Source organism: Nicotiana tomentosiformis, chromosome 5 (assembly GCF_000390325.3).
Source record: "Nicotiana tomentosiformis chromosome 5, ASM39032v3, whole genome shotgun sequence".
Lineage (NCBI taxonomy): Eukaryota > Viridiplantae > Streptophyta > Magnoliopsida > Solanales > Solanaceae > Nicotiana > Nicotiana tomentosiformis.
The window spans coordinates 26,457,375-26,529,463 of record NC_090816.1 but is presented as its reverse complement, the minus strand read 5'-3'; the positions used below and the strand labels follow the sequence as shown (position 1 = coordinate 26,529,463).

The following is a 72,089-nucleotide window of genomic DNA, read 5'->3' as shown; positions in this document are numbered from 1 at the left end:
TGCCCAGAGCCAAATCAATACAGAAGTCAATATCTCTGTCAGGTGGCATCCCCGGCAAATCTGCAGGAAATACATATGGAAACTCAAGGACAACTAGAACTGAATCCATAGAAGGAACTTCCATAGTAGGATCGTGAATATAAGCCATGTAAGCTAGACACTCGTTCTCGGCCATACACCGAGCTTTCACGTAAGAGATAACCCTGCTGGTAGAATGCCCAAGAATCCCTTTCCACTCTATTTGAGGTAACCCGGCATAGCTAATGTCACAATTTTGGCATGAAAATCCAATATAGCATGATAGGGTGACATCCAATCCATACCCAAGATGACATAAAAATCTATCATATCAAGACGATAGACATGATCTACCACAACAGAATCTCCCACCGGTGTGGACACACATAGAAGCACTAAGAGAATCACGAGGCACAACCAGATATGAAGCAAAATAGGAGAAGACATAGGAATAAGTAGATCCTGGATCAAATAGAATAGAGGCATCTCTATGGCAAACTGGAATAATACCTGTGATCATGGCATTAGATGATTCGGCCTCATGCCTAGCTAGAAAAGCATAAAATCGGGGTTGGGCCCCACCACTTTGAACTATATCTCTGGGACGGCCTCTAACTGGATGGCCTTCACCTGTAACTGTCTGACCTCCACCTCTAGCTGTCTGACCCCTGCCCCTAGCTGGCTAGGATGGTGGTGGAGCAACTGGTGCCGGTTTGATGGCACGAGAATCCTGCTGAGATCTGTTACTTGATAAACTAGGGCAATACCTCCTGATGTGAACAATGTTCCCACACTCATAACACCCATTCTGCTGTCGTGCCTGCTGAAGCTAAAGCTGACCCAGACGGACCGGATAACCGCTGTAGTGACTCTGGAGTGGTGGTGCACTGATAGGAGCTAAATGTGCACTAAATGTTGGCTGTCCATAGTAAGGAATAATAGGACCATGACTCCCTAAAGCACCGTGAGATGCCTCAAGTGCTGAATAAAATGGCCTGGGAGGATGACCTCTACCATAAGTACCCTTGCCTCCAGATGAGGCGCCTATGAAATTACCGAAATAACAGGGCCTCTTATCTGACACTGGCCCTCTCTCCTGAGCACGAACTAACTCGATCCGCCTAGCAATATTCACTGCGGTCTGGAAGGTAATATCACTCCCTGTCTCCTTGGCCATCTGAAGCCTGAGAGTATAAGTTAGTCCATCAATGAATCTCCTCACCCTCTCCCTTTCAGTAGGAAGCAAAACGATGGTATAACGGGCTAAGTCCACAAATCGGTTCTCATTGTGGTAACAATCATACTACCCTGCTGGATATGCTCAAACTGCATGCGGTATTCCTCTCTGAGTGTAATAGGAACAAGCTTCTCCAGAAATAGCTGTGAGAACTGCTCCCACGTAAGTGCAGGCGAATTCACTGGTCTAGTAAGTAGATAATCTCTCCACCACCTTTTGGCGGAACCAGTCATCTAAAACATATCAAAATCGACCTTCTTGCTTTCAACTATTCCCATGTTCCGCAGCATCTCATGGCAGCGGTCAAGATAATCATGTGGGTCCTCAGAAGGCGTACTACTAAAGTGAACTGGAGAGAGCTTACAAAGCTTGTCCAATCTCAATAAAGCCTCAGAAGACATGGCGGTCGTATCACCAGCCTGTGCCACAACAACTGGCTAAATTACCCCAACTAATGAAACCGCTAGAGCCTGATTCTAGGGAGCCATCTGCTCCGGAGCGGGAGTAGTGGGAGTTTGTGTTCCTCTCCCAGCTTGTGAGACGGCTGGTGCCACTGGAAATGTACCATTCTTGTCTCGTCCTCCATAAGGCTCACCAAACGGACTAGAGCGTCTCGAAGCACTGGAGTAGCTATGAATCCTTCCGGGACCTGAACTGGTCCAATAGGTACAGTCTGAGCTGGAACCTCCGCATGCAAATCCACTTGTAGTTGTACAATAGGTGCTGCTGCTCGAGCTCTAGACTAAGCTCTACCTCTGCCTCTACCTTGGCCTCTACCAATGGTCATAGTTGCCATCGGGGGCTCTGGTCCATGTCCGTCGGTAGATGTATTACGTGTTCTCATAATCTGCGAGAGAATAAGAATAGAATTGTTCAATCATCGATGATAGAATAAAATCACACGATAGAATAAGAAAGAACATGACTCGTGAGGCCTAAGTAACCTAGTACTCTGATACCAACTTGTCACGACCCGAAATTCCCACCTTCGGGACCGTGATGGCAGCTAACTTTTCACTTGCTAGGCAAGCCAACGTTAGAATAAATTTAACCATTTTTAACAATTAATTTTAATTAAATAATAAAGTAACCCAAAAAATTGGACTAATGTCTGAATTAAAGTAAGCAACCAAATGATAACGATGTCTAAATACCATCCCAGAACTGGAGTCACAAGTACACGAGCTTCTAGAATAATACAAACAAGGTCTGAATAAAAATAAATTCGTCTGAAAGAAAGCACACAACTAAGATAAAGTAGAAGGGGACTTCAGAGTTGTGAACATTTTGCAGCTATACCTCAAGTCTCCTCTGATAGTTGAATCCGAGAAAATCTACCGTACGCCGCTGGGATCAACTCTGGTATCTGCACAAGAAATGCACAGTATAGTATGAGTACAACCGACTCCATGTAATATGTAAGTACCGAGCCTAACCTCGACGAAGTAGTGACGAGGCTAAGGCAGGTCGCTTACATTAACCTATACGCAGTAATGATAATAATAACAGGAATAAAGGTAAGGCAGGTAAATCATATCAATAATGGAAGTCAATTCAGTAGTCACAACCATTTATTTCGTTTATCAATCTGTTGCGGCCTGCAACCCGTTCCTTCAATATAATTCTTCAATTAAATTCCGTTGCGGCGTGCAACCCGCTCCAACAGTATAAACATAAAATAAAATCCGTTGCGGTGTGCAACCCGATCCCCCAATATAATCTTTCAATAAATTTTGTTGCGGCGTGCAACCCGCTCCAGCAATATAATTTAACAACACTTAAATGCAAAACTACTCCAATAATTACCACAATTAATAAGAAATTATTAGGCAACAAAATATACAACAATTATATATTATTTAGGAAACAAGTAATGACAAGTAGCAATTAATTGTAAAAATCAGGGAGAAAATAGGCAATTTAAAATTTAATATGCTAAATGTCAAGTAGCAATTAAGACACATAAATCAAATATACATGTAATAATTATACACATGAATTCAAGACATAATATTGGAGAAGGAATATGAGAGAAATAAATAATATAATAATTAATTCATGTTTTAAAACAGTTTATGATTTTCAGATAAATATGCAAATAATTAATTTGATGACGTATAGGCACTCGTCACCTCGCCTATATGTCGTTACACATAAATTCACGTAACAAATAATCCAAGAATTTTATTCCCTCAAGTCAAAGTTAACCACGATACTTACCTTGTTTCGCAATTTCAAATGATCACTCGACCACAACTTTTCCTTTCGAATTATTCTCCAAACTAATCAAACCTAGCAAATTATTTACGAACAATTCAATTTGAGTTGTAGAAATTAGTCACAATTCGAAAGAGACTTAATTTAAGTCATTTTCAGAAAAGTCAACTAAAAGTCAATATGGGGCCCATTTTTCGGAACCCGATGAAATATCACGAAATTCTGACACCCGTTTCGATACGAGTTAAACCATACTAAAATTATCGAATTCAGACATCGGACAACCTTTCAAATCTTCATTTTATATTTTTGGAAGATTTTACAAAAATTCCAATTTCTTCCATCTAAATCCGAAATAAACGAGGAATATAATCATGAATTTATGAATTATAATAAATATAGGATAAGGAACACTCACTAAGTTCGAATTTGTTAAAACTCCTCTAAAAATCGCTCAAACCGAGCTCTAAATCGCAGATATGAAAAATGGGTCGAAATCCCATTTCCAGAATTTAAGTTCTGCTGTCCAGGGATATACTCATCGCGATCGCGGGTATACGTTCGTGATCGCATAGAACAATTTCTGCCCACGTCCATTTTACTCATCGCGATCGCGGGAATGGCTTTGCGATCGCGAAGCACAAATTGCACAGGCTGCCAATTTGCACTACATCCCGTACGCGAACGCGGAGCACGACCCTTTAGACCTTCACAATTGCAGACTACTTCATGCGATCACGAAGCACAAATTTGAGTGCCCCAGCTTCTGCCTCATTTCCTCTTTGCGGACATGATCAACTATACGCGTTCGCGATGCACTGGGAGCTAACATTCTGCGATATCGTGCCTATCTTCATGAACGCGAAGGGTAAAAATCACGGCTCACAACTTTATCTTCGCGATTGCGGGAATGGCTTCGCGATCGCTAAGCACAATGAACCAGATGACAGCTAAAGCTAAAAAACCAGATTTTTCCAAAGTTTAAAAGGTCTGCAGGCTATCCGAAACTCACCCGAGCCCTCGAGGTTCCAAACCATATATGCACACAAGACCAAAAACTTCAAACGAACTCGTTCGCGCGATCAAAATAACAAAATAACACCTAGAACTACGAATCGGACACCAAATCAACTGAAATTTTCAATGAAACTTAAGAATTCCTATTTTAACAACCGGACGTCCGAATCGCATCAAATCACTTCCGTTGGCAGACAAGTCATAAATGACATAACGGAGCTATTCCAACTCTCGGAATCTCAATCCGAATCCGATATCGATAAAAGTCAATTTGTGGTCAAACTTTGAAATCTTTAAGCTTTCAAATTTCTAATTTTCAATAAATGGTGATCACTCAAGCTAGGGAGCTCCAAATTAAATTTCGGGCATACGCCCAAGTCTCAAATCACGATACGGACCCATCAGAACTATCAAAATACTGATCCGGGTCATTTTGCTCAAAATATTGACCGAGGTCAACTTAAATGAGTTTTAAAGAACAAATTCACATTATTATTAATTTTTTTCACATAAAAGCTTTCCGGAAAAAAATTATACGGACTGCGCACGCAAGTCGAGAAAAGCTGAATGGTGCTATTTGAGGACTCAGAACACAAAAATAAATATTTACAATTAAAGATGACATATTGGGTCATCACACACTTTCAAGTCTCCGTACTCTATATAACAAACTAAACAATCATTTAAAAAGTTATCGCCAATCTTAGACATTTTAAATAAATTTTAGCAAAGAAAAAACTCTTTTCATCGTTGCAATAGCGACAAATAATATAAAATTTAAACAAATAAACAAGTCTCCATCTCTTGTGCATATATTTTTAATAGTTCATTGCATATGATAGTAAATGCATAGAAAAGCTTTTTTGCTTTCCTTTATTTTTTTTCCTTACTGATATGAGTAAGGTTCGTTTTTTGCTAATATATGGAGAAGGTTATCAGATGATGCAAAGTTCCCTTGCCAGTTTAATGCGAACATTATTTTCTAGCATAAAAAAGATATGTAGACTTAATTGTACATCCTAATGCTTGACCAATTGAGGGTCTATGAAATTATGGGAACTCCAGTATCAATCAGTATACTTAAAGCCTTTTTTGCATGATTACCACTAACCTTTAAGGTCCCGTATCCCAGTTGTCACGACCCAAACCGATGGGTCGCGACGGGCAGCCAGTACCTTACTTAATCGAGTACCAATATAACGTATCTTTTCATATCATACTATCATAGAAAAATGAGACGGAAAGGCTGTCGTGAGATAACTAGAATAAAACATGTAATACTAACTTATACATAAGGCATACGGCCTATAAGACCAAAATGATCACTCGTTCACTGAACATAGGGCGATAAGGCCATACAATTTTTCATATACATGACATCTGTCTACAAGCCTCTAAGAATACATAATTTTCATAAAGGTCGGGACAGTGCCCCGCCATACCAATCAATACATGTTCTAATCATACTGACCAAATAGAAACTTCGGAGAAAATGGAGCGCACCAACACCTTCCACTGAGCTGATAGCCGATTTGGAGGACTCTCAACCTGTCTAACGGGACATGCGGGCATGAAACACAGCGTCCCCAGGCAAAAAGGGACGTCAGTACAAATAATGTACCGAGTATGTAAGGAATGAAAATCAGTAAATAATAGACATGAGAGAAACATGGAGTAAAAGACTCGACATGTAAGTCTGAATAACTCTGTGAAACATTAATAATTATAATGTCATGTATATGCGTATAAATGTCATACCATGCTTAGGTATATGCGTTCATAACATCATCAAGCCTCTGAGGGCATCCCATAATATCATCTCGGCCACTCTTGGCAAATCATCAACGAATACCAGCTGATCAGGTGGTGGTGCGTATATAACGCCATAACCTTTCCTCATACCCCATATACATACATATATATATATATATATATATATATATATATATATATATATATATATATACGCGTATATAACGCCATCTGGTCATGGGTCAATGTACATGTATAAATGAATGCAATGCATGAGAAGTACGTCAATAAAATCTCTCGGTATATCATAAGACCATTATGCCTCTGATTAATATCATGAAATAAACTTTATCAACTTACATATTTTCTGAGACCCATGAACAGATGATAGAATAATAGGACACATGGAGAATCAAGAACATAAGCATCTCTAGCATTTCTATGAATAGAGTCATTTATGTAAGTTGCGTATTTTACTCGTTTCGTTTGTATCATTTAGATCATGCCAAAAAGAAAGAAGGGATAGCCTTAACATACCTGAGTCAGTTCTCTTGACAATCCCTATAACACATATTAGTTGCGACAAAACACGTGACGGCAAGATCGGAGCAGGAAACAATTCGTATGATATTCTTGAGAAAGATTGCACCGTACTCCCTTATAATTGCAGAATCTCACGTTTCTTAAAATGCTATGAGATCTTGTTGAATTGTTGAAGATCTCACGTTGCTTATGTGTGATATATAAGTAAGTTAGAGAGTTATTATAAGTAAGTTGAATTGTTGAAGATCTCACGTTGCTTATGTGATATATGCATCTCTCTTTTAAGTTTGAGATGTCTTATATTAGAATGGATATGGGCCCACTTTATGTGGTGGCTTAACCACATACCTTTAATTAGTCACCTTTTCCTAATGACTTAAGAGTCATGAATCTTGGAGTGGCTTGCTGCCACGTGGGGGGGGGGTTATCTTACCCAAATTCTTTAATTAACTAGGTAATTTTTCATTACCCAATAATTAATCAATTATCCACATCATTAAGAATTATCTCAAATTATTTAAAATACTACTCACTTTTAACATACCTTATACACCTCACTATCATGGTCATGTGGTACCTTGTACGACACAAGTCCATAACATACCTTATATACCTTGTATGGACTGTATTTTATCTCAAAATATCAAATTTCGACGAAATTGATTTTTTTCAATTTGCTTACTCCCTCACCTTCACGAATTTACTCATCACTTGTTTGAAATAGCATAATGCTTATAATCTCAAAATAATCTCATCCCCGAACATACGTCGATTAACTTACGACAAAACTTTATCATATAAAAATACGGGATGTACGTCTCATTTCCGAGCTTATATCAATTTACTTATGGCGTACTTTCACGTACGAAAATATGGGGTGTAACACCAGTGAACCATTTAAAGAATGGATAGAAATTTCCATCTGTTCCATACATTGAGATGGTTTCAACTGGTCAATACCACCATCTTGTATTACTAACTCCTATTCTTCATCTGTATGAGACACTTACTCTAACTCCTCCAGTTCCAATAGATACAACTATTTTGAACTCTTAGACCTATGGCCTGATGTATATTTCTCATTACAAAAATAACACAATCCTTTTGCTCTTTTTTCATTCATCTCATGTATGCTTAGTGTCCTTTTAGTAAACCCTATAGTATAAGAAGAATTACTAGAATTAGGAGTTGGTAAAAAGGGCTTACCACTGCTGACTTGTCCTACATATCTCTTAGTTGAAGAGTTGGCTATGTAGGAAGGTTGTTTAGTTGCAGCCAAGTATGTTTCTTACATTCTTACAGTTCTGTACACTTGATATAGTTTTGTTGGATTGGTCAACTTGACAGCAATGTTCAACTCATGCTTCATACCACTAAGAAAGAAGCTGATTGCATTACCTTGAGATAGTCTCGCCCTATTCAGATTCCTTTCAAAGATATCTTGATATTCCTTTACACTTATAGTATGTTTAGTCTTTTTGATTTCTTCCATTGGATCGTCGAAATCAACTCCAAACCTCTCAACTAATGTTATCACATACTCATTCCAAGTAGCTGATTGGAGGTATTGTCTATACCTCATAAATGACAGATGCTATTGAATAGTTTCACCTTCCAAGTGCATAACAGCTACTTTCACTTTTTCCTAAGCAGCAACCTTCTCTGTGGCAAAAATCTGCTCGATTTTGAACAATCATGATCTGAGATCTTCTCTTGTGAATCTCAAAAACTCCATCCTTGACCACATAGAGAAATTAGAATGGTGTTGATGGTAGCTGCCAGGGCTTTTATCTCGCTGAGATCTCACTTCAGATGGTTCACATTCATTTTGTAATGGCAATTTGTCCTTATGAATATTCCTAGAATTGGATAGTTGTTCCTTAAGCTCGTAGATTGTTTGATACAGATGTTTCAGATTGGAAACTTCCCTAGACAAAGCTCCCACATCTGTTATTAATTTCTGCATCAACTCACGTAAGTCCACAATTTCTTTAGTTGAGTTTTCATTCGATCGAGTATCCTTCACCATGATTCCAAGGATCGTAGGCTCAAATTCCAATGTTACACGATTGCAAGAATTTGAATTGAACTCAAGGATTGCAACACTGCCTTAGGAATTGCTTGAGAAAGCAGTAGAGAAAGGAATTTGCAGAAGAGAAGAGAGAAATTAGGATAGAATTGTATGTATTTATTGATGAAATGAAAAATGTAGCGTACAACACTATTTGTACTGATTACATTGTATCAAAAACGATAAAGCTGTAGCAGGTTCTTTTCTAACTAAATTCTGTTATTCTAACTACCTCAGCTAACCCTCCATCCCTGCAATTAACTTTTGACTTGCACAGATTCTTCTTCTATACTTGAGTTGATCGAGCTAATATTCTATAATTGTGTATCAGTATTCCCTCCAATCAAAGATCCTTGTCCGCAAGGATCAAAAGAAGGGACCTAGTTTGTAGGACTTTAACAAACTCCCATGTAGCAACATCAGCAGGAAGTCCTTGCCACTTAACTAAGACTTGTGCAACAACTTTATTTTCTTTCTTCACCATTCTTCTTTGCAAGATTAGTTCAGAATCGTGGCAATAAGGATTGGCCAAATCAATTACTGGAGGATAAGAAATCTAAGATGGAACTTCATAACATCTTTTCATCAATGAAACATGAACCGTGGGGTGAATATTAACTCCAGCATGAAGTAATAGAGTGTAGGAAACTGGACCCACTCGTTTGAGAATCTGAAAAGGTCCATAGTATTTAGAAGCCAACTTGTGTGATGAGTGGTTGGATATGGTAACTTGTTTATAGGGTTGGATCTTCAGATAGACCCAATCACCTACATCAAATTACCTATCACTTCTATGTGAATCTGCTTGTTGCTTCATTCTATGTTGAGCTCTTCTTAGATGGTGTTTAAGCAACTACAATTTCAACTCCCTATTGATCAAAGTGTTATCAACTTCAGTTGAAGCTAACTCCCCTGACAAGTAAGGTAGATGTAAGAGAGGTGGTCGACCATATAGTGCTTCAAAAGGAGTGATCTATATGGCTGAGTGAAATGAGGTGTTATACCAGTACTCAACCATAGGGAAGCGGGAGTACCGGTTAGTAGAATCTTCATTGCAGTAGCACCTTAAGTAGGTCTCAAGATTTCCGTTCAACACCTCAGTCTGTCCATCAGACTGAGGAGGAAAAAGAGGACTGAGTTTGGAACATAGACCATATGAATTCGTCAATGCGAAGGCAAATTGATAAACTTAGAGAGGATTTTAAGAGGATATTTTGCTGAAATGGTCTTTCAAAATAGGGTTTTATGATTGGCGACATGTATTCATAGATTACACTGATGAAGAAAACTTTAAGTGATTCTATGGATAAAAAACAAAGATCCTATGTGGTATGATAATGAGGTTATAGATGTGGGCTAGAAATTTCAAGACAGATATTAGAGTCTGCCATGGCCCAGTATGGGTGACTCTACTGGAATTACCATGTCACTATCATGATTGGGCTGCACTGGAACTTATATTGGAACCCATTGGACCTCTAATAGCACTCGACAAAGCCATAATTGCTCAAACTAGACCCACTACTATAAAAGCTTGTGTTGAAATTGACCTTACCAGGCCCAGGCTGAAGAAGATAGAAGTAACATTGATGGAAAACTCTGGTGAAGTTAATGTGTTTAATCAGGTGATTGAATATGAAACCATACTAGAATTTTGCTTTCATTGTAGGATGCAGGGCCACTCTGAAGGTAACTGTAGGCTACAACAAATAACAGAGATCATCCCAGGGCCAATCAGATGTTGATAAGACCAATCTGAAAGAGAATGAAAAAAGTAAACACGAAGAGGGATGGATAGAAGTGAGGAATGCAAAGAATAACAAGAGGAACCTGCAAAGTGGAGCAAAACATAAGCAACATGTGGAATGGGTAGCAGGAAAGAAATCAGTTACTCCACCTGTTAGGCCAAAAACTGATCAAACAATGCCATTCAAACATGTAGAGAACTCTATGGAGATTAGCGAGCCACGGGAAATAGATACCTCTATAGGAATGATCGAAGGGAGAACCAGAGAAGAAATGAATATACAGGGAGCTAGGCAAATCAGAGGGAAAAAGAAAAAGAAAGGAAAGAAGAGTAATATTGTAGCTGTAACTAAGAAGAAGGTGAAGAAGTCAAAGAAATCAACTGTTACCGTTCCAGAACAGTGTGAGGAGCAGTTGCTACAGGTTGAAAAGGATCTCCTCGGTGTTATAGAGAAATATGATAAGAAAGTGACCTCAAGAAAGAGAAGGAGGTTTAAATCTAAAATGCCACCTTAGGAACTTCCCAAGTGGGATGTCTATAAAATCCCATATGTGGATATCTTCCCAGAACTTAAGTTGAAGATAGTAGAGGTGAGAGGGGCAAAGGTTGAACACGGTCTTAATACTATATTAGCAATTGAAGTGCTGGAATTAAAACCACAGAAATTCCCAACCCAAGACCCAAGATTTTCCACACCTCAGTGGAGAGAAAAAAGTGGCAGCTACTTCACAGAAAGAGTCCATGATACACAAGACACATACATGGAGTTAATGTAGAATGAAGAGGAGATCACAAAATCAAATGATAAAAATACTAGGAGACCTCATAGGGAACTAGACTTTGAGAAGGACAATGGTCTAGGAGGTGGTGTTAGGACAAAATAACATAATTCAACAATCTCTCGCCAAGGGATCAACGCAATTCCATGGGAGGGACAGAAAAAGACATCCACCAAATGATACAAGATGTAACAGAAAGGAGGCAAAAGCCTCAACCCATAATAGTTCCAAATGATTGACATTGTATTGTGGAACATAAGGGGCATGGAGTCCCAAGAAGCCTCTGAAAGGCTAAAATCTCTTCAAATTCAACACAAACTACCATTCATTGTTGTGCATGAGCAAATTGTTAACTCCTCCAAGATTGTGAGATACTAATTACAACTTGGTCTGTGAAATAGTTTCTTTAACTGTAATAATAAGATATGGATCTTTTGGTCCTCTGACTTAACTATACATGTGTTGGAGGACTCCGAACAACAAATTACATGCCAAGTTTCGATGCCAGGCAGCCCCGTCCCTCTAGACACAATGATTGTTTATGTTAAATGTACTACTCAACTAAGAAGACAATTATGGGATAAGTTGAGAGCCTGGGATAACAAAATCAGGGTCCATGGGAAGTAGCAGGAGACTTTAATCTCATACTTGAAGCTGAGGAGAAATCAGGTGGGAGATCGTATAGGGTGGAGGAAAGCATTGACTTCCAAAGTTGCATTGATGATTGTGGGTTAACTAATAAGGGATTTTATGGCAATAAGTTCACTTGGAGTTATAATAGAGGTTTCCCTAGGACTATCTGGAAGAGACTCGATAGAGTATTGATAAATTCAAAATGGACAAATGTATGGGGGAAACTATAGTGATACATTAGCTAGAGTCGGCTCATACCATGCTCTTTTGTTGATTAACATGAAAACAACAGAAAATAGTGGTCCAAAGTACTTCAAATTCCTGGATTTTTGGGCGGAGCATAAAGACTTTGTTCCCATGGTTCAAGAAATATGAAATGAAACAGTGGATGGGAATCCTATGTGGGTACTTGTCACGACTCAAAATTCCCACCTTCGGACTGTGATGGCTCCTTACATTTTACTTGCTAGGAAAGCCAACATTAGAATAATATTAATCAATTTTTAAACAATCTTTACATTATTAATAATCAAGGAACCAAAAGCGGAAGCAAAGTTTGAAATATAGTGAAATAATCCATAAAAATAACAGTGTCTAAATACCATCCCAAAATTGGTGTCACAAGTGCACGAGCTTCTAGAATAAATACAAATAAAGGTCTGAATAAAATAAAGCTGTCTGGAAATAAACACATAGCTAAAGTAAAATAGACAGGTACTTTAGAACTGCGGACGCCATGCAGTTATACCTCAAGTCTCCTCTGGTAGCTGAAATCCGAGCAAGTCTATGGTACGTCGCTGTGACCAACTCCAAAATCTGCACAAGAAGTGCAGAGTGTAGTATCAGTACAACCGACCCCATGTACCGGTAAGTGCTAAGCCTAACCTCGACAAGTAGTGACGAGGCTAAGGCGGTTCACTTACATTAACCTGTACACAATATTAATAATAACAACAAATAATAGAAATAAATCAGATAACTCATTTATAATAATTGAAGCCAACTCAGCAGTCATAATCCATTATTATTTCAACCAGTTCTGTTGCAGCGTGCAACCCGCTCTCACAATATATTCACATTCAATTATGTTGCAGCGTGCAATCCGCTCTCCCAATATATTCCTTTTAATCAAGCATGTCATATATTTATTTCAATCAAGTATATATATAGACTTTTAAATAAGTCTGTTGCGGCGTGCAATCCGATCCCCCAATATTGACTTTTAAATAAGTCTATTGCGGCGTGCAATCTGATCCCCCAATATTGACTTTATAATAAGTCTGTTGCGGCATGCAACCCGATCCTCCAATATGGACTTTTTAATAAGTCTGTTGCGGCGTGCAACCCGATCCTCCAATATAGACTTTTTAATAAGTCTGTTGCGGCGTACAACCCGATCCTCCAATATAGACTTTTTAATAAGTCCGTTGCGGCGTGCAATAATTAATATAAAATTATAAGACAATAAGCATTCAATGATTATGATTTAATTATGAAACAAATAATGACAAATAGTAAATTATTATGAAAATCAGGGAGAAAATAGGCAGTTTAATATTTAATATGCTAAATATCAAATAATATTTAAAAAATATAATTCAAATAGCATGTAACAATTAATGCAGGAATTCAAGAATTAATATATGACAAAGAATAGGAGAGAAATAATTATTATAATAATTAATTTATGATTTAAAACAATTTATGATTTTTCAAGTAAGCAGGCAAACAATTAATTTCACGACGTATAGACACTCATCACCTCGTCTATACGTCGTTCACATGCTTTTCACATAACAAATAATTTAAGTGTTCTATTCTCTCAAGTCAAGGTTAACCACGACAGTTACCTCGCTTTGTAAATTTCAATCAATTACTCGACCAGAGCTTTTCCTTTTAAATTTGTCTCCAAAAGTTTCAAATCTATTCACGAACAATTCGATATACTCAATATGAATCATAGGAATTAATTCAATATGAATTTATAAATTTTCTGGATAACAATCCGAAATTCATTAAAATATTCGGCAGTGGGACCCACATCTCAAATCCCAAAAAAAACTTACGAAATTCGAACACCCATTTTGAGACGAGTTCAACCATACAAAAATTATCCATTTCCGATGTCAAATGGACCTTCAAATGTTAAATTTTCGTTTTTGGAAAATTTTATAAAAATCTGATTTTTCTTCCATAAATTCACGAATTCACGAAATACATGAGTATGAAATCATGAAACATAATCAATGTAGGATAAGGAACACTTACCCCAATATTTTTCCGTGAAAATCATTCAAAAATCGCCTTACCCGAGCTCTAAAATGGAAAAGGGTTGAAAATGGGATGAATCCCATTTTCCAGAACTTAAGTTCTGTTTCTGGGACTTTTACCCTTCGCGAACGCGGTCAGTGCCTCGCGTTCGTGAAGCACAAATTTGTGATGTCCCATTAGATACTTTGCGAATGCGAGGGCTACTTCGCAAACGCGAAGCTTTCCTAGCTTGGCCTTCGCGAACGCGAGATGCCCTTCGCGAACGCGAAGGCAATTATCCTGGCCAGCCTCTTTCCCTTTGCGAACGCGAGGCTTCTATCGCGAACGCAAAGCTTTGAACCTCAAGCCTTCGTGAACGCGGTCACTCTGTTGCGAACGCGGTCACTCTGTTGTGAACGCGAAGCACAAAATGTGCTAGCCCCAATTTGCTCTTCGCGTTCGCGTGAGTACCTTCGCGGCGAAGAAGAACACACCAGAAGCCTGAAGTTTGCAGAAAACCAGATTTCCTAAGTCCGAAATCATCTCGTAGCCCATCCGAAACTCACCCGAGCCCTCGAGGCTCCAAACCAAACATGCACCCAAGTCCTAAAACATCATACGAACTTGATCGCGCGATCAAATCGCCAAACTAACACCTAGAACTACGAATCGGACACTAAATTAAAGGAAATTTTCAAGAAAATTTTAAAACCTTTATTTTTACAACTCGACGTCCGAATCACGTCAAATCAACTCTGTTTCTCACCAAATTCGGCAGACAAGTCATAAATATTATAGTGGACCTATGTCGTGCTCCGGAACCAAAATACGGACCCGAGGTCAATAAATCAAACATCAATAATTTCTTAGAAATCATTAAGCTTTCAAGCTTTTAAGTTTTCATCAAAATTCGATATCTCGGGCTAGGGACCTCGAAATTCGATTCCGGACATACGCTCAGGTTCCAAATCACGATACGGACCTATTGAAATTGTCAAAACACTGATCCGGGTCTGTTTACTCAAATGTTGACCAAACAACTTAGTTGAGTTTTAAAGCTCTATTTCCCATTTTAATCCATTTTTCACATAAAAACTTTCCAGAAAATTATACGGACTGCGCACGCAAGTCGAGAAATAATAAATGGTATTTTTCTAGGTCTTAAAACACAGAATTACTTATTAAATTTAAAGATGACATTTTGGGTTATCACATTCTCCACCTCTAAAACAAACGTTCGTCCTCGAACGAAGTTAGAAAAAAATACCTGAGTTGGAGAAAAGGTGTGGATATTTACTCTGCATGTCTGACTCGGACTCCCGGTAGATGCCTCTACCGGCTGACCTCTCCATTGTACCCGAACTGAAGGATAACTCTTAGACCTCAACTGTCAGACCTGCCGGGCTAGAATAGCCACCGGCTCCTCCTCATAAGTCAAATCTTTGTCCAATTGGACTGAGCTGAAATCTAACACATGGGACGGATCACCACGATATTTCCGTAGCATAGACGCATGAAACACCGGATGAACCGTTGATAAATTAGGTGGTAATACAAGCTTGTAGGCTACTTCACCCACCCTTTCAGGAATTTCAAAGGGTCCGATATATCTAGGGCTCAACTTGCCCTTCTTTCCGAACCTCATTACACCTTTCATAGGTGAAACCCGGAGCAATATTCTTTCTCCAACCATGAATGCAATATCACGAACTTTACGGTCGACATAACCCTTTTGCCTAGATTGAGCTGTGCGAAGTTGATCCTGAATAATCTTGACCTTATCCAAGGCATCCTGTACCAAATCGGTACCCAACAATCGAGCCTCTCCCGGTTCAAACCAACCAACTGGTGATCGGCATCGCCTTCCGTATAATGCCTCATATGGAACCATCTGTATGCTCGACTGGTAGCTATTATTATAAGCAAACTCCGCAAGTGGCAAGAAATGATCCCAAGAACCTCCAAAGTCTATAACACAAGCGCAGAGCATATCTTTCAATATCTGAATAGTGCGCTCTGACTGTCCGTCTGTCTGTGGATGAAATGCTGTACTCAACTCCACCCGCGTCCTAACTCACGCTGTACAGCCCTCCAGAGGTAAACTGCGTACCTCGATCTGAAATAATGACACAGGTACACCGTGAAGGCAGACAATCTCACGAATGTAAATTTCAGCTAACCTCTCTGAAGAATAGGTAACTGCCACGGGAATGAAATGTGCTGACTTGGTCAACCTGTCCACAACGACCCAAACTGCGTCAAATTTTCTCTGAGTCCGTGGGAGCCCAACAACAAAATCCATAGTGATACGCTCCCACTTCCACTCAGGAATTTCTAACTTCTGAAACAAACCACCAAGTCTCTGATGCTCGTACTTAACTTGCTGACAATTCAGACACTGAGCTACATATGCAACTATATCCTTTTTCATTCTTCTCCACCAATAATGTTGCCACGAATCTTGATACATTTTGGCGGTACCTGGATGAATAGAATACCTGGAACTGTGTGCTTCTTCAAGAATTAATTCACGAAGCCCATCCACATTAGGCACACAAATACGACCCTGCATTTGCAGAACCCCATCATCCCCCACATCAATCTGTTTGGCATCACCGTGCCTCACTGTGTTAAGGACAAGTAAATAAGGATCATCATACTGCCTCACTTTGATGCGCTCATATAAAGAAGACCTAGCGACTGTGCAAGCTAGAACCCGACTGGGTTCTGAAACATCTAACCTCACGAAGTGATTAGCCAAAGTCTGAACATCTGCAGCTAATGGCCTCTCACCAACCGAAATATACGCAAGACTGCCCATACTCACAGCCTTTCTACTTAAAGTATCGGCCACCACATTGGCCTTTCCGAGGTGATACAAAATAGTGATATCATAGTCTTTCAACAACTCCAACCATCTTTTCTGCCTCAAATTAAGATCTTTTTGTTTGAACAGATACTGAAGGCTGCGATGATCAGTAAATACCTCACACGAGACACCGTAGAGGTAATGCCTCCAAATCTTCAGCGCATGAACAATGGCTGCCAATTCTAAGTCATGAACAGGCTAATTCTTCTCGTGAACTTTCAACTGCCGCGACGCATATGCAATTACCTTGGCATCTTGCATTAATACTGCACCAAGCCTAATGTGAGATGCGTCACAATATACCGTATATGATCCTGAACCTGTCGGTAATACCAACACTGGCGCCGTAGTCAAAGCAGTCTTGAGCTTCTGAAAGCTCAACTCACACTCGTCTGACTATCTGAATGGGACACCCTTCTGGGTTAGTCTGGTTAATGTGCTTGCTATATATGAAAACCCTTCCACGAACCGACAATAATAACCTGCCAAACCCAGGAAACTCCGGATCTCTGTAACTGAAGTAGGTCTAGGCCAATTCTGAATCGCCTCTATCTTCTTAGGATCCACCTTTATGCCTTCTGCTGATACCATATGCCCCAAAAAGGCAACTAAGTCTAATAAAACTCACATTTTGAAAACTTGCCATATAACTGATTATTCTTCAAAGCGTGAAGCACATTTTGAAGATGTTGCTCATGCTCCTCTCGACTGCTGGAGTAAATTAAGATATCATCAATGAATACAACCATAAAAGAGTCCAAATAAGGCTTGAACACCCAATTCATCAAATCCATAAATGCTGCTGGGGCATTTGTCAACCCAAATGACATCACTAGGAATTCGTAATGCCCATACCAAGTTCGAAAAGCTGTTTTAGGGACATCAGAGGCCCTAATCTTCAACTGATGGTAACCAGACCTCAAATCGATCTTCGAAAATACCTTGGCACCCTGAATCTGATCAAATAAGTCATAAATTCTTAGTAGCGGATATTTGTTTTTGATAGTGGCCTTGTTCAACTGCCGATAGTCTATACACATCCGCATAGAGCCAACTTTCTTCTTTACAAATAATACTGGTGCACCCAGGGCGAGACACTAGGTCTAATGAATCCTTGATCAAGCAATTCTTATCACTGCTCTTTCAATTCTTTTAACTCTGGCGGGGCCATACGGTATGGTGGAATAGAAATTGGCTGAGTGCCCGGAGCCAAATCAATACAGAAGTCAATATCTTGGCCGGGTGGCATCCCCGGCAAATCTGCAGGAAATACTTCTGGAAATTTACGAACAACTGGTACTGAGTCTATAGAAGGGACATCCGCACTGGGATCGCGAATATAAGCCAAATAGGCTAGACATCCTTTCTATACCATACACCGAGCTTTCATATAAGAAATAACCCTGTTGGCAGAATGGCCAAGAGTTCCTTTCCACTCTAACTAAGGTAACCCTGGCATAGCTAGGGTCACTATCTTGGCATGACAATCCAATATAGCATGATAAGGGGATAGCCAATCCATACCCAAGATGATATTAAAGTCTACCATATCTAGAAGTAGAAGATCCACACTAGTCTCAAGATTACCAATAGTAACCACACACGAACGATAGACATGATCTACTACAACAAAGTCTCCCACCAGTGTAGATACACATACAGAAGCACTCAGAGAATCACAAGGCACAACCAAATATGAAGCAAAATAGGAGGACACATAGGAATAAGTAGATCCTGGATCAAATAGAACTGAAGCATCTCTATGGCAAACTGGAATAATACCTGTGATCACGACCTCAGATGACTCAGCCTCAGGCCCAGTTGGAAAAATATAAAATCGGGGCTGGGCCCCACCACTCTGAACTACGTCTCTGGGACGGCCTCTAACTGGCTGGCCTCCACCTCTAACGTTCTGACCTCCACCTCTAATGGCCTGACCTCCACCTCTAATAGCCTGACCTCCACCTCTAGCTGCCTGACCCCTACCTCTAGCTGGCTGAGCAAGCGGTGAAGCAACCGGTGCCGGTGTGATGGCACGAGAATATTGCCGAGATCTGTTACTCACCAATCTAGGGCAATACCTCCTGATGTGACCAATGTTCCCACACTCATAACACCCATCGTGATGACGTGGCTGCTGAAGTTGAAGCTGACCCAGATGGGCCAGATAACCACTGTAGTAACTCTGGAGTGGTGGTGCACTGATAGGAGCTGAATGTGCACTGAATACTGGCTGCCCAGAGTAAGGCATAATAGGATCGTGACTCTATGAAGCACCGGGAGATGCATGAAATGCTGAATGAAATGATCTGGGAGGATAACCCCTAACAAAATTACCCCTGCCTCCAGACGAGGCACCACTGGAACCACCGAACTGACGAGGCCTCTTATCGGACCTCTGCCCTCTTTCCTGTGCAAGAACCATCTCAATCCTTCTTGCGACATTAGCAGCCGCCTGAAAATAAATCTCACTTCTAGTCTCCTTGGCCATCTAAAGTCTGATAGGGTGAGTGAGTCCCTCAATAAACCTCCTCACTCTCTCTCTCTCTCTCCGTAGGTAGTAAAAGGAGAGCATGACGGGCCAAATCCACAAAACGGGACTTATACTGAGTAACAGTCATACTTCCCTGCTGTAGACGCTCAAATTGCTTGCGGAATTTCTCTCTCAGTGTGATAGGGAGGAACTTTTCCAGACATAGCTGAGAGAACTACTCCCATGTAAATGCAGGCGATCCAACTGGTCTGGTCAATGTATAATCTCTCCACCATCTCTTGGCGGAACCTGTCATCTGAAATACAGCAAAATCAACCCCATTAGTCTGAACTATACCCATGTTCCACAACACCTTATGGCAGCATTCAAGATAATTCTATGGGTCCTCAGAAGGTGTACCACTGAAGTGAACTAGAAAGAGCTTGGTAAACTTATCCAGTCTTAATAAGGCCTCAAAAGACATGGCGGGCCTATCACCGATCTGTGCCGCAATAACTGGCTGAACTACCCCAACTGGCGGGGCTGCTGGAACCTGATTCTTGGGAGCCATATGCTCCGGAGCGGGAGTAGTGCGAGTTTGTGCTCCTCCCCCAGCCTATGAGATGGCTGGTGCCACCGGAAATGTACCATTCTAGGCTACGCCCTCCATAAGACTTACTAAATGGACTAGAGCGTCCTGAAGTACTGGAGTGGCTATAAATCCTTCCGGGACCTGAATTGGTCCAACTGGTACATTCTGAACTGGAACCTCCTCCTGAAGGTCCACCTGAGGTTCTATAATAGGTGCAGCTGCTCGAGCTCTGGACTGAGCTCTACCTCGGCCTCTAACACGACCTCGACCTCGACCTCTACCCCTGGCCATAGTTGCCACCGGGGGTTCTAGTCCATGTCCATCGATAGAGGTATTACATGTTCTCACCATCTGCGAGAGAATAAGAGTAGAATAGTTCAATCATCGATGATAGAATAAAATTGTGAGACCTATGTAACATAATGCTCCGATACCAACTGTCACGACCCGAAATTCCCACCTTTCGGACCGTGATGGCGCCTAATATTTCACTTACTAGGCAAGCCAATGTTAGAATAATATTAACTGATTTTTAAACAATCTTTACATTATTAATAATCAAGGAACCAAAAGTGGAAGCAAAGTTTGAAATATAGTAAAATAATCCATAAAAATAACGGTGTCTAAATACCATCCCAGAATTGGTGTCACAAGTGCAAGAGCTTCTAGAATAAATACAAATAAAGGTCCGAATAAAATAAAGCTGTCTGAAAATAAACACACAGCTAAAGTAAAATAGACGGGGACTTCAGAACTGCAGACGCCATGCAGTTATACCTCAAGTCTCCTCTAGTACCTGGAATCCGAGCAAGTCTATGGTACGCCGCTGTGACCAACTCCAAAATCTGCACAAGAAGTGCAGAGTGTAGTATCAGTACAACTGACCCCATGTACCGGTAAGTGCTAAGCCTAACCTCGACAAGTAGTGACGAGGCTAAGGCGGTTCACTTACATTAACATGTACGCAATATTAATAACAACAACAAATAATATAAATAAATCAGGTAACTCATTCATAATAATTGAAGCCAACTCAGCAATCATAATCCATTATTATTTCAACCTATTCTGTTGCAGCATGCAACCCGCTCTCACAATATATTCACATTCAATTCTGTTGCAGCGTGCAACCCGCTCTCCCAATATATTTCTTTTAATCAAGCCTGTCATATATTTATTTCAATTAAGTATATATATAGACTTTTAACTAAGTCTGTTACGGCATGCAACCCGATCCTCCAATATGAACTTTTTAGTAAGTCTGTTGTGGCGTGCAACCTGATCCTCCAATATAGACTTTTTAATAAGTCTGTTGCGGCGTGCAACCCGATCCTCCAATATGAACTTTTTAATAAGTCTGTTGCGGCGTGCAACCCGATCCTCCAATATATCCATTTCAATGAATTCTTATAGAAGAAATTTCTCCAATAAATGCAATAATTAATATAAAATTATAAGACAACAAGCATTCAATAATTATGATTTAATTACGAAACAAACAACGATAAATAGCAAAGTATTATGAAAATCAGGGAGAAAATAGACAGTTTAATATTTAATATGCTAAATATCAAATAACAATTAAAACACATAATTCAAATAGCCTGTAACAATTAATGCAAAAATTTAAGAATTAATATATGACAAAGAATAGGAGAGAAACGGTTATTGTAATAATTAATTTATGATTTAAAACAATTTATGATTTTCCAAGTAAGAAGGCAAAAAATTAATTTCACGACGTATAGACACTCGTCACCTCGCCTATACGTTGTTCACATGCTTTTCACATAACAAATAATTTAAGGGTTCTATTCCCTCAAGTCAAGGTTAACCACGGCACTTACCTAACTTTGTAAATTCCAATCAATTACTCGACCATAGCTTTTTCTTTTAAATTTGTCTCCAAAAGCTTTAAATCTATTCACAAACAATTCGATATACTCAATATGAATCATAGGAATTAATTCCATATAAATTTATAAATTTTCTGGATAAAAATTTGAAATTTATTAAAAATATTCGGTAGTGGGACCCACATCTCAAATCCCGAAAAAACTTACGAAATTCGAACACCCATTTTGAGACGAGTTCAACCATACAAAAATTATCCAATTCCGATGTCAAATGGACCTTCAAATGTTAAATTTTCGTTTTTGGAAGATTTTATAAAAATCTGATTTTTCTTCCATAAATTCACGAATTCATGATATACATGAGTGTGAAATCATAAAACATAATAAATATAGGATAAGGAATACTAACCCCAATATTTTTCCGTGAAAATCATCCAAAAATCGCCTTACCCGAGCTCAAAAATGGAAAAGGGTTAAAAATGGGAAGAATCCCATTTTTCAGAACTTAAGTTCTGTTTCTGGGACTTTTACCCTTCGCGAACGCGGTCAGTGCCTCGCGTTCGCGAAGCACAAATTTCTGATGTCCCATTTTACACTTCGCGAATGCGAGGGCTACTTCGCGAACTCGAAGCTTGCCTAGCTTGGCCTTCGGGAACGCGAGATGCCCTTCACGTACACGAGGCAATTATCCTGGCCAGCCTCTTTCCCTTCGCGAACGCGAGGCTTCTATCGCGAACGCGAAGCTTTGAACCTCAAGCCTTCGCGACTGCGGTCACTCTTTCGCAAACGCGAAGCACAAAATATGCCAGTCCCAATTTGCTCTTCGCGTTCGCGAGAGTACCTTCGCAAACGCGAAGAAGAACACACCAGAAGCCTGAAGTCTACAGAAAACCAGATTTCCTAAGTCCGAAATCATCTCGTAGCCCATCCGAAACTCACCCGAGCCCTCGGGGCTCCAAACCAAACATGCACGCAAGTCCTAAAATATCATACGAACTTGCTCGCGCTATCAAATCACCAAACTAATACCTAAAACTACGAATCAGACACCAAATCAAAGAAAATTTTCAAGAAAACTTTAAAACCTTTATTTTTACAACCGGACGTCCGAATCACGTCAAATAAACTCTGTTTCTCACCAAATTAGGCAGACAAGTCATAAATATTATAGTGGACCTATGCCAGACTCCGGAACCAAAATACGGACCCGAGGTCAATAAATGCAACATCAGTAATTTCTTAGAAATCATTAAACTTTCAAGCTTTTAATTTTTTATCAAAATTCTATATCTCGGGTTAGGGACCTCAGAATTCGATTTCGGGCATACGCCCAAGTTCCAAATCAAGATACGGACTTACGGAATTGTCAAAATACTAATCCGGGTCCGTTTGCTCAAAATATTGACCAAAGTCAACTTAATTGAGTTTTAAAGCTCTATTGCCCATTTTAATATATTTTCACATAAAAACTGTCCGAAAAATTATACGAACTGCGCACGCAAGTCGAGAAATGATAAATGGTATTTTTCGAGGACTTAGAATACATAATTACTTATTAAATTTAAAGATGATATTTTGGGTTATCACAGTATTACATCATAAACTAAAAGGAGTATGCAAAAGATTTAGTATCTTGTCAAGGCAAGCATTTGGAGATATATATAAATAGCTAAAAAGATTGGATAAGGAAATAGCAAAACTGGAAGAAGCAATGATAGAACATAATTCACCATTTAGAAGATCTAAGCTTAACAAAGTTAAAGTAGAATACCTACAGGTTATGAAGGCACAAGATGTAGCCTTGAGACAAAAAGCAAAGACTAATTGGCTAAAAAATAGGGATAAGAACACTGCCTACTTTCGTAGTGTCATAAAGGGGAGAAGGAAGAGGCTAAATATTTGGAGGATATAAGATGAAGAGAGTATATGGAGGAAAGGAAATGAGGACATAGCAAAAATAATATTTCAATATTTTTAGAAAATCTTTGATCATAGAGATGCCATAAATGACATGTCAGCTCTGAATTGCCTAAGTCCTACAGTGACAGAAGAAGATAATACAAAGCTTACATCCATACCTGCAATGGTACATGTAAAAAATATCATTTTCTCTATAAATCCAAAACATGCACTAGGACCAGATGGACTAAATGCGCTCTTTTACCAGGTATGTTGGGCAGTAATCTCAGAGGATGAGTATAATGGAATAGTGACTTATTTGGGGGGGGGGGGGAGGGGATAAACTTCCCCAAATTCTTTACCCGCACCTACATTGTAATGATAGCAAAGGTGGATTTTCCACATAGCCTAACTGATCTTAGGCCAATCAGTCTATATAATGTTTCAAGTGAATCGTATCAAAAGTGTTGAATGCTAGAGTAACCCAATTGCTGCCAAGGATCATATCCCCCAACCAGTCAGGGTTTATTAAAGGAAGACTAATCTCTAAAAATATACTAATGGCAGTGGACATTATTAGAGAGATTAGAAAATCAAATAAAGGGAGGAATATAGTGATGAAACTGGATATGGAAAAAGCATATGATCGGGTTGCTTGGCCATTCCTATGTTATAAGATGAGAAAGCTCGATTTTTGCTGAAGAATGGATAGAGCTAATTTACATGCATATATCTGGAAATTCGTACTCCTTGATAGTAAATGATCAAAGATATGATTTCTTTAAGTCTAAGAATAAGTTAAGACAAGAAGATCGGATCTCACCGTCACTCTTTGTATCGAGTCCAAAGCTACTTTCCACCATGCTAAATGAGTTGCAGAACTGGAGAAATTTCAGCAATATTTTCATGAACAAACTATGTTCACAGGTTACACATTTAGCTTTTGCAGATGACCTAATACTCTTCTCAAGTGACAAGAAGAGTACACTTAAGTAGATAATGAAAACCTTGAAAAAATACAAAGTTGTGTCGGGACAAAAAATTAAATAAAGCAAAGAGCTGTATTATGCTAGATCCAAAGGCATCAATGAGGACTATGGAGAGACTGATCAGACTTATGGGGATGCACATCAAACACTTTCCAATCATATATTTGGGATTCCAATTGATATCATGGAGATAGAAAATTGCTCATTACTCAAACATGGTTAATAAAGTGACTAATAGAGTAAAGGGATAGAAAAATAAACTTCCCTCAATAGGAGGAAAAATCATACTTATCAGGCATGTATTACAAGCAATTCCTATACATCTATTATCAATAGTACACCCACATAAAGGAGTATTGTCTCAAATAGAGAAAATATTAGAAAATTTCTTTTAGAAAGGTGCAGACGGTCATGATAGACATCATTGGATAGCCAGAAAATCTTTGTACTATCCTTAAAATGAAGGAGAAGCTCAGTTTAGTTGCCTAGAAGATGTTTGCAAAGCTTTTACAGTGAAATCATAGTAGAATCTCAGGACTGGGAACTCATTATGGAGAGACTTTATGCTTGCCAAGTATTGCAGAAGAGGTCGTCCCACAATCATGCAATGGAATCCAGGGCAATCTCAAACCTGAAAGGAGTTATGCAATATCAAAGAGGTAGTAGAAAAGCAGATAGCCTGGAAGATTGGTGAAGGAAATGTTTCTTTCTGGTTTGATAATTGGACCAGAAAAGGGGCTCTATGTAGACTATTGGATGGGGGGTCCAATCCCAAAAATGTACCACTGAAAGAAGTGTGCGTCAATGGGGCTTGAAAATTGTATACCTTGGGGATGGATATTCCAGATGCATTAAAAAATGAAGTGTTAGACCAACAAATCATAGTAAATCTAGGGAAGAAGGACAAGGCCATTTGGATGGCTACCAGTAATGGCTATTTTACTGTTGATTCGGCCTGGGATTATATGAGGCAAAATAGAAACCAGTCATAGGTAAATTCAAAGATTTGGCAAAAGCATGTACCTTTCAAAATGGCTTTCAACACATGGACGACGCTGAATAACAGGTTACCTACTGATGATCGCATACAAAACTTTGGAATCCATGTGGAGCCAAAATGCTACCGTTGTAGACCTACAGTAGAAGAGGTTGAAAGTGTTTGAATATTTCTTCTGCTCAAGCAAAAGGGTGCAAACAATATAGACCAAATTTGCAGGAGCCTTTGGCATGTCAGTAAGAGACCTACAATGCAAACATATCTTGAAATGGCAAAAACCTCTACAGATGGACATGTTGGAGATGGTTGCGTTCAGATACAGACAATTGAAGGCCCCGGGGATACAATTCGAGCCTCTTTAAGCTTGAGCTATGTGTTACCTTCCACTTTAGTTCTGATAAAAAAGTCATGTGCATACATAGAATAGAGGTCGGCATGTCGATCTCTCAAATAGATATAGGAGGCCACGCTATGTTTCAAATTTAAAGAATCAATAAAAGGTGCCGCTTTCTATTAAAATAAAAAAAGATCAACTTGTCCTACATATACTCATTTGTTACATTGAAGAACCGTGGTTGAGAAAAGGCTAATTTTCTAATTTATTAGAACTATTCTTTACTTTAAGTTGATTAAAAAAACCTTTCGGAATTAAACAGAAGAAACAAAACTGAGATAAGAAGTTAAATTAAATTCCTTGACATAATTAAGTTTCAAATTCCAATTTTAAAGATAGAAGTTGCAATTAATTTAGATTTTAACTCCTAGAAATGGCAGTGTTTCTTATAGCCGAGACTTCTTTTCCCTACTAATAAATGATGCACGAAAAGAAAACTATCACAAAAGCTAAAAAATTCATGCCAGAAGAGAAAACAATTCCTGAAAGCATAGTTTGAAACATGCTGAAAGTTTGGTGATTAATTTCGATAAAATTCAAAAAATATCATTGACAAGTTTGAAACTTTGAGTTTGAGCTCGAATCTGAAATTTATTATAAGGATTTGTGATAGATGGTGTTGAAACTTGTTAAAACATTGTCAAACAGTTGAATGTAAAGTTGAAGAAGATGCTCGGAAGGATTGGTGGTGGTGTGGTGAGGGATGGGTATCGGTCGGTTCGGTTCGATTTTGTAGAATTTCGATTTATTCGATTTTCGATTTGTGTTTTTAATAACCAAGACCGAACTATAATAGCTTCGGTTTGGTTCGGTTTATTCATTTTCGGTTCGGTTTAATCGGTTTGATTTTTCGGTTTCAAGCCACGGCAAAAATAGTACGAAACAATGAAAATAGATTAATTACTTGTTACAGAAAAAGACAAGAAATAAGAAATCACATCAAATACACTAAAAATATAAGAATCTTTATGCAAGAGTTATGGAAGCATAACTTAACTAAAGAGTTTGATGCATTTAGTATAAATTCCGGTAAGTTTTTACCTTAATTTATATACCTTAATACCCAATTAAATCCCAGAAAACAATAATAAAAAGAAGCTTCCCAAAAGTTAAATGTATTTAGTATTTTACATTATATGGAAGGAACCTAAAGAAAAGAAGGAAACAAAGGAAAAAAAAGGGTGTACTGTTGTATAACAGATTTAATCAAGTGAAGTGGACGCGAAGAAAAGAAGCTCCACTTGACATATTCTCTGTAGCTGCTCCCTCTTTTAAATCTTTACCTCAGCAAACACACTACATTACTACTTAACAGTCTTGAACTAGTAAAAGCTATGTATTCATATCGTGGGAAATATATATAGCCATATTAGTAAAAGCTATATATTCTTTCAAAGAGTAACACGGTAAGGGACTAAGAGTAAAAATATTGGTAAAAAAAATAGTTTTTCGGTTTAATCTGTTACACCCCATGTTTTCGCACGTGAAAGTACGTCACAAGTAAATTCGTGACGGTGAGAGGATAAGAGAATCGAAGAAAATGAGTTTCGTCGAAATTTGACAATTTGGGATAAAATACGGTCCGAGCTATAATACTCGGTATTTATGAACTAATGTCGTACAAGATACTACATGACCATGATAGTGAGGTGTACAAGGTAAGTTAAAAGTGAGTAGTATTTTCAGTAAGTTGAGATAATTCTTAATTATATGAATAATTGGATAATTAATTATTTTTAGTGGGAGATTAATTAAAATCTTTGGATAATTAAAGATTTTGGATGACTTAACCCCACAAAAACGTGGCAGCAGATCCTGTCATTCTTAAAGTGACTATCAAGTCTTATATATGTGGCAAATTTAGAGGATTAAGTGGCTTACTCATCAACTAAGTGGGCCACACCCACTAAAGACTTTTCAACAATTAGTAACGTGAGATGCCATCTTTCTATGGGTTTCTAAACGTGAGATGTTATCTTATTATGAGTTTCTAAAGACTTAAATGGTAGTTTCTAAAGGCTTAACGTGAATTTCTTAAAATGAGTTCATGTTTGCATTACAAATCAATGGAATCTCTTATAGAAAGTGGCCGGTCGTGAGTTCTTCAAAGAGCAAAATAATTCCATATCAAAATTAGATAACGTTGGTTGTTGATTCTTTAAAGCGTGAATTGTAAATTCTAAGAGAATCGGTTCAGGTATGTTAAGGCTAAACCCTTCCTTCATTTTGGCATGATCTCGTAATTACATGTGTTTGATAACGAGGCATAAAGAGAAGTTCATACTCCCGAATTTATATACATTATCCTAGTCTCATAAATTACAGTATTTTCCTTACCGAAACTTCATATTTAATTGAGTATTGTCTTCTTCCAGTCAAGAGAGGAGAGAGCCTATATATACAGTATTACAGTATTTTCATTACCGTCGAGCTATAATCGATGGACAAGCCTCGATTGGAAATCTCTGAGCAGATGGTAAGTTATATACTGAGCCTACTGTGTCCGAGCGCCTATGAGCGAGCCCAGTTGGTCGAGATACAGAGCCTAGTATGGCCGAGCGCCTATGAGCGAGCCTACTACGGCAAAGTAGTTATATATATATACCGAGCCTTATAAGGCGGGATATCTATTTTAATTATTATATTGAGAGAGTTGAGTCAGTATCAATAGGTAAGCATATCTTCAGATTATCTTTGACTCCCAGATACTTACAGTTATTATACTATCAGTTCAGTTTCAGTTATTCTGTTGCCTTACATACATGGTACAGTATTTCGTACTGACGTCCCTTTTGCCGGGGACGCTGCATTTCATGTGTGCAGGTTCAGATAGACAAACGGATAGACCTCCTCAGTAGGTGTTGCCGTAGTTCAGCTTGATTGGTAAGCTCCACGTCCTTCGGAGTTGCCAGGTCTAGAGTTTTATGTACATCTTATGTATATATATGTTATGGGTAGGTCGGGGCCCTGTTCCGATAACAGTACATCTATCAGTAGAGGCTTGTAGACATATCATGTCAGTTACTACAGTATATTGGGCTAGTATGCCTTGTATGTATATTTTGTTGGTTTGCCAGTTGTAGTAGTTATGATGGCCTTGTCGGCCCAGCTTTATATTGATGTTTAGTCAGCGTTCGCAAATTGTCTTGCAATGTGGCCCATGGCCAATGTATGACATTATATGTTCAGAGTCCCTTAGTCGCAAGTTGGTACGCAAGGATAGGTAAGGCACCGAGTGCCGGTCTTGCCCCTAGGTTCGGGGCGTGGTAGAAGTGGTATCAGAGCAGTTCTGTCCTAGGGAGTCTACAAGCCGTGTCTAGTAAAGTCTTGTTTATGCGTGTGTTGTGCACCACACTTATAAGCAGGAGGCTACATGGCATTTAGGATTGTCACTCTTTCTTCTTACTCTAGATCGTGTGGTAGAGCTCTATTGTAAGAACTCAATTTCCTAAACTCTATCTTATTCATAATACGACGATGCCTGCATCCAGGAAGACGGTTGGTAAGAGATATAGTTGTGGAAGAGTTGAGTCAGAGGAACTCGATTTTTTTGCATCATGCTTATGATGGATAAATATGAGGTATTCAGCAGATCATGTGTGTACTAAGACGTGTAAGCTTCTTGATAAGGATCCCTAAGGCCAGAATAGTCATCCACTCTTACGGTAAAAAGGAATAAGAGAATCAGAAGGTATACACAAGTTTCAGGAAGTAACAGAAGCAAGGTGAAGAAGGGTACGAGGTACCCAGTTAATGAAGATTAACAGTATTTACAATTCAAGTAGAGAAATATAAGCATTTTTGTGTTACCTTCAATTGTAACAGAGGTATGTACAATTAGTCACACCCATCTCAGTTATACTCCATAGGAGCCAATAGATATAGTTTAAGAGAAGGACTAGATATCAGGATTCAACTGGGGTTAAAGTAACCCAAAATGTTTGATGGATTGTTAGCATTAATTGACATTCCGAAGGATATTGCGAATGTGCTAATAGATCTCCTTGTGAGACATCCAGATAGTGCACTCTAAAATAGTACAGCTAAATATGAGTACTGCAAAGACAGGCACTGGAGGCCTTGAAAGGATAAATATTACCTTAGTATGGCTCCCGTCCCTAGTAGAGGAAGAATGTTAGGCAACCTGAAGAGCCAGCAGATGGAGCAAGGGGAGGTAAAAGCAAAAGAATGTCTTATTGAAGTTTTCAGAATAAAGTGATAGACAGAAATGTTAGCAGGGAAATAAGCAGAGGGTTATTGAAGCATTATAAGTAAGATGTGATAAATGGATGACAACGGTAGATCAAAAAAAATGACAGTATTACAGAGTCTATATCAAGTAAAGGAAAAGATGAGAGGTGACAGGCCTGGAGAAAATAAAAGAGTATAGGACATAAAGTCATATCCCCATTTCGAGAAATAAGTTTGTGACTCCAATGAGACTACCAAAAGGAAAAATTAGACCCCAGAGTAATAAGAAATTAACATGGACTGATGAACAAGATAAACTAAACATGAACTAGGGACTGAGTAATAGTCGGCATCATGAGAATTTCAAAGATTGCATCCCGGCGATAATAGAATGGACAACAGAAGAATACCCTTTAAAGGTCATTTAGGAAGACGCTTCCCTAAAGCAAGTAAGGTAAGTAAAGTTAAGCTTAAGGGACTGTATGTGCCAGTTACACTAAGTGTCACCCTCTTGAGTGAGGAATTTCGTTACCCTTGGTACAGAATGATTACCGCAAGGCGAGTAAGGATCATCGATGATATGAAAAGATGCCAAAGATGAGAAGGTAAAACATCTATACGTAGATCACCGTAGCACTAAATCTTAGTGCTCCGATAAAGGGGGAAATATGGTGTGATGTGGCATTAAGTCAAAATTAAGTGGTTCTAGTAACTATGGAATGGTAAAGTTAGAATGTGGTAAAAAATAAGAAAGGGATGAGATTGCACTCATTCAAATCCTACAGATATGCTATAATTCCAGAACATTATGCAAGCACGGCATCAAGGAGAGGAAGTAAGGGTTCCTACCCGAGATGTTATTGATAGATAAGGAACTAGTGCGAGACGTAAGTTAAGACAAAGGAAATAACCCAAGAAAGATTACGCAAAATATTAATATGAGAATGGGCCAACGAGTAGTTAGTAGTTGATTCATGAAGAGTCTAGTTATGACTAGACAAGAGGTTACAGACAAATCAATAGATCGTGCAAGATAAATATAGTGAAACCCAATATAGTAAATTCAGCCTCGCAGTTATAACATTATAATGCCTAAGATATATTCATATAAGAATTGGGGTAGTGAAAAAGGTACCGTATGAGTGTTACAGAAATAAAAGATAATGCCACTGGGAAAACAATCAAAATATTAGTTCAGAAGCACCTTACAAGCACAAAGGGAGTGGAGAAAAGTAACTACGGATTATTATAGGCGGGGAAGAACATCAAATATTCTGTCAAGTATACGATATAATAAGCTCGCAGCTTCACAAGAGTCAGAGGGTCTTCCCTAAGTACTAAAACGAAAGACTAGCTGAGGAATTAAGGATGAAGGCTTCAACCTACATAGAGTGACCTACAGTGGAAACGATCATGTAAAAAAAACCAGTCTCACTAAACATTGTATGCACTCCATGAGGAAGTGGCACCTACCGTGGCTAAGGAACGGGAAGAAAATAAAAAGTAATATTCGAGATTATATGAGTTGCACAAAAATTTTGTCATGCATGGGAACTGAGATAAGCTAAGTATGCATGCAACAAGTAGAAAAACGACCAGGAAAAGTAATTGCTTACATTTAAAGAAAGCTGAGAAGGAACGAAATGAATTATTCGATCAATGATCCCGAGTGAGTTACGTTATGAATGCACTTTAGATTTCGGAGTATTATCCATACAGAATATATGTTAACAATCATACAACTGTAGAAGACTCCGGTATAAGTTAAAAGAAAGAATTGAGTTCGGGTCATAGACAAGGGATTGAATTATTAAATGATGGTATCATGATATTCCATAGCGGCTATGAAAGACTAAAGTAATAACTAATACCAGGAGCCGCAGATTGGAAGATAGCTTAAGCCTACACAAAGGCTGATCAAAATGAATAGTAAACTAAAGAGTTACATCAACAAAGCAAATCAGGAGTCTGATTATTGGACCCGACAAATTTTAGACATCATGATTGAGAACATTGCAAAATCTCTCTTAATATCAGAGGTACAAGAGAGATAGTATAGCAACCATATTCTATAATGGCTCTACAATAAAGCCAATTAGAAGAGCACCAGCCTCATAAGAATTCAATATAAAGCTCCCATCGGATTGTGTATGCACCAGAGGTGCAAGTGTTATAATAGAGCTTAAAGGTGAACAACGTATGAGTTACTCAAATGCAGAAGGTTGTGAATAGTCTGTACTTCAGATAGAAGGCCAGAAATGCTGAGACTCAGTATCCAGGAATGATAACGGCATCGTCAGTGGCATATTTTCCGGCCTATGGTTTCTAGGTATCAAGAATCCTAATTAAGAGAGTAAAGAAGAGTTAGAGACGATGTGATGTCTCGCTTGATGTTCCAGGATGACATAAGGAAATCTATGATGCAAGCAAGTTGAAGAAAGGTTGTGAGTAGTATAAATAGATATGTGTAGGTCGCAAGCTAAAGTATGGTAAAACAACAAGGTTTTAGGAAGACAGGAGAAAGAATAAGAAAAGGCAAGTGCGAAAGTGATGAGAATGGACCTCGGGATTAAGCCCATGAAAACAAAAGAGCTGATGGTTTCTCTAAGTTATAGAAAGCTCAATATAGTCTAAATGAACTCAAAGGAGTCTACGACTAGTAGCATTTAGAAGAAATGGAATGTTGCCCTGGTAGTAGGATGCGGGTGTAATTGTGATAGATGAAAGATGACGTTTGGGCCTTCTATTGAGTAATGATTTCATGAATTGTACAGGATTAAAATACCCACGTAAGGTGAATCATATTGAGATGCTATGAAATACAGTTATGGATGTATGGCATCACCCCAAGTGGATCAGAAAAATCACTTCAAATGTTCCTCGATACAGCGTGGGCCCTAATGATTACATAAGAGGTCAAGTTATCAGTGGTAGACTATGGATCAATGTTAAGGTGAATCGACAATAGATGGATAAAGTTCCAACGTATGAGAGGAGATAGGGATTCCATCCTTTAGATGAACAATAATAAGGAAGCATTGAAGGACTTAGATTTATACATCTATGATGAGAAGCGAGAGAGTAACCTGGAATTGGATAGCAGACCTCGATAATAATAAAACCAAGGTAAGAGTTATGATATAGTATGACCTACCTAGATGCAATAAAGTCACACGGGTGGATAACCGGGGCTATGAAATAAGATATAGCAATACTCGTAAGTTCGATAAAGTACCGAGCAAAGAACTTCAGTACACCTATAGATGCGCAAAGGGACATCTTGTCAAGTTCTGTATATGTTCCCAAAAATGAGGCCTAGAGATTGGCTAAAAGCTGAAGGGAAGACTCAAAGAGACGCACATACAAGGAAAAAGTCGTACATGCTGCATGACCAAAGGTAGCAACAGTTACGAGATTGAAAGGATTCTAACCACAAGTCATGCTGTGAGAAAAACACCTAAAGGGGGGGAATGCCTTGGCCTTTGGATTTATTCACAAAACAATTTCCTAGATGGCAAGGAAAGTATTAAAACCATTCGTAAGAGCTATCATTGCACCTGTCAACATTCGAGGATGAATGTTCTAAAGGGGGAAATGATGTTACACCCCATATTTTCGTACGTGAAAGTACGCCATAAGTAAATTTGTGATGGTGAGAGGATAAGCGAATCGAAGAAAATGAGTTTCGTCGAAATTTGACAAATTAAGATAAATACGGTCCGAGCTATAATACCCGATATTTATGGACTAGTACCATATAATGCACTACTTGACCATAATAGTAAGGTGTACAAGGTAAGTTAAAAATGAGTAGTATTTTAAGTAAGTTGAGATAATTTTTAGTTATGTGGATAATTGAGTAATTAATTATTTTTAGTGGGAGATTAATTAAATTCTTTGGATAATTAAAGATTTTGGATGGCTTAACCCCGCAAAAACATGGCAGCATACCCTTTCATTCTTAAAGTGACTATTAAGTCTTATATAGGTGGAAAATTTAGAGGATTAAGTGGCTTACTCATCAACTAAGTGGGCCACACCCACTAAAGACTTTTTAACAATTAGTAATATAAGATGCCATCTTACTATGGGTTTATAAACGTGAGATGCTATCTTACTATGAGTTTCTAAAGACTTAAATGTGAGTTTCTAAAGGCTTAACGTGAATTTCTTCAAATGAATTCATGTGTGCATTACAAATCAATGGAATCTCTTATAGAAAATGGCTGGTCATGAGTTCTTCCAAGAGCAAAACAATTCCATTCCAAAATTAAATAACGTTGGTTATTGATTCTTTAAAGCGTGAATTATAAATTCTAAGAGAATCGGTTCAGGTATATTAAGGCTAAACCCTTCCTTCATTTTGGCATGATCTCGTAATTACATGTGTTTGATAACGAGTCATAAAGAGAAGTTCATACTCCCGAATTTATATACATTATCCTAATCTTATAAATTACAGTATTCTCCTTATCGGGACTTCATATTTAATTGAGTATTGTCTTCTTCCAGTCAAGAGAGGAGAGAGCCTATATATACAGTATTACAGTTCATTACCGTCAAGCTATAATCGATGGGTAGGCCCTTATTGGGTAACCTCTGATCAGATGGTAAGTTATATAGCGAGCCTATTGTGGCCGAGCGCCTATGAGCGAGCCCAGTTGGCCGAGATACAGAGCCTAGTATAGCCGAGCGCCTATGAGAGAGCCTACTACGGCAAAACAGTTATATATATATACCGAGCATTATAAGGGCGGACAATTATTTTACTTATTATACTGAGAGAGTTGAGTCAGTATCCGCAGGTAAGCATATCCTCAGATTATCTTTGACTACCAGTTACTTACACTTATTATATTATCAGTTTAGTTTCATCTTTCAGTTATTTTGTTGCCTTACATACTTGATACATTATTTCGTACTGACGTCCCTTTTGCCGGAGACGCTGCATTTTATGCGTGCAGATTCAGATAGACAAACAGATAGACCTCCTCAGTAGGTGTTGCCCGAGTTCAGCTTGATCGGTAAGCTCCACGTCCTTCGGAGTTGTCAGGTCTAGAGTTTTATGTACATCTTATGTATATATGTATATATACATTATGGGTAGGTCGAGGCCCTGTTCCGATAACAGTACATCCATCAGTAGAGGCTTGTAGACATATCATGTCAGTTACTGCAGTATGTTGGGCTAGAAGGCCTTGTATGTATATTTTGTTCATTTGCCAGCTGTAGTAGTTATGACGGCCTTGTCGGCCCAGCTTTATATTGATGTTTAGTCAGCGTTCGCAAATTGTCTTGCAATGTGGCCCATGGCCAAAGTATGACATTATATGTTCAGAGTCCCTTAGTCGCAAGTTGGTACACAAGGATAGGTGAGGCACCGAGTGCCGGTCTTGCCCCTAGGTTCGGGGCGTGGCATAACCGAAAATCGAGCCGTTAAAATCACGATCACCGAACCAAAAATCGAACTTTTAAAACTATAAACCACAAACCGGCCGATTAAACCGAAAAATCGAAATCGAATAAACCGAAATTTTCAGTTCGGCCGGTCTTTTCAATTCGGTCGGTATTATGCCCACTCTTAGTGGTGATGGTAGAAAAAATGATGGGGTTGGAAAGAGGAGGAGAGGTGTTCTTTTCGGTATTTTACTTTTTTTTTCTTTGGGAAGATGAGGAGGGGATGGATCTTAATTTATGACAACTGTCGGGCGGCTGATAGGCAGAATTTTTGCTAAGAGGCTTCAAAAAAAGAAAAAAAATAAAATATTAAAAGAGGATGTGGTTAGCGGGAATTGAACTAGCAACCTTACAAATATTTTGAACCGCTTGACCACTGAGCTAAGCTTTTGGTATGTATTAAGGGGATTCAAAATATAAAATATAGAGGTACAAACCAAATTTTGCCTTATATGTACTGTTTAATTTCCTGACGAAGGGGGTTCGGGTGAAACCCCTTCCGTCCCCCTAAATCTGTCTCTACTGATAGGTGCGTGTAATAACAATTTTTAAGATGATGTGATCAAACACCGAAGTGGTACGGAATAGGCACTTCTAAAAGATTGTGTAAAAGATTTAGCGTAAGAAAAAAGGTGTATCAAAAGAATTTTCGTGCAAGTTCGATATGTAAACTATGTATTTGAAAACTTATCGATCCATGTGCAGCTATTTTAGCCAACAAGACTTTTAAATCACTTCCTGCCATTAGGCCTTAATCGATGTTAATAAATATGCAATCCTATATATCTACCAAAACTAAACACATAAAATACATCCTATTACCAGTTAACTACACATCCAACTTCATTGCAAAGAAAGAATCCTTTGCCAAGCACTGCTAGATTATTTGGCCATGGAAAACCTTAAGGTATTTAACAAACCAGTGAATTATCTTTTATATTCATCGGTTACTCCATTAAGCTAAGGTAAGAACGAGGTAATGAGTTGTTTCATTAATTTTTTAATTTCAGATCTATTCTCCATTCAGTTCTGAAGTAGTATGTCATAAGAATATTAACATTCAACTAGTTTCTGGTCATCACGCGATATCATATCAATGAATATTTTAAATATTCAGTAAATATTATTAAATGTGATATTTGAGGTATAAAATAAAAGGTATAAATTTTTTGAAAATGATGAATAATAATCCTATTAAGCTAACCCAATAAAGGAAAAAATCAACTCTCACCAAAGTCCTCGAATGACTTAATTGTAACTTTTAGTTTTGCCTCCAATTACTGAAATTATTCAATTGTCTTCTTGATTTCTTTTGCGAAAAATTAACAGAACACCGAAATATTCGTGACCGGCCGAATATTACGGCGGAAATTTCGGCACGTACCGATAAAGAACCGACAATCAGTAAATTAAAAGATTTTTTGCCTTTTATAAAATTGTACCTAAAGTAAGACTTCTCCACTATATAAAGAGGATCTGATTATTCATAAAGTATATTCTAAACGCATTCCAAAGCAATATATCGTTATTTTTTATGTTATTAGTTCTTCTGCTTTCGTTCATCAGTGTTTGTTGTTGTGAGCACAGATCGAGGCAAATATTTCTCTAAGGCTTAAATAATCTTCCTCATGTGGTTTGAACTTACTTTATTCTTATATATTTAATTTGTCTTTATTTACTGCTTTGTGTCAAATAAATTCGCGTTTCCTCAAAATCACTCACAAATTTAATTGTTGTCCAATTTTGAGGGTAAACAGTTTAGCGCCCACCGTGGGACTGAGGATAATAATGGCTATTTGATATAAATTTCTATAACACACACTACTTTACACTTGTTCTTTGGAGTGTCTCTAATTTTAGGTTAAAGCTCAAAATGTCAAACTCCAAGTCAGCACCTCTAAATGTTGACGATGAGTCCGGCCATCAGCGCAAATCTGCCTACCAACCCCGAGAATAGCGTCCAGTAGTGAAGCCTGATTAGCATCCCGAAATACATAAGACGATGGACTGGAAGGGATCAATTTACGGATAATTTTTGAAATGTTGCAGGCTCAACAGGCGGTGATAGCCCAGTTACAGAACCAAAGCCGAGCGTCGAGCAGAATTAAACCCAATCCATCCTGGGAAGTCACCCGCAGAAATGAACCGGTCGCAAAGAGGCCGAATGAAAATGACTCGGGGACTAACCCTGAGATCATAAAGATGCTCGAGGAGCTGACGAAATGGGTCGGATCATGAGAGAAGAAAATCTAAGCTAATGACAAAAAGGTGGAAACATACAATTCAAGGGCTGACTAAATCCTAATAGCACCGACGATATTAAAAGGCTTGGATTCTATGAAGTTCGTTCAAAAACCTTTTTCTCCGAGCGCGGCTCCAAAGCTGATCCCTAAGAAGTTCCACATGCCTGAGATTCCTAAGTACAATGGAACGACCAACCCAAAAAAGCATGTGACCTCCAATACATGTGTCATCAAAGGGAACGACTTGGAGGATGATGAGATCGAATCTGTTTTGTTGGAAAAGATTCGGGAAGACCCTATCAAAAGGATCTATGATATGGTATCACAACTTACCTCCTAATTCTATTTACTCATTTGCTATGCTTACAATCCTTCGTAAAAGCATATGCCAGGGCTATCAAGGTCGAGACCAGGAAGTCACACCCTTTCAAAGTAAAGTAGAGGAATAACGAGATGCTCAGGTAATTCGTGTCCCGGTTTCAAATGGAATGGATGGACTTGCCCTCGGTCGCGGATGATTGGGCCGTTCGGGCTTTCACCAAGGACTCAACATTCGAAGCTCGTTGGCTTCACAGCAATTGAAACAAAACTTGGTAGAATATACGGCCATCACTTTGGCCGATGTCCATAACCGATATCAATCGAAAATCAAGGTCGATGATGATCAGGCTGGAGACCCATTCGGGTCCGTGTATCCTGTCAGAACCATCAACAGAGTCAAGAGAGATATCGATCATGAACCGAGGTCAAACATGGATCGGTATCAGCCGTATAATAGAGACCGAAGAAGCAGTTGGTCCAGGCGGAACCCTATTAGAAATGAAAGGAGAAATGACTGAGGTCAAAGCAACCGGGGACTCATGAGCAAAAACAGCTTCGACAGGCCCGTCGGGCCTAAAGAAGCGCCAAGATTATCATAATACAACTTCAACGTCGATGTCGCTGCTATCGTATCTGCCATCGGACGCATTAAAGATACCAAATAGCCTCGACCTTTACAGTCTGATCCAACCCAAAGGGATCCTTACCTAATGTGAAAATATCACGGCACTCATGGCCACAGAACAGAAGACTGCTGACAATTAAGAGAGGAGGTGGTCTGGCTGTTCAACAACGGACATCTCCGAGAGTTATTGAGTGATCGGGCCAAGAACCACTTCAGGAATAGGTATTCTAATAAGCAGGCCGAACAGGAGGAACCTGAGCACATCATTAACGTGATCATTAGTGGGGTTGACATTCCCTATGGGCCAATGCTGGAGCGCACCAAAGTATGCATCACAAGAGGAAAACGTACTCGGGATTACGTACCGGAAGAAACCTTGTCTTTCAACGACGAAGATGCTGAGGGGGTCGTACAGCCCCATAATGATGCACTGGTAATATAGGTACTCATAAATAAATCTCGAGTTAAGTGTGTGTTAATTGATCTTGGTAGCTCAGCCAACATCATCAGATCGAGGGTCGTGGAACAACTAGGCCTATAAGATCAGATTGTACCTACGGTCCGAGTCCTGAACGGGTTCAACATGGCATGTGAGACCACTAAAGGGGAGATAAAATTAGCGGTGAACGTCACCGGAACCATTCAGGAAGCCAAATTCTATGTAATCAGAGGAGATATGAGATACATCTCTTTGTTCGGAAGGCCATGGATTCACAACATGAAAGCAATACCAACAACACTGCACTAGGTGGTGAAATTCTCAACACCCGGAGGAATCTAAACAGTTTATATGGAATAACCTACCGCTAAGGAAATATTCTTGGTCGATGGGGTGATCCCGGCATCCACACTCTCGACAACAAAGGGTCTAAATCCGACGGCCAAAGACGAGGCCAAATAGCAATTACCAATACCAGCCTGGACATAATCGGAGAAACAAGGGGTGGACGAGGGGAACGACTATGAAGTTCCCAGATCTTTCATAGCCCCCGATGATTCAGACGCTTCCAGATCAACGGTCGAGGAACTGGAGCAAGTCGTATTAATCGAACACTTGCCCGATCAAAAGGTATACCTCGGCATGGGGTTAAGCCACGAGCTCAGGAAAAAACTCATTCAATTTCTTATAGCTAATGAAGATTGTTTCGCTTGTTCCAACCTTGACATGACAGGGATCCGCCGAAAATAACCATTCACAAACTAATCCTAGAGCCTATGTTTTAGCCGGTCAAGCAGAAGAGGAGACCCCAGTCCGATGTCAAACATGCTTTCATCAAGAATGAGGTATCTAAACACCTTAAAATAGGGTCCATTCGGGAGGTTAAATACCCGGATTGGTTAGCAAACGTAGTGGTAGTCCCTAAAAAAGAGAATAAATCAAGAATGTACATAGACTATAAATACTTGAATAAGGCATGTCCCAAGGACTCCTTCTCTTTGCCCAACATCGATCGCATGATCAAAGCAACAGCCGACCACTAGATCCTCACTTATCTCGGCGCCTATTCCGGGTACAACCAAATACGGATGAACCCGGGCGATCAAGAAAAAACCTCATTCCTCACTAAGTACGGCACTTACTGCTATAACGTGATGCCATTCGGACTAAAAAATGTCGGTGCCACCTACCAACCCCTAGTAAACCGGATATTTGAGGAACAAATAGGAAAATCAATGGAGGTTTACATTGACGATATATTGGTTAAGTCATTGCGAGCAGAGGACCATTTGAAACATTTGCAGAAAACCTTCAGCATATTTAAGAAATACAATATGAAGCTAAATCCCGAGAAGTGTGCATTTGGAGTCGGATCCGGTAAATTCCTCAGATTCACGGTATCCAACCGGGAAATCGAGATCAACCCCGATAAGCCATCGAAGATATCACTATTGTGGACAATGTGAAGGTCGTATAAAGATTAACCGGACGCATAGTCACCCTAGGTCGATTCATCTCGAGGTTTTCCGATAAGAGCCACCGGTTCTTCTCACTGTTGAAAAATAAAAATAACTTGTCGTGGACCCCGGAGTGCCACCGGGCCTTGGAGGAGCTCAAGTGATATCTATAGAGCCTACCGCTGCTTGACACGCTGAAGACAGATGAACAGCTATACCTGTAACTAGTAGTATCAGAGATAGCAGTAAGTGGAGTCCTAGTCCAGGAAGAGAAAGGTACGCAATTTCTAATTTACTATATTAGCAGGACTTTAGGCGAGGCCGAAACTAGATACCCTCACCTAGAAAAATTGGTGCTCGCTTTGATAAGCTCCTATAGGAAGTTGAAACTATATTTTCAATGTCACCCCATATGTGTTATGACTACTTACCCATTGAGAAATGTAATGCATAAACCCAAGATTTTGGGACGGTTGGCTAAATGGGTCGTTGAGATCAGCAGTTACGATATTGAATATCTGCCCCGGACTGCCATTAAATTTCAAATTTTGATAGATTTTGTGGCCGGATTTATGCCGGCCCTAATACCCGAGGTAGAAAGAGAGTTATTTATGAACTTGGGAACTTCTTCGAGGATTTGGACCCTCTTTACGGACGGCACCACAAATGCAAAAGGGTCCGGACTTGGATCGTATTGAAGCCACTAACAACGAGGCCAAATATGAGACCATGATTCCAGGTCTCGAACTATCCAAAAGGTTGGGGTGGAGGTGATCGAAGTTAAGTGTGACTCCCTCCTTGTGGTGAACCAAGTTAATGGGACATTCGAGGTTAGAGAAGAACGAATTCAAAGACACCTAGATAAGTTGCAGGTAACATTACACTGGTTCAAGGAGTGGACTCTACAACATGTACCTCGAGATAAAAATAGTGAGGACGATGCCCTTGCTAACTTGGGGTCGTCGGTCGAAGATGATGAGTTCAACTCAGGGGCAGTCGTACTGTATGGCCCTATTAAAATTTTCTAATGATTTAAGATTTTAACGTGCGCCAACGGTATTTGGGAATAACGTATTCGAGTATTAAATGAGACCCATGGGATAGAACCACATCATTTTGAAATGAAAATATATGTTTAAGGTGTGTTAGAATATACTAAGGAGTTCTATGAATGGAAAGGATTTGTGTGGAACAAGTTGGATACATTAAGTGGAAAAGATGTCTCAATTAGCACATTATCCGACTTCAAATGACTAGAACTCCCATAATATAAAGCCTTAGGTGGTGATATACCTATTAGATTAAATCCCTCTAAGTGTAGTTTCCAACGCATTAAACCGTTTGTCATTTGGATACGTATACAGAAAGTTATGGCCAATTTGACAGACCTATACCATATACGCGCCCAGAATGTGCGGCCACGCTTATAGGGGATTTCTGCCTCGTGTGCGAGGCCAATGCGTGATCAGTTGCCCAGGTACGCGGCCGCGCATGTAGGAGCCCTAAAAATACCCCCAAGGCCGGGGAAAGAGAGTGGCTAAGTCATTTCTTCACGACTAGGGCTTTCTCTCCACCACTCATCCAACCAAGGCTTTCAATACACACATAAGGTGAGTTTTTAAGTGTGTTTTTATAATGATTTCCCTTCTCAATCACTAGTTAAAACATGGTTTTGATTTGATTCCATATGATTTCTTCGAAATCTCAAAAACACCCCAAAAGTTGTCTTTCAAGATTTGGAATACAAGAGGTATGTCCACTATCTCTAACTAATTCATGGTGATTATTTATGTATGAAATATGTATTATGACTTATGGGATGGTGATTAGAAGCCACAAGTTCCTAACCTAGGTTGTGTTGGTGCTCTAAAGATTGTAAAATGGTTTAAATGATGAGATTGATTGTTTGGGAGTGAATTGTTGGGCATGCATGTGCAAATGAAAGTAGTGGGTGGCCTGGAGGCAACTATGAAGTGAATCATTGGTGTGAAAGGTGGTTGTTAGATGAAAAAATTCCGTTGAAGGAGGTTGTAGAAAGATATGCACATTAGATGTTTGATAAAAACTATAAATGACTTAAGGTATAGAAATCTTGCTAATATTGGTGAAATTGTGTTGCATTGTTGTAGATTGAAGTTGTTTAATGTGGTGGAACGTCATAGTATTATTAAGGGGAAAATTCCAGGTATATTGGCTACACTCCTCTCTTAAAATTGAATCCCACAGTATTGATGTAATTTATGTAAGTTCTGAGTAGTTCATTATAAAATTGGCTATTCCGAATAAGCTTGTGTTGAAAGATATATGTTCAATATGTATCCCAAATGCTTTTATCAAGCTATGTTATCATTTGAGAATGTGTTCAAAGTATGGGTTGTGCATTAAATATGTTTCGACTTCAAGTCAAGTTCAAACAAAGGTTATTATGCCAAATTTTGTGAAAAACCTCTATGTGCCTAAGACTCTTAATTGCTCACATGTGTACTAAAACCTTGATTTGAAACGCCTTGTTATTGATGATGATGTTTGAAAGTAAAAAAGGTGAGCATGAAATACCAAATATGGCCGACGTGCCAAGAATGATTTTATAATTATGGCCACTAGTGCCAATGAAATGAAAAGATATGAAAGAAGTATGAAATGAGATGATTGGTAGAAAAGGATGATGTCGATCTACACATCATTGTGGTGAGACGGCCTAGCCAACCTGATCGTGATCGAATTCCATGTCGCACACATGGTGGTGATTGTGCTGGAAATTGTAATTGAAATTATGATTTTTTTTTATGTCTCGGATGAGACGGCCTAGCCGATCGGGTCGTGATCGGACTCCGTGCTAAAGGTATGGTGGTATTGTGAATTGTGGAATATTGGTACTAAAGATCTCAAAACTTAAGATATGGAAATTTATTTGAATATTGTCTTGGTCCTAACTTGAGGTTTGATGTTGTTTGAGGCTTCCACTAATATTATGATTGGTCTTGGTTGTATTATTAATCATTCTATTGAGAGTGTGTTTTATCATTCATAGTAGTACTATTCCATATGTACTAACGTCCCTTTTTCCGGGGGCGCTGCATCTTCAATGGATGCAGGTGGTTCCACAGCAGGATACATTGACCAGTGATAGTGGTACACTCTTCCCAGCTGACTTGGTGAGCCCCCACTTCATTTCGGGGTCATGTATCTTTTGCTCCTTGTGTATTGTGTTTGAGGTATAATCGGGGCCTTATTATCGGCACTATCATAGTACTCTTTCGTATCTAATAGAGGCTCCGTACACATAGCGTAGGTTGTATATTAGTGCTGGGAAAGTCAAATAAGTTATGTTGTATTTGAATTACTTGTTCCTCTTTAGACCGTGAAAATGTGCGTAATTTGAGACTTTAAAATGAAGTAACTAATGGTATTGAATTTGTGTTGTATACATGATCTCCTTATCATTTAATTAACAAAAATATATATTATTTTTATTCATAAGTGAGTTTGGGTAGAAAGTATCTAACAGCCTTGCTTGATCGGGTTCACTCGGTTGAGCGCCAGTTGCGCTCCTCGAGTTCGGGACATGACATGTACAACTCATGAGATCGGTAGTGGAAGAAGGCCACGCCGAGATAAACTCAACGAGCCTAACTTGGGACTGGAGAAACAAATACATAGAATATCTGATGACCGTAAAATGCCCTCGGATCCAAAACAATTAAGGGCCCTACGTATGAAGGTAGCCTGATTTAGCTTGTCCGAAGATGAAACCCTATTCAGAAGAACATTCGATGGCCCGCTCGCGATATGCCTACGACCGGGAGATACCGAGTACCTTCTGAAGGAAATTCACGAAGGTACCTGCGAAAATTATTCAGGCGTCGAATCATTGGTTCGAAAGGTAATCAGAGTCGTCTACCACTGGATCGACATGGAAAAGGATGTGAAGGAGTTTGTACCAAAATGAGACGAATGTCAAAGACATGCTCCGGTGATTCATTGAGCCAGGGAGCTGCTGCATTCGGTCTTGTCACTCTGGTCGTTCATGAAATGGGGGATGGACATCGTTGCCCCCCTACCATTGGCACCCGGTAAGGCTCAATTTATATTATTTATGACTGACTATTTTTCAAAGTGGGTGGAAGCCCAAGTATATGAGAAGGTAAGGGAGAAGGAACTCATCGGTTTCATTTGGGACCACATCATATGTTGGTTCGAACTGCCGGCCGAGATCGTGTTCGACAATGGGAAACAGTTTATCGGCAGCAAAGTAAGCAAGTTTCTCGAAAACCATAAGATCAAACGGATCCTATCAATACCCTACCACCCTAGTGGGAACGGACAAGTGGAATCCACCAACAAAACCATACTCCAAAACCGCAAAAAGAGGTTGACCGATGCCAAAGGAAAATGGAAGGAAATCTTGCCCGAAGTCCTATGAGCATACCGTACAACCTCGAAGTCTAGTATCGGGGCCACCCCATTCTCGCTGGTTTACGGCGCCGAAGCTCTAATACCGATCGAGGTCGAAGAAATGAGTCTCAAGTTCCGAAATGCAACAAAAGAATAAAATGAGGAAGTCATGAATACGAGTCTGGATCTGATAGATGAAAGGCGCAAAGCCGCCCTTGTTCGGTTGGTCGCTCAAAAACAGCAGATCGAGAGGTATTACAATCGAAGAGCCAACCTTTAACATTTAAATGTCGGGGACTTAGTGTTAAGGAAGGTCATACTAAGCACCCAGAACCCGAACGAAGGGAAGTTGGGGCCGAACTGGGAAGGTCCTTATCAAATTATTGAGATCACTAGAAAGGGATCGTACAAACTCCGAACAATGCATGGTGGGTAACTACCGAAGAAATGGAACATAACTCACTTGAAGCGATATTACTACTAATATACGACCCCATTCATTCCTTTTACTTATTTTCATTTTGGACTAACACTTGCAGGCGACCATTGAAGAACGACACAATTTTTAGTCCTGAAAGCACGCGGTGCACTCTTTTTTCCTTGAACCGGCTTTGTCCCAAATGGATTTTCCAACAAGGTTTTTAACAAGGCGATAGTAAATCGTGCTAATTTAGAATTGAAGGTAGGGTACGAACCAGTGTTAAAGATCACGACAACAGTATTCAAGGCTCCTCTATGATCGGCCTCGAACACTGGGGGCATCACCCTCGGATAATGACTTCAACAAGGAAAGAACTTTGTGATCAAATGGTCTCGGCTCGATCGATAGGATTTACTGTAAAGGCCAAACGGTCAAATAATCCATGTCCACATAGACTGCTCGAGCCCTGGCACAAAGCTTGTATGCATGTGTAACTATATATATTATGCACAGAAATAAAAAGAAGTTTTTACCTTGCGGATGAATATCGTGTCCCTTAAAATTTTTGTTTTCTTTATTTTCTCTTAAGGAATTTCCTACATTCGATTCCCTAAAGATATCGAGCCCAATGGCTGCCTTTATTCAGGTTCAAAGGATCACGCTCACTCGGGGACTGCCGTCCAAACACAAACTCAGACGGTCCGGGCTATCAGAGCCCGGAGGCACAAGACCTATTAGGCAGTGCCAGAACCTTAAAGGCTACGGCCACCCCCATTCGGGGACTGTTATTTTGGGCGATCCCCGATTACTCGGGATAACAAGCCTAATGGGAAAAACCCAAACTAAAAATGCTATGGTCATATTAAAATGGCTCGGAGACGTCCGAGACCCGTAACAAAAAACAAGGCCTTCAAAATTTCTAAACCGGTACAAAAGGCTAACCTCAAAAAAATTATCATCTAAAAGGTTCTAAGTATTTAGGGAAAGCTTCTGGTCATACCGAGCGCCCACGAATCGTAAACAAAATACTATAGAAAGAAAGGCATGTTCGAACCTCCGAACAAGACCAAATTATTACATGCTAAGGCATTTCAATCTTTCCAAACATAAAGAATAAAACGAAGGGAAACAAACTTAGTGTCACCACCCAAAATCCTAACCTGTCGTGATGGCACCTATCGTGGTACTAGGCAAGCTGACAATCTCGATAAACCATAATTTCCTTTATGTTTGAAAACATAATGTACAAATTTAATATAAAAACCCCACACATACTGATATAAAATACACTCCCAAAACCCGGTGTCACTGAGTACATGAGCATCTAAATGATAACATAGTCTGACTGATAAAAAAACTATCTAGAAAATATAGAATAGTACAATCAACTGAAAGAAAAGAGAGACAAGTTCTGTAAAACACCAGCAGCTACCTCTGAATATTCAGAAAATCAACTGCGCGAAGAAAATCAACAGCCAATGTGTCCGGGAACACCTGGATCTCCACACAAAGTGCAGGGTATAGTATGAGTACAACCAACTTAGTAAGTAACAATACTAAATAAAGAACTGAGAGTAGTGACGAGCTTCACACCTATGTCCAGCTACAATAATTTCCAATATAAGAAAGTAGGCATGCTTTCAAGTTTAACAATTAAGGCCCAAACAGAAATTTCATATCAAGTTCAATTGAAACAGAAGATAATATCTCTCAGAAATTTCCAAAATAGTGATTTATGACATCCGGAGTGTAACAATAATGAAATCAATGTATCCTCTCAGATTAATAGCCACTCAGTCCTCCCATTTACTCCAACCTCACAAGCACTCTTTCCTCACAATCATTCATTCCTCTCAATCACTCAACACTCGGCACTCGTACTCAGTATGTACCTACGCTCACCGGGGGTGTGTACAGACTCCGGAGAGGCTCCTTCAGCCCAAGCGCTATAACAATCCAATCATGGCATAAATCAATGAAACATGATGCGGCGTGCAGCCCGATCCTATAATGTCCTCACAGTCAGGCCCTCGGCCTCACTCAGTCATCAACCTCTCCAGTTTCTCTGGCTCTCAGAAATCATGATAAGCAGCCCAAACAGCAATGATATGATGCATCAATTATGAACAATAGAGATTGAGATGTAATGTGAAGTAAAACTACGACTGAGTACAAAATAGAAATTTAGAAGATAGTTCAACAAGTACACAACCTATGTAGGTCCCTACTGTGTCAACACATGGTTTAAACATGATTTATAGTTCGATTTCTCTAATACGTGAATAATGTATGGATATCAACATATTATTCAACTACACAGTTCCATGGAATTGATCAAGTTACAATTCCTATGATGCACGCCCACACACCCATCACCTAGCATACTCGTCACCTCAAACCCAATCATATAACATATAATTCGGGGTTTTATACCCTCAGGACTAAATTTGGAACTGTTACTTACATCAACCCGTGAAATTCTTTATTTCTCTATGCCCTTGCCTCACGAATCGGCCTCCGAACGCCTCGAATCTAGTCACAATTAATTCAATTTAGTCAATACAAATTATAGGAATTAATTCCATATAAAAATATAAATTTTCCAACAAAATTCGAAATTGACTAAAATATCGCCTGTGGGGCTCACGTCTTGGAACCCAACAAAAGTTATAAAATATAAATGCTCATTCAACCACGAGTCCAATCATACCAATTTTATCAAAATCCGACATCGACTCGACCTTCAAATCTTAAATTCTTATTTTGAAATCCCTATGCCCAAATCCTTTAATTTTGCCTCAAAAACATGTAACCTAGTCGAAATACTCAATAATATGTAACATCCCGGAAAATTTTGAAGTACTTAAGTGTAAAGCCCGATAAAAATTTGTAAAATTAAATAATGTTTCGTGGTGCCGAATTGGGCTTACATGTTTGAGGATTTTGGGTTGCACAATGCACCGAAAAGTAAAGGAAAATATTTGGCAATGAAATGCATTTCTGCAGTCAATTATGCGAACGCAGAATCACTCTGCAGACCGCATAATGGCCGCAGAGTGAGGCAGTGAATTGTGCCAGTGGGAAGCAATTATGCGATCGACTATGCGATCGCATAACGGTTATAGGGTGCACTATGCGATCGCAGAACAGTTATGCAGACCGCATAGTGACCGCAGACACATGCAAATTTTTGGTCGTTTTGGACACCAATTATGTGACCGATATGCGGTACGCATAACCATTATGTGGTCGCATATGCAACCGCAGAACCTGTTCCGGAGCTTCATTTTTGGGTTTTTAAAACCCGACCCTACTTCGTTAAATACACATTTTGGGTCATGTTTTTAGCTATAATCTAATATTTTAGAGTGAGAGGGAGTGAGAAGGTGTTCCTAAATAATTGATTCTTCAGTTATTGCTCAAGTTTTGGAAGATGAAGAAGGGAAACTCACTAGGTCTTCATCCTAACCCTCAATTTCGAATTTTGTGTAGAATTGGGTAATAGCAAGATAATTGTTGGGCATGAGAGTTGTTTTTACATGCATATGATATCAAGGGGTGTAGGAAGATTGTTGAACTAAGCATGGTAAAGATTAGGTTGTGGGATGATGGGACTCTCCATAAAAGGACCTTGAAAACTTTATGCACGCCTAGTATTTGATAAAATGCTCAAATGAGCTAGAACTATGATCATCTTCCTAATTTTGATTCAATTTGTTATATTTCTACAATAGACTGAAGTTGCTAAGAATTCTGGAACATTTAGAGTATAAAAAAGCTCAAGTGAGATATGTTGGCTAAATTCTTCTCTTAGAATTGAATCCCACGATATTCATACAAATTATGTAAGTCCCGAGTGGTTCATTATAAAATTGGCTATTCCGAGAAAGATTGGGTTGAAAGATATATGTTCAACAAATATTCCAAATGCTTTATTTATGCTATGTTATCAATTGAATATGTGTTAAAAATATGGGTTGTGCATTAGAAATATTCGACTTTAAGTCAAATTCAAACGAAGGCTATTATGCTAAATTTTGTGGAATATCTCTATGTTCCTTGGACTCTAAATTACTCACATGTGTATTACACAACTTGATTTGAATTGTATTTGTTGTTGATGATGATGATGATAATTAAAATTTAAAAGGTGAGCATGAAATACTAAATATGGCCAACGTGCCAAGAATGATCTTATAATTATGGCTATTAGTGCCAATAAAATGAAAATATGTGAAAGTAATATGAATGCAATGATTGATATAAAAAGGTTGATGTATCGAATAAGACAACCTAGCCGGTCGGTTCGTGATCGAATACCATGCCGCACACATGGTGGTGATTGTGCTGGAAATTCTAATTGAAATTGTGATTGTGGTCAATGTCCTTAATGGATAGCCTAGTCGATCGGGTCGTGATCGGACTCCGTATTAAAAACTGTGGTATTGATATTGAAAGTAATTATGGTTGATGTCTCTAATGAGATAACCTAGCCGATCGGGTCGTGATTGGACTCCATGATGAGAGGACGGTGGTACTGGTTTTGTGAATAATGGTATTGTGAATAATGGTATTGTGGACAATGGTATATCGATACTAAAAATCTCCCAATGTGAGATATGGAAATTAATTTGAACACCGTCTTGATCCTAAATTGAAGTTTGATGTTGATTAAGGCTTTCATTGATATTATGATAATCTTGATGGTATTATTTGTCATTCTATTGAGAGGGTGTTTAGTTATACATACTAGTGCTATTCGACAGTACTAACGTCCCTTTTGCCGGCGGCGCTGCATCTTTAAATAGATGCAGGTGGTTCCACATCATGAGATATTGATCAGTGATAGCAGCACACCTTCTTCGCAGCTGACTTGGTGAGCCCCACTTCATCTCGGGGTCATGAATCTTTTGTACTTTGTGTATTCTGTTCGAGGTATAGACGGGGCCTTGTTACCGGCATTATCATTGTACTCTTCTTTATCTATAGAAGCTCTGTAGACATAGTGTGGATTGTGTATTGGTGCTGGGAAAGATAAAATATGTTATGTTGTGGTTGTATTATTTGTCCATTTGAGACTTTAAAAATGATAAAACTATTGGAAATTAATTGGTATTGTAGACATGAACACATTTATGTCTAATTAATGAAAATCTCCATTCATGGATGAGTTGGGGTAGAATGAAATCTAACAGGCTTGCTCGGTCGGGTTCACTTGGTTGAGCATCGGTTGTGCTCCTCGGTTTTGGGGCGTGACATGATAATCCAATATTATTGATGAACAATGATCACAAGTGACTTACCTTAAGATTTCCCACGATTTCTCGCTCACAAGTCGCCACAACCTGTGTTGGAAATGTTAGAAATGAAGCCAAAATCACGAACCCTTGTTTCTAACATTCTGTCCAGGCTTTCCGCACCTGCGACCACATATCCGCACCTATGGAACCGATTATGCGGAAGCCACTTAATTTACCCAGGCCCACATCTGCGCTCCTTGTCCCGCACCTGCGGCGCCACTTCTGCGGCCTTCCATCCGCTTATGCGAAAACAGGCCTCTTCCTCAACTCTGCATCTACGGAGCGTCGCTTGCACCTGTGGGCTCGCAGATGCGGTCAACGCCTCGCACCTGTGCCCTGCCCAGGCCAACCTAGATATGATTCTGCATAAAACAATCCGCATATACGGCATCTTACCTGCGGCCAATCCCTCGCAGGTGCGATCACACCAGAAGACAAAAATTTCTACATTTTTTCTAAGTCTGAATTTGATCTGTTAACCATACGAAACTCACCTAAGACCCCTGGGACCTCAACCAAATACACCAACAAATCCTAAAACATCATATGAACTTCGTCAAATCCTCAAATCACATCAAACAACACTAAAACCATGAATCACACCCCAATTTATGCTTAATGAAACTAAGAATTTTTAACTTCTACATTCGATGCCGAAACCTATCAAATCAAATCCGATTGACCTCAAATTTTGGTCACAAGTCATAAATGACATAACAGATCTATTCCAATTTTCAAAAATGGATTCTGAACCCGATATCAAAATGTCAACTTCCCGGTCAAACTTCCAAACTTAAATTTTCATTTTAGCCAATTCAAGCCTAATTTAACTACGGACTTCCAAATAATTTTCCGGACACACTCCTAAGTCCAAAATCACCATACGGAGCTATTGAAAATATCAAAACTCTATTCCGAGTTCATTTATATATAACTCAACATCCGGTCAACTATTTTAACTTAAGCTTTAAACCTTGGAACTAAGTGTTCCAATTCATTCCAATTGTAAATTCACATAACAATTGTAAAGCACAAATTGAGCAGTAAATGGGGGAACGGGTTGTAACACTCAAAATGACAGGTCGGGTCGTTACATTCTCCCCCTCTTAAACAAACGTTCATCCTCGAACGAGTTTAGAATCAAGCCTTGAGCCTCAAATAGGTGTGGACATTTGCTCCGCATCTCCCGTTCAATCTCCCAAGTAGCTTCTCCCACTGGTTGGCCTCTCCATGCACTTTCACTGAAGCTATGTTCTTGGATCTCAACTTTCAAACCTGCCGGTCTAAAATGGACACCGGCTCCACATCATAAGTCTAATTACCATCCAATTGCATTGTGCTGAAATTCAAACCATGAGACGGATCCCCGACATACTTCCGGAGCATAGATACATGAAACACTGGATGAACACTCGATGGACTAGGCGGTAATGCAAGTTCATAAGCCACCTCTCCAATCTTCTTAAGCACCTCAAACGGCCCAATATACCGAGGGCTCAACTTTCCCTTCTTCCCGAACCTCAACACGCCTTTCATGGGTGAAATATTGAGCAGAACCTTCTCCCCAACCATGTAAGCAACATCATGGGCGTTCCTGTTGGTATAACTCATCTGTCTAGACTGCGCCGTGCGAAGCCGCTCCTGAATCACTTTAACCTTCTCCAAAGCATCCTGAGCCAAATCAGTACCCAATAGCCTAGTCTTACCCAGCTCAAACTAACCCACCGGAGATCGACATCGTCTCCCATATAAAGCCTCATACGAATCCATCTGAATGCTCGATTGGTAGCTGTTATTGTAACCAAACTCCACAAGTGGCAGAAACTGATCCTAAGAACCCCCAAAATCAATGACACAAGCGCATAGCATATCCTCCAATATCTAAATAGTGCGCTCATAATGTCCGTCCGCCTGAGGGTTAAATGATGTGCTCAGCTGAACCTGTGTACCTAATTTTCGGTGTACTGCCCTCCAAAACTGTTATGTAACCTGGGTACCCCGATCTGAAATGATGGACACTAGCACACCGTGGAGGCGAACAATCTCGCGAATATAAATCTCAGCCACCCGCTTCGAAGAATAAGTATTACCAACTGGAATATAATGCCCGGACTTGGTCAACCGATCTATAATAACCCAAACAGCATCAAACTTCCTCAAAGTCCGTGGGAGCCCAACTACAAATTCCATGGTAATATGCTCCCACTTCCACTCTGAAATTTAAAGTCTCTGAAGAAATCTGCCCGGTCTCTGATGCTCGTACTTCACCTGTTGACAATTTAAACACCGAGCTAAAAATCCAACTATATCTTTCTTCATTTTTCTCCACCAATAGTGTTGCCTCAAGTCTTGGTACATCTTAGTGGCACCAAGATGAATGGAACACCGCGAACTCTGGGCTCCTTCAAGAATCAATTCATGCAGTCCATCTACATTTGACACACAAATATGACCCTGCATCCTTAATACCCATCATCCCAATAGTGACATCTCTAGCATCACCAGGTTGAACTGTGTCCATAAGGACAAGCAAATAGGGATCATCATACGAGCGCTCTCTGATGCGATCATATAAAGAAGACTGAGAAACCACACAAGTTAGAACCCGGCTGGGCTAAAAAATATCTAATCTTACGAACTGGTTGTCCAAGCCGGAACATCAACTGCTAGAGGCCTTTCAACAACAGGAATGAATGCAAGGCTGCCCATACTCACCGCCTTTCTACTCAAGGTATCGGCCACCACATTAGCCTTCCTGAGATGATACAGAATAGTGATATCATAGTCCTTTAGCAGTTCCAACCATCTCCGTTGCCTCAAATTTAGATCCTTTTATTTGAATAAGTGTTGAAGACTCCGATGATCTGTAAATACCTCACAAGGCACACCATAGAGATAGTGCCTCCAAATCTTCAATGCATGGACAATAGCTTCCAATTCTAAATCATGAACAGGGTAGTTCTTGTCATGTGGCTTCAATTGACGCGAAGCAGAAGTAATCACTCTACCTTCATGCATTAAGACACCCAATACCAATCCGAGAAGCATCACAATACATTGTATAAGAGCCTGAAGCGGAAGACAAAACTAGAACTGTAGTTGTGGTCAAAGCAATCTTGAGCTCCTGAAAGCTCTCTTCACACTCATCCGACTACCTGAATGGAGCAACCTTCTTTGTCAATTTAGTAAAAGGCGATGTAATAGACGAGAAGCCCTCCACAAAGAGGTGATAATAACTGGCCAAGCCGAGGAAACTTCGAATCTCAGTAGTTGAAAATGGCCTGGGCCAACTTTCAACTGCCTCTATCTTCTTCGGGTCCACCTTAATTCCTTCATTGGACACTATGTGTCCCAAGAATGCCACTGAACTAAGCCAGAACTCACACTTAGAGAATTTGGCATAAAGTCTCTCCTCCCTCAACCTATGTAGTTCAATGCTCAAGTGTTGTTGTGCATGTTCCTCCTAGCTTTGTGAATACACCAGAATATCATCAATAAACACTACGACAAATGAATCAAGATATGACTGGAATAAAATATTTATCAAGTGCATAAATGTTGTTGGGGCGTTGGTCAGCCCAAAAGACATCACGAGGAACTCACTATCGGTACTGAATTAATAGTAGGAGTATCTGCATCAACATCTCTCACAAAGGCCAAATATGACAAACACCTCTTCCCAACCATAATTTGCACCTTCAAATAAGAAATTACCCTACTGGGAACAAAATATAGGGAACCTCTCCTTTCGACCTTCGGCAATCCCGGCATTGCCAACATCACGGTTTTTACGTGACAGTCTAGAGTAGAATGACATGGAGACAACCAATCCATATCCAAGATTACATCAAAATCAACCATGCTAAAAAATAAGAGATTAACTCTAGACTCCAATCCCCCAATAGTTACCACACACGGTCCACAATAATAATATCGCCCAGCGGCGTAGATACGTGAACATGCAAAACTTAGGACTCACAGGGCATATCCAGATAATGATCAAAATACGATAATACATATGAATAAGTGGAACCAGGGTTAAATAATATAGAAGCTTCCCTGTGGAACACTGAGACAATACATGTGATCACTGTATCTGAAGCAACAGTATCTGGCCAGGCAGGAAAAGCATAGAATCGGGCCTGACTACCACCTGATCGGTCCCCCCCTCTTGTGCGACCCCTAGTTGACTGACCCCCACCCCGAGCTGGCTGAGCGGGTGGCAAAGTAATTGGTGCTGAAGTCGTAGTCTGATTCCTCTGTTGCACTGGACCTCCCGGGCGATGAGGACACTGCCTCCACATATGCCCAAACTCCCCGCACTCAAAGAAACTCCCCAGTACTGGTGGTGGTGAGGACTGAATCAGACCCTGAGAACTAGAGTAACCGCAAGAAGCACCCGGTGCAAATGAACCCTGAACTGAAGGAGCACGGGACAAACTCTAGGCTGGAACAGCATTGAGAGTTGACTGACCCTGATGAGAACTGTATGAACCATGGCTGGATAATGCACCACGGTGAACTGGACAACTCGTCTGAGCGTGTCTGTAAGGACGACCCCAGCCGTGGTAGAACTGACCCCTTTAAGGAACACCGCTGAAACCACTTGATCCACGAGGCCTCTTGGACTCCCTCTTTCCTCGCTTCTGGCTGCAAACCATCTCTATCTGCCGAGCAATGTGAATTACCTCATCAAAAGTAGCACCAGATACCCTATCCCGAGTCATACGTAACCGCAACTGACATGTGAGGCCATCAATGAACCTCCTAATCCTCTCCCTATCAGTAGGAACCAACCAAACTACGTGACAAGCCAACTCAGAAAACCTCATCTCGTACTGGGTCACAAATATGCCATCCTGCTGAAGCTTCTCAAATTGTCTGCGTAGCTCCTCCCTACGAGATTGCGGCATGAACTTCTCCAAAAAAAGAATAGACAACTCCTGCCATATAAGTGGTAATGCACCAACTGGCCTGCGCCTCTCATAATCCTCCCACCATCTGAAGGCAGCCCCATAAAACTGCAAAGTAGTGAACGAGACCCCATAGGTCTCTAGAATACCCGTTGTCTGAAGCATCCACTAGCACATATCCAAAAAACCTGAGAATCCTGTGACTCAGCACCGCTAAATAATAGAGGTCGAAGCCTCCTAAATCTCTCAAGTATCCTCTCCCTCGGTATCTGAAGTCCCTGCAATACCTGCTCTACAGTACGGGCAACAGGGGTATGAGTACCTCCCCCGGCCTGAGAATTGCCTGGTGCGGACTGAGCCAAAACTACCTGATCAAGGCCTGTGCAAACAGTCAATATCTGTGCTAGAGCCTCGTGAAGGCCAGGAATCACAACCGGTGCCTAAGCTGGTCCCGCCGGCTCAACTATATCTGGAATCTGCTTCAGAGCTGGAGCAACTGGTGGTGCTACAAGTGCTACTCCAACTGCTGTACGAGCTACACCTCAGCCTCTACCTCGGCCCCGAACTCTCGCGGCCCTAACTAGTGGCCGATCGTCCGATCCGGTAGTACGTATCATCACTATCTGTGAGAGAATATAATAACCGAAATATAGTTTCCAAAATCAACAAAATCACATGACAGAATACAAGAAAGTAAAATTTTCCTAAGGGTTCGGCAGCCTCTCGAACATAAGTATAGACATCTCTGTACCGATCCGCAAGACTCTACTAAACCTTCTCATGAATCGTGAGACCTATGTAACATAGGCTCTGATACCAACTTCTCACGACCCAAAATCCTAACCTGTTGTGATGGAGCCTATCGTGGTACTAGGCAAGTCGACAATCTCGATAAACCACAATTTCCTTTAAGTTTGAAAACATAATACACAAATTTAATAGACAAACCTTGCGCATACTGATATAAAATACACTCCCAAAACCCGGTGTCACTGAATACATGAGCATCTAAATGATAACATAGTCTGACTGATAAAAACACTGTCTAGAAAATATACAGTATAATTAACTGAAAGAAAATAGAGACAAGGTTTGCGAAACACTGAAAGCTACTTCGGAATCTCCGAAAAATTAATCGCGCCAAGAAAATCAACATCCACTATGTCCAGGAACACCTGGATCTATACACGAAGTGCAGGGTGTAGTATGAGTATAACCAACTCAGTAATTAACAATACTAAATAAAGAACTAAAAGTAGTGACGACCTTCACAGCTAAATCCAGCTACAGTAATTTCTAACATAATAAAGAAGGCATGCTTTAAAGTTCAACAATTAATGCCCAAACAGAAATTTCATATCAAGTTCAACTAAAACAGAAGATAATATCTCTCAGAATTTCTTAAAACAGTGATATATGACAGTTGAAGTGCAACAATAATGAAATCAATGCATCCTCTCAGATCCACAGTCACTCAGTCCTCCCATTCACTCCAACCTCACAATCACTCTTTCCTCAGAGTCACTCATTCCTCTCAATCACTCAGCACTCGGCACTCGTCATTCGCACTCAGTATGTACCTACGCTCACCGGCGGTGTGTACAGACTCCGGAGGGGCTCCTTCAGCCCAAGCGCTATAACAAGCCAATCATGGCATAAATCAATAAAACATGCTGTGGTGTGCAACCCGATCCCATAATATCCTCACAATCAAGCCCTCGGCCTCACTCAGTCATCAACCTCTTGAATCTCTCGGGCTCTCAGAAATCATGATAAGCAGCCAAATCAACGATGATATGATGCATCAATAATGAATAATAGAGACTGAGAAGTAATGTGCAAGTAAAACTGCGACTGAATACAAAATAGCAATTTACCAGATAGTTCAACATGTATACGACCTATGTGGGTCCCTACAGTGTCAACACATGGTTTAAACATGATTTATAGTTCGATTTCTCTAATACGTGAATAATGTACGGATATCAACAGATTATTCAACTACGCAGTTCCATGAAATTGATCAAGTCACAATTCCTACAGTGCACGCCCACACGCCGGTCACCTAGCATGCACGTCACCTCAAAACCAATTATATAACACATAATCCAGGGTTTCATACCCTTAGGACCAAATATAGAACTGTAAATTATCTCAACCCGTGAAATTATTTATTCCGCTATGCCCTTGCCTCGCGTATCGGCCTCTGAACGCCTCGAATCTAATCACAATTAATTCGATTCAGTCAATACAAATTATAGGAATTAATTTCATATGAAAATAAAATTTTTCCAACAAAAATTGAAATTGCACTCAAATATCGCTCGTGGGGCCCATGTCTCCAAACCCGACAAAAGTTACAAAATATGAACGCCCATTCAACCACACGTACAACAATACAAATTTTACCAAAATCCGACATCAACTCTACCTTTAAATCTTAAATTCTAATTTTGAAATCCCTAGGCCCAAATCCTCTAATTTCGCCTCAAAAACATGTAATCTAGTCGAATTACTCAATGATAATCCAATATTATTGACTAACAATGATTACAAGTGACTTACCTCAAGATTTTCCGTGATTTCTCGCTCAAATATCGCCTCAACCCGTGTTGGAAATGTTAGAAATCAAGCCAAAATCGCGAACCCTTGTTTTTAACATTCTGTCCAGGCTTACCTCACCTGCGACCACATATCCGCACCTGCGGAACTGCTTCTGCGGAAGCCACTTAATTTCCCAAGGCCCGCATCTGTGTTCCTTGTCCAGCACCTATGGCGCCGCTTCTGCGGCCTTCCATCCGTTTCTATAGAAACAGGCCTCTCCCTCAACTCCGCATCTACGGAGCCTCGCTCGCACCTGCGAGCTCGCGAATGCAGTCAACCCCTCGCACCTGCGCCTTGCCCAGGACAGACCATATCCGCTTCTACGTAAAATGATCCACATCTGCGGCATCGCACCTGCGGCCAATCCCTCGAAGGTGCGATCACACCAGAAGACAGAAATTTCCAGATTTTTTCCGAGTCTAAATTTGATCCGTTAACCATTTGAAACTCACCCGAGACCCTGGGACCTCAACCAAATATACCAACAAGTCCTAAAATATCATACGAACTTAGTTGAATCCTCAAATCACATCAAACAACACTAAAACCATGAATCACACCCGAATTCAAGCTTAATAAAACTAAGAATTTTCAACCTCTATATTCGATGTCGAAACCTATCAAATCAAGTCTGATTAGCCTCAAATATTGCATACAAGTCATAAATGACATAACAGACCTATTCCAATTTCTAGAAACAGATTCATTTATATATAAGTCAACATCCGTTCAACTATTTTAACTTAAGCTTTAAACCTTGGAACTAATGTTCCAATTCATTCCAAAACCTCTCCGGACCCTAACTACTTACCCTGACAAGTCACATAACAACTATAAAGCACAAATTGAGCAATAAATAGGGGAACAAGGTTGTAATACTCAAAATAACCGGTTGGGTCGTTACACTTAGAAACTGTCAAAGGGAAAAAAGAAGCCTTATATTATATATATATATATATATATATATATATATATATATATATATATATATATATATATAGTCTTTACAATGGCCAAACGGCCTTAATAAAAGTACAAAGTACAAAAATACAAAAACAAAGGAAAATACAAGGAACTTAAACGGCCTGATCTTCACCGGAGCCTGCCTCATCGCCAGGGTCTTAGGAGTCCCCTCCACCCTTGGATCCGCTTAAACTCTCGGAGTCTTCTTCATCCTCGGGATACGCCAATTTCTTGTCCTCGGGTTCGTGTCACTTAGCACTCTCGTTCTCAGCCGATAAGTCGAAACCCCGAGCATGAATTTCCTCGAGGGCCTCTCTTCAGTATTGCCGCTTCGCGTGCTTAACGACGTCTTTCATTCGATCCTGGGCCGCCTCGCCATTGGCCTTATATTGAGCTACTATCTTGTCGGCATCGGCTTTGATCACCGCAACCGCCGATTTGTCCATTTCTAGCTCTTTGGCAAGAATTTCTCGATCGAAGACGGTCGAGCTTAGCTGAGACCAGAGCTCCTCAACCTTTTGGGCCCATACAATGGGAACGAGCCTCCCAACGGCCCTTCAAGAGCTTGCACCATGAGCGCTCGGAGTAGGGCATCTATGATATGATACCCTCAACCCACTCCTTGAGTCGAGAAATGACATTCGGGACCCGAGCGATGGTTGCACCACCATAAAACACTGATAAGAAAGAAGGAAATAAGTATAAAATCGACTTTCAAAAATAAAATTATACTTACATGATATATTTTACTTCTCGGGAATGGCATGCGCTCAGCTGGGATCAGGTCCGAAGTCCTAACTCGGACAAAACGGCCTTGCCAGCCTCAATCCCAATCTTCATTACTGCTCTAGAATGCGGCTTTGCTGGCCCGGCGCACGAGCTTTATCAGTCCTCCCAGAAGATTCGGGGATTGTACAAGCGTAGAAGATGGTCGACGATGAGACAGCACCCATCGATTCTGCTCACAAAGAACCGCAGGAGGATTACGATCCTCTAGAATGAAGGTTGAATCTGACCGAGGCATACCCCGTACCTATTACAGAAATCAACAATGAACGAGTCCATCGGGCCTAATGTAAAGGGATAAGTGTAAACACTTTGGTATCCCTCGATGTGGGTGGTAATGGATTCATCGAGGTCAGGGATCACTATGCCCTTACCGTCCCAGTTGAAGTCTTTTCGGACCCTAGGGAGGACTTCTTCAATGATCAAGTATATATACCTCGAGACCTCCTCATACCGTCCTTGTACGGAGGAAGGTTTTTCAACCTTGAAATCGGCGTTGACCGAGCATCCTCCGGGGATGAACCATTTCAAAGGGGGGTCCGACACTGGTTCATCGATGGCAGTACGCGAAACAATCTCCTCGGCCTCAGTAGCCGACCGTGAAGTAGAAGGGGTTTCTTTCTGGGGAACGGTTTTGGAAGTCTTTGTCATTTCTTTAAAAGATTAAGGAAAAATGGAGAAAGAAAGGAAGTTGAAGGATTGTACTTGTTGGCTTGAGATGAAGATAAACAAGACTTCTTGCAGAGGATCTCAGATAACTGGAGTGAAAGTGCTAGAATATATTGAAATCTTAATGGTACGAGGGTAGAAGGTTTGAATTTAAAGTTAAAATGAGTAAAAGAGGAGGTATTTATATTATTTCAGCGACGGTTCGCATCCAGGAATGGCCGACCGACGGCTTACATGCTTTTAATGCCACCGGGACATGACTAACGAGACGTTTCAGTTGTTTTGTTGTTTTTGTTACTGTGTATCAAAGTGAGGATCAAAAGCTCATGTTATTTCTCATCGTCTACTCTCTAAAAAATAAGGGGACTATCTGTATACGGTTGAAATAGAGCTCGTGGAGCATCCTAGCCTCCGACATAATGAGCCAGGCTCGAGACATGACAATAGAGGACTGAAGATCGACCACGAAATCCCACCAGGCTAGAACTCGGAGACATAAGTCCTGCCTTCGAGAATATCGGGATCATAATCTCGGAATCGGTTTTAGCCTCAAACGATTTTGAAGAAACATTGTCAGCATAGCCAACGAAAGACCGAAATATCCGTGACTGGCCGAATATTACAGCGGGAATTTCTGCACGTACCAATAAAGAATCGGCAATAAATAAATCAAAAGATTTTTTATCTTTTATAGAATTGTACCTAAAGTAGGACTCATCCACTATATAAATGGGATCTGATAATTCATAAAGTATGTTGTAACACGCATTCCAAAGCAATATATCATTATTTTTCTATTATTAGTTATTCTGCTTTCGTTCATCAGTGCTTGTTGTTACGAGCCCAAATCGAGGGCAAATATTTCACTAAGGCTTAAATCGTCTTCCTCGTGTGGTTTGAACTTACTTTATCCTTATTTATTTAATTTATCTTTATTTACTGCTTTGTGTCAAATAAATCCGTGTATCCTCAAAATCACTCACGAATTTAATTGTCATTCAATTTTGAGGGTAAACAAATATAAAATTTTTGCAACAACTAGCAATTAGTGAATAATGGTCAACCATAAATAAAAATGCATAGATTTAAGTTGTATACCCTGTTAATGTAGTTTAGCCCAACACAACAGGTTTTTTCTGACTATCCTTTTGATTATCAGATTACTAATTAATGTTTATCTAAGAGTTGTACTTCTAAAATCTTATAAATATTCTGATTGCATAAATAATACACTATTAGTACAAAAAATTTAAACTCAAAAGTGAAAGGGTTAACAAATACAAAGTATACTAGTACTATCTTCAAAACGTTGACAAAACCATTAGACTGTATGATGCATGGGCATGCCCCTAGCTTAGATCAATAATAGAAAAAGAAAATAATTTAAGATAATTATACATGAATCTTGGACAAGAATTCCAACAAAAACCAACGGTTAAGGACCAAGTTAAGAAAAGAATAATTTGAAGAAATCGAGTGTGTGAAAGAATGCTAACTAGTAAAAGATGCAAAAGCTATTGGAAAGATAAGCCTTTTGCAACTTGCATGGTACGTGCATGCACAAAACAATCACATATATATATATATATATGGACGCTAGTAGTTGACTGTGGGATAGCCACGATAAATATTAGACTCTTTCTCAAACACAATATATACCTCGTCGAGTTCAAAAGATGATCTCTATACGAATAGCAACACGGACTAAATACCCTGTCAAAGCCAGGGAACTTACGCCAAAGAGTCTTGAAAAATGATGAAGTCTTAAACTTAGTTATAATGGAGAAGTTGATGAAATTTGCACCTTCTACACTCTTGTAAGTCCTCTAATTTAGTGTTTTCAGTTCTCTAAGTTTCTTTGAAGTACATCATCTTTAATTCATTGCTTTAGGCAGCATTTTGTTTCAATTTATAAACTCTAGGTTATGGTGGTATGGGCTTAGCCGAAATGATCCAAATCTAAGATAATATATCCACTGGTCAGTATATATAATTTTCTTGCTCATGAATTTCCTTGTTTTCTCTATTTGTGTACTTGGAATAGAGAACCGTTGCATGATAATATTGTATTCTTTTTCCTCAACTGTTCTGTATGCTTTTTCTTGAAGTAACTCTTACCTTAGAGAAACTACTAAAAGAAGCAATAACCCTTTGACTTGGAAGAGAGATGATGTAACATTCTTGCATATCTTAATCAGGTTTTCTTAGTTTATGTTAATGGTGTGGGTTGCACGCATCTCTATTACTACTCGATACCTGTTATATCTCACCAATCAGCATGGACACTAATCGAGTAACTCTATCCGAAGCTTAAGCACAAGGAGAGTAATCACCTACCAATTTTTATTTTTGCTAGGATTTAGACTCTGAATGATTTCTCATTATTGACCGTTAAGCCACGTTCTTAAGTGCTAAATTTTAATTAGCTAAAACCTTGAGTGTTGAATGATTTTGGGCTAACTACTAACGTTTCAATGTTTTTTATTGGGAAAAAGATAAGGCTACGAATTGCAGATGAGTAAAATATACACGGGCACATTAAGTGCCTTGGCATCGGGTGCATTCGAACTCAATATATTTGACGCAAAATATTAATTCTTATGTAAAAACCTACAAAAATTTTAATAAATATAAGATCTAAACTCATAATTTTAAAAGTACAATGAGTTTCGTACTAAGAAGGCCGAATCAATCAAATTATAATTATGAATCCGCATCTGAATTTATGTACCAAAATTAATGTAAAATGCTTAGAGAATTTTAAGCATATATCTGGTTCATATATATCTGCATAATCTGGTTCATTGGTTGACCAGTAGTGATATCATTGGTTTGAGCTTGTCCAGTAGTCGCTGCTGAATTTTAAGGAATCATTTTAGATTGGTACTGCTCCAACCTAATGCCAAAAGATTGTGGGGTGCCCTATAACTTTGCAGTTTTTATCTATGAAAAGTTACTGAGCAGACGTTACCTTTGGTTTGTGTGTGTTTGGGGGGGGTTAACCTTTTGTTATACTAAAGAATTAATGAAAGTAATTGATTTTTTTATTCATTAAAATGTTCATGAAAATAATAAAATAGGATTGACGGGTTGACCCAAAAAATAGATTTTTTTCCGTTTTGATTATTTAATATCTGAAATTCATTGATCCAATTAATTTAGTTTTGCATCAATTAGACATACGCAAAATACTCCCTAATAAAAGATTCTCCATTCACGAAACAGGAACATGGAAACTTCTAAATAATGAAAGGATTGTTATGTAGGGATTAATTATTTGAATTCCTTTATTTAGTTACTCTTTTTTATGTATAGCTAATACATATATTTTTATTTCACATTTTATCCCTCACAAAATAATACGCATATTTCAATATACTTTATGTGGGATATTGACAGTTTGGGACTTAATAAAGACAGCCAAATGCTGTATTAAATTATGCAATTTTTTTTTTTTTACAATTAACCATACATGGAATTATGCAAAATTTATGTTGGAATATATTTTTTGTTAGTGTGGTAAACCAAAAGACTTTAGGGTCGTTTGGTTGGAAAATAAGTTATCTCATGATTAATTATATCGGAATTAATTATTTTGGAATTAGTTATCTCACCCTCCCATAAGGATAAAAAATACTATCATCCCGGAATAACTAATCTTGAAATTAGTTATACCACAATTTTATGCCAACTAAATATAAAAATAAATTCATCTCAAATTTAATTTTGAGATTAATTATTCATTATGGCCAGTACTTTGTTAATGTATATATGCTTTCAGTGGACCATGGACTTGTTGGTACGGATATTCGAGCAAGCACAAAGATTTAGTGAGTTCTCTTTCTTTAGGAATTATCATCTTTTCATAAATTTTGTCGATTTGTTTTTATCTTCAAAAGTCAGCTCCAAATTCTTATACTTATCGGAGCATATACATTTTTCACATCTTTCTTGTACGACACAAGGAATCTTTATAGGAAAAAAGAAGAAAAGTATGGCAGTTGGTTAAGAATATATGCTTTTGGTAAGCATTACAACTCTACGAATTATTTTAAGATTTGACTTATATATATTGTCAGCTTAAATTTTTTTTACATTATTACAAGTCGTCTGTTAGAACGTATAAGAACAATACTGAATAGGATGAATGATAATGCTGAGATTAGTAACACTGAGATTGATTATGATGGAATTAGTTATACTGAGATTATTTCTTATCGACTGTTCGGTTTGGTGTATTAAAGGTATTGAAAGGGTAATTCTATCTTTATATATGCTTATCCATGTATTAAAAAAACTATAGTATTGCTAATGATTTGCTATGTATAAAAATAATACTAAATATGATGTATAACTAATGCAAGTATTAATTATATATTAGTTGAAAAACACTATCAAAAAATGGATTAATAATACCGAAGTTAATATATGTATTATTTTTCCTAATATATTCTATCAAACAACCCCTTAATGTATTTTAACTAGTTGTAGCAGGTACCTTATTCTTCATACTGCTAATCAACTCACTTATTATGAAAAAATATTTATAGTTAGTATCTTTTAAGTGACCTAATAATATAAAAAAATATGATTAGTATATAAAAATTAAACTTCTTAAACAACTAACAAAATTTCAGCTGCCATAGACAAGAAAACGACATTGATTCTATTGTGAACCTAGTCCTAATAATCTAAGAATATAAAGGTTTGAAAATATCATAATCATGGACCATATTGAAGTAGCATTCTTCACAAGAGACACAGAAAATTCTCATCCGAAACTTTTACCTTAATAGTGAAACCAACCCACAAATATATTGTTCTCATACTTTACATTGGATTCCCCATTACAACTTTGCATAATTATTTAGGAATCCAGCAGTCAATGTTGCAATCATGTGACTATACTATGAACCACTTGTATTTTGCTATCATGTGATGGTCCAATATCTCATAAAAATTGCTATCATGTGATGGTCCAATATCTCATAAAATTAATACTCTCTCTGTTTCAAATTAGACGAGATACTTTCCTTTTTAGTCCGTTTCAAAATAAATAAAATATTTTTAAATTTGGAAATAATTTAACTTTAAACTCTTTATTTTACCCATTTTACCCTTAATGAGAAGCTTTTGTAACCACACAAATGACATGACCCCACAAAGCTTTTACCCCCTTAAACTTTTAAGATCACAAGTTTTAAAAGTCCTTTTTTTTCTTAAACTCTGTGCCGAGTCAAACTATCTCATCTAAATTAAAACAGAGGGAGTATTCAGTAAAACCTTTAGCGATGCCGGATACTATAGCAAATACTCAATTGCTGGTAAAGGTTTTTGCAATAACATTTTTTGGCCGTTAAGACCATTTTTTGTTGTAATGTGTGAGTATTATTCTTTCTTTTTTTTCATGTTTTCCTCTTAATTTATTTATTTTTTTTTTTTTTGTATTTTACTAAATCCCTGATTAGGCATACATAATATTTCAGCATTAGCAAGTACTGAGAAAACTTCTTGGAGAGAGAGCAAAGCTTTAGTAATGAATGGAACATGTAGAGTACTATTTAATGTGAACATTTTGTGAGAAGAAGGGAGAAGAATTGTACCAATTATGTGTCATATGGTTAAAACTGCTAAAAACAATTTCGCTAGGAAATTCATCACTAATTTTATCGCTTAATAATTCGTAACTAATAGATTTTTTTTTATAGTTCGACACTAATTCGCTGTGAAATCAACGAATTTTGCTATTTAGCGGCAAAATTTGTCTGTCACTAATTATTGTTTATTTTTGTTTAGTGAGCAATATTTCCATTACCTGCAAGTAATTGATCAGTGCCCTTGTATTCTTCAACTTGTTTCTTCCCTAACTTTTTAATCTTTCACTCTCTCATTTCTCCCAGGCGATTCTCATATGTTTTGATCAATTACTTTGCAGCGTAGGTATTTCAAGCACAATAATTTCTCAAGTCTTATTCGCCAGGTATGTGTGTATTCATGTAAGTATTTTCACTACAAACTCATATCTAATTTTGGTATCCTTATCTAGATTATGAGTACATGTTAACTTTATGTATACGGTCGAAATAGATTTCGGCCTTCGCACGTCCGATCGAGTTCGAACGATAGTCGATCGAACTGAGACTCCAAAGATGGAACAAACAAGCCTCGAACCCGAGGGGCCGATCCATGTCGAGTTGGATATCGTTTCGAGCGCTAGTCCAAATCGAACTATGACACAGAGTAAAGCTATCATCCAGAGACCAACCAACATTGACCCCGAATCAATTTGAGAGCTCGAGCCAAGATCGAGAATTCGAGTCAGAATCGAGCTCAAACCAAGATCGAAGGCTCAAGGCAAGATCGAGCTCCCAGACAAAAGCTGTTACAATCCCACTAGCGAGAATCTTGGTAGAAATTGTGGAAAAGCTGGTTTATCATGGGTCTTCCACTGAGTATTTTTTATTCTCTCTATTATAAAGGGCATGGTTATCATTTATAAAAGACAAGTTTTTTTGAGGCTTATATTGTAATAAAAACGCTATATTCTTCCACAGTAAAGAATTATTCTTTCAGATTTCTTAAATTGATTCTATTTGTTGAGTCCTAAGATTTATTGTTCCTTACAACCTTATCTACTTCGCATTCTTTCCAATCCATATTTATATTTCTATTTATCCTTATAATTTGTATTAAGTTACGTCACATATCCTTGGAACTGCGTATAAATTCAACTCTATCCATTTTTCGGGTAAACAGTTTGGCGCCCACCGTGGGGCCAAGGATAACATCGGTTATTTGATACGAATCTAAAAAAAATACGCCATTGTGTTTTGCGCTTATTTTCAAAAGCACCTTGAATTTCGGATCAGCTACGAATAACCATCAATCAAATGGCTTCACCGATCGACAACGGGGCCGGTCTTCAAGACGAAAACAACAACTTGACACCCAGTACTGAAAGACCACTTGTGAACACCGTTGGAGCTCGAATCGGAGCGCCGATTGATATCAATTCGCATATAGCAATTGAGGCAAACCTACATGCTGAACCCGAGAATAGCATCCATAGTGGAACTCGGTCTGCGGTTCGAGACACTCATAACGTCGAGGAAAACAGTGTTAGTTTGCGTATGATTTTCGAAATGTTGCAAGCCCAACAGGCAGCAATAGCCCAGTTGTAGAGCCAAACCCAGCTACAAAGAAGGCCGGAGCCCAATCCACCCCAAGAAATTACTCATGGAACGGAACCAGCCATTATGAAGTCAAATGAGCAAGAATCGGGGACTACTCCTGAAATTGCTAAATTACTCGAGGAACTCACAAATCGAGTCGAAGCCAATGATAAAAAAAGTAGAAACTTATAATTCTAGGGTCGATCAGATCCTGAAAGCTCCACCAATGATAAAATGATTGGATTCAAAAATATTCGTGCAAAAACCCTTTTCCTCGAGCGTAGCTCCGAAACCAATCTCCAAAATATTTTGTATGCCAGAAATTCCCAAATATAACGGAATGACCGATCCCAACGAGCATGTCATATCTTACACATGTGCCATCAAGGGCAATGATTTTGAAGATGATGAAATCGAATCCGTATTGCTGAAAAAATTCGGAGAGACCCTCTCGAAGGGGGCGATGATTTGGTATCACAACCTACCGCCAAACTCCATCGACTCGTTCGCCATGTTAGCAGATTCTTTTGTGAAAGCACATACCGGCACCATAAAATTCGCAACAAGTAAGTCAGACCTCTTCAAGGTAAGACAAAAGGATAACGAGATGCTGAGGGAATTCGTATCTCGTTTTCAAATGGAACGAATGGACCTGCCACCTGTCACAGATGACTAGGCCGTACAGGCTTTCACTCAAGGTTTGAACGAGCGTAGTTCGATGGCTTCATGCTGATTAAAGTATAACGTGATCGAATACGCAGCCATCACATGGGCCGACATGCACAATCGGTACCAATCGAAAATTAGGGTCGAAGATGATCAATTGGGGTCTGAATCCGATGTTCGAGGGGTTACTAATCGGGAATGAGGTCTGATTGGAGATCGATACCGACCATACATCGGAAGCCACAGAGTCAGTGAATCGAGACATAACCTCAGGCAAAATAACAAAAGAAGCGATCGAAGTCATGGCTCCTGAGGGCTGATAAACAGAAGCAGTTTCGATAGGCCTGCCGAATCTAAGGAAGCACCTCGGTTATAGGAATATAATTTCAGCATTGATGCATCTGCCATCATATCAACTATCGGACGCATCAAAGACACTAAATGGCCTCGACCCATGCAGACCGATCCTGCCTAGAGGAATCCCAATCAAACATGCGAATATCATGGCACCCATGGCCACAGAACGGAAGATTGCGGGCAAATAAGAGAGGAAGTAGCCCGGTTATTTAACGAAGGGCACCTTCAGGAATTTCTGAGAGATAGGGCGAAGAACCATTTTAAAAACAAGGATTTCGGCAAGCAAAACGAGCAAGAAGAACCGCAGCACGTCATTCACATGATTATCGGCTGCGCCGATACCCCTCAGTGACCAGTGCTTAAACGCACTAAAATATCGATTGTAAGGGAAAAGCGATCTCGAACTCAAGATTACGCACCCATAGGGACTTTGTCCTTCGGTGATGAAGATGCATAAGGAGTCATTCAACCTCATAACGATGCATTGGTAATATCCGTACTCATGAATAAAACTAAAGTTAAACGTGTGTTGATCGATCCAGGTAGCTCGGCCAACATCATCAGATTGAAGGTCGTAGAACAACTCGGCCTGCAGGACCAGATCGTACCCGCAACTCTGGTTCTAAATGGATTCAATATGGCATGTGAAACAACCAAAGGGGAGATAATCCTACCGATAAACATTGCCGGAACCATCCAGGAAACAAAGTTTCACGTGATCGAAGGCGACATGAGATACAACGCCCTTTTCGGAAGGCCATGGATCCACAACATGAGAGCTGTACCTTCGACCTTGCACCAGTTCCTCAAATTCCCAACATCGAGAGGTGTCAAAATAGTGTACAGAGAATAACCTGCCGCAAAAGAAATGTTCACCGTAGAGGAAGCGATATCAATATCCTCGCCTTCGCCAATAAAGGGATCGGGCTCAGAAAGAGAACGGAACACCAAATAGCAATCACAGACATCGGTTTCGACCCAACCAGATAACCGAAAAATTGAAGAAGATGATGATCAAAGGGTCCCTCGATCTTTCATGATTCCCGATGACTCTGACGCCACCAAATCAACAATTGAGGATTGAGCCTTCGGAACGGGGTTGAGCCCCGAACTCAGGAAGAAACTTGTTCAATTAGTTATCGATAACATTGATTGTTTTGCTTGGTCCCATTTAGATATAACAGGGATTCCATTGGACATAACGATGCATCGGCTAAGCTTGAACCCTAAGTTCAGACCGATGAAGCAAAAGAGAAGGCCCCAATCCGAGGTAAAACATGCATTCATAAAAGACGAGATAACCAAACTTCTCAAAATAGGGTCCATTCGGGAGGTGAAATATCCCAAATGGTTAGCCAATATAGTTGTAGTGCCTAAAAAAGGAAACAAACTTAGAATGTGTGTGGACTATAAGGATTTAAACAAAGCATGCCCCAAAGATTCTTTTCTGCTGCCCAACATCGATCGCATGATCGATGCCACGACCGGCCACGAGATCCTTACTTTTCTCGATGCCTATTCCGGGTATAATCAAAAAACTTCATTTGTCACCAAGTATGGAACATATTGTTATAATGTGATGCCTTTCGGGCTAAAAAATGCAGGGGCTACTTACCAACACCTAGTAAATAAAATGTTCAAAAAACAAATAGGTAAATCAATGGAAGTTTACATTGATGACCGTTAGTTAAGTCCCTGTGCGGAGAGGACCATTTGACCCATTTGCAGGAAACATTCGAGATTTTGAGGAAATACAACATGAAGCTCTACCCCGAAAAATGTGCTTTTGAGGTCGGTTCAGGCAAGTTCCTCGGCTTCATGGTGTCGAATCGAGGAATCGAGATCAACCCTGATAAAATCAAAGCCATCGAAGACATCACCATCGTGGATAGGGTGAAAACTGTACAAAGGCTAACGAGACAGATTGCAGCCCTAGGCTGATTCATTTCGAGATCATCAGATCGGAGTCACAAATTTTTCTCTCTACTCAAAAAGAAGAATGGTTTCGCTTGGAACCCGGAATGCCAACAGGCATTAGAGGAACTAAAACGATATCTATCGAGCCCACCACTACTTCACACTCCAAAAATAGACGAAAAACTCTGCTTGTACTTAGCAGTATCGGAAATTGCAGTGAGCGGTGTCCTAGTTCGGGAAGAGCAAGGTACGCAATTCCCCATTTATTATATAAGTCGGACCTTAGGAGAAGCAGAAACTAGAAATCCGCTCTTAGAAAAACTAGCACTCGCACTAATAAGCGCCTCTAGAAAGTTAAGACCGTACCTTTAATGTCACCCCATATACGTATTAACCACTTATCTGCTTCATAATATTTTGCACAAGCTCGAACTATCAGGCTGATTAGCAAAATGGGCCGTCGAACTCGGTGGGTACGATATCGAATATCAACCCCATACGACCATCTAGTCTCAAATTTTAGCAGACTTCGTGGACGATTTCACGCCAACCCTTGTATCCGAAGTCAAAAAAGAACTGTTGAAATCGAGTACATCATCAGGGGTATGGACCATTTTTACGGACGGGGCTTCGAATGTGAAGGGGTCCGGGCTAGGCATAGTTTTGAAGCCACCCACAGGTAACACTATTAGGCAATCTATTAAAACTACCAGGTTGACTAACAACGAGGCCGAGTATGAGGCCATGATTGCAGGTGTCGAGCTAGCTAAAAACTTAGGAGCAGAAGTCATTGAAGCCAAATGTGACTCTTTGCTGGCAGTGAGTCAAGTAAACAAAACCTTCGAAATTCGAGAAGATAG

At 39.4% G+C, this 72,089-nt stretch overlaps 1 protein-coding gene and 1 long non-coding RNA gene across 3 annotated transcripts; one reads left to right on the top strand and one right to left on the bottom strand.

Annotated features, from left to right (window-relative positions):
• Positions 1-55,765: 55,765 nt before the first annotated feature.
• LOC138892070 (uncharacterized) lies at positions 55,766-56,260 on the bottom strand. The gene has a single exon (XM_070175763.1). It carries the CDS (start codon positions 56,258-56,260, stop codon positions 55,766-55,768), a length of 495 nt encoding a protein of 164 aa, XP_070031864.1.
• Positions 56,261-62,741: 6,481 nt separating this feature from the next.
• Positions 62,742-67,684, top strand: LOC138891467 (uncharacterized). Of its 2 annotated transcripts, none has more exons than XR_011407723.1 (4): positions 62,742-62,934; positions 64,899-64,947; positions 67,053-67,097; positions 67,205-67,684. It is a non-coding gene; the product is annotated as an uncharacterized lncRNA (long non-coding RNA). The 2 variants fall into 2 exon arrangements; XR_011407724.1 differs by having other exon boundaries at positions 67,053-67,113.
• Positions 67,685-72,089: the final 4,405 nt, after the last annotated feature.

Coding starts and splice junctions, on each gene's coding strand:
- LOC138892070 (XM_070175763.1), bottom strand. CDS start 56,260: ATGCTTCAGACAACGGGTATTCTAGAGACCTATGGGGTCTCGTTCACT.